This window comes from Miscanthus floridulus, chromosome 7 (assembly GCF_019320115.1).
Source record: "Miscanthus floridulus cultivar M001 chromosome 7, ASM1932011v1, whole genome shotgun sequence".
Lineage (NCBI taxonomy): Eukaryota > Viridiplantae > Streptophyta > Magnoliopsida > Poales > Poaceae > Miscanthus > Miscanthus floridulus.
The window spans coordinates 129,000,628-129,072,716 of record NC_089586.1 but is presented as its reverse complement, the minus strand read 5'-3'; the positions used below and the strand labels follow the sequence as shown (position 1 = coordinate 129,072,716).

At 47.0% G+C, this 72,089-nt stretch overlaps 3 protein-coding genes, 1 long non-coding RNA gene and 1 pseudogene across 5 annotated transcripts; 3 read left to right on the top strand and 2 right to left on the bottom strand.

Moving 5' to 3' along the window:
- Positions 1-18,261: 18,261 nt before the first annotated feature.
- On the bottom strand, positions 18,262-20,896 carry LOC136464759 (uncharacterized). Its single transcript, XR_010761268.1, has 3 exons — positions 20,511-20,896; positions 19,684-19,744; positions 18,262-19,539 (listed from the first exon to the last, which is right to left on the bottom strand). It is a non-coding gene; the product is annotated as an uncharacterized lncRNA (long non-coding RNA).
- A 3,887-nt stretch (positions 20,897-24,783) lies between these two features.
- LOC136466268 (uncharacterized) lies at positions 24,784-25,444 on the top strand (annotated as a pseudogene).
- A 1,729-nt stretch (positions 25,445-27,173) lies between these two features.
- LOC136466267 (uncharacterized) lies at positions 27,174-27,869 on the top strand. Its single transcript, XM_066464667.1, has one exon. It carries the CDS (start codon positions 27,174-27,176, stop codon positions 27,867-27,869), a length of 696 nt encoding a protein of 231 aa, XP_066320764.1.
- Positions 27,870-48,373: 20,504 nt separating this feature from the next.
- LOC136467938 (ethylene receptor 3-like) lies at positions 48,374-52,511 on the top strand. 2 transcript variants are annotated; one of them, XM_066466755.1, is made up of 4 exons: positions 48,374-49,191; positions 49,350-49,532; positions 49,631-51,440; positions 51,550-52,511. In XM_066466755.1, exons 3-4 carry the CDS (start codon positions 49,698-49,700, stop codon positions 52,072-52,074), a joined length of 2,268 nt encoding a protein of 755 aa, XP_066322852.1. In that variant the 5' UTR covers positions 48,374-49,191; positions 49,350-49,532; positions 49,631-49,697; the 3' UTR covers positions 52,075-52,511. The 2 variants fall into 2 exon arrangements, with proteins under 2 accessions (XP_066322852.1, XP_066322853.1); XM_066466756.1 differs by having other exon boundaries at positions 49,628-51,440.
- Positions 52,512-61,495: 8,984 nt separating this feature from the next.
- On the bottom strand, positions 61,496-62,107 carry LOC136464758 (transcriptional regulator SUPERMAN-like). Its single transcript, XM_066463709.1, has one exon. It carries the CDS (start codon positions 62,105-62,107, stop codon positions 61,496-61,498), a length of 612 nt encoding a protein of 203 aa, XP_066319806.1.
- Between the last annotated feature and the right edge of the window lie 9,982 nt (positions 62,108-72,089).

Genomic DNA, 72,089 nt, shown 5'->3' with positions numbered 1-72,089 from the left:
ACCTTGTCTCTAGTACCATTGTAAGACTCTATGGAGTACCTCTATAAGGTAGATTCGGGGCAGGCTTTTCTTAGATGGGAAAACAGTTGATGTACCTCGATCTAATTCACCATTCGGTCCATGGACGCCGGTGTCGTGGCAGCTCCGGCGTAGTGGTGGCGACCAGTGGCGATGAGGCGAGGTCTAGTGGCCCGGTGGTGACACTGTAGGGGCGATGCAGAGGTGACGGCGGTGCGGTGGGGCATCCCGTCGTTGGTAGCACTCCTTTGATCGGATTAGGTTTACTGTGGTGGATCACGACGGCTCAGACCAACCTCGTAGTTAGAGCCGTGATCCCCACCTCTCTTTTATATGTGCTGTGCGATAGGGGCCCATCAACCGTATTAGGGTTAGGCGCTCCCGATCAGGGCACAGAGACAAGGGCCCAATAGGCCATTGGGCCTATTGGTGGACATCAACTAACATAGATATCTATGGTATTTGATCGCTGCATCATACATCTCAGTTCATTAATTTATTGTTTGTCTCAAATTTTGAATGCAGCTACATATAAGGAAGCACATATACCAACTTATATTAAGCACAACTGGAGGGACAAGAAGAATCTTAGTTTAATTATGCAACCAGCACACAGCAGCAGGAACATGTGCAAGCATGGTATGGTACAACGCGCAAAATATATAGATAAATTATGTTTCATAACTCCTGTGGATAAAGAGAGTATTCATTTTTTTAATAAAAAAAACACGATCCGTGGGGCAAGGCAGTCTTCAAGCATTGTGTGATAGGAAAGACCTTCTCCCCAACCCCTGCCCCACCTTTACACAGTGGCACCGTAGCCCTTGTGAGAGCGACCAACGACTTAGGTCAGGCCTTAGACCTGTGTTTTGGCATGTGACATTATCAATGCTCTATTCGGAGCAAGGAAATTAACTTCTGCTCTTCTGTCACAAATGTAAGCATTCCTAAGTTTGTGATATGTCAAGCTATTTTAAATTTTGACTAAATTAAGTTATTATGTGCATGCTTGCCTGCTCTTTCTTGGAGATTAAGAGGGTTTTTTTTGTAGGGGGAGGGGGTCACATGATCAATACCACTACTTGAAGGGCGCCTACCATTTATACCACCAAACTAGTCAATGACATGTAGGGTTTGTCCTACATGTCATTAATATAGGCTGATATGATGGTATATAGCTGATAAGTGTACCTCAAATTAATGATGGTCAAGATGAAAACATTACAGAAACAAAAGAAATTAGGAAATAACAAAAAATATTAAAGGCCAACATAGTACGTATAAATTATGTTGTAGCTAATAATTAATTAGCAAATCCATAAGAAGCTAACCAGTTAGAAAGAGACCATGACCAGCATGTGTCCTTTGTTTGGAACTTTGGATTGTGGTCATATGACAACCTTACATATATCATGCAAGTGACAAGCAAACGAAACAACAATATTCGTTGTACGGATAGCATCACTGCAATCAACTTGTCAAGTAGGACGATGACTTCTATCCAGTCCTCATATGTGTTCTATTTTTTCATTAAAAGTTGCATTGTGGCATGATATCATTACTAATTCAAAAAAGGTACATATACTTGGAACAGAAACAACATATATAACACATTGGATTTTATTCTAGTTTTGAGAAACAAACATTCCCCGTCAGATGATTAGACAATTAAAATTTTAAACAACAAATAGTAAAAGGTTCTTGCTGCAGGACAAATCTATTGCTCCCTTCTTCTAAAAAATAACTAAATGCAACACTCCACAAAAGATAGAGGCACACAATTATTCATGTTAAGAACAATAGCGATGTCAACGCACATTTGTTCAATTATTATTGGGCAGGAAAGTTACAAGCGGAACACTTTGTGATTGGCCAAAGAATAGCAACAAGAATTGAAGGCAAAGGGCAAACTGTTTTTGTTTAGTTGTGATGTCGGAGTTTTGAGAAAAAGACATGCACCCTAGCAGCCTTCCGCACACATCTCGACACAAAAAAAAACCCTAATCAATCTGGCCCAATCCTTATTACCATCCACAACAAAGCTAAGGCCACCCAACCTTATCACTTTCTAATTCAGGACCAACATCACACCAGCAATTTTAAAGGATGGTGGATCGGAACGGCAGGACATCATATCGAAAATGTTTCAGTGCAAGTGCTTCTGCTCATAGCTAGATGAAAAGGGTCGTGTGGGTATAATGGCCATTTCAAATAAGAATGACGCTGCATATCGACACACTAGATTCTTTCCTGTTGTCCATTTAAACAATGCCCAGATACCAATTCTCACCCATGACCGTAGAGATAGAACTTTTATAGGTTATTTTTTACATAACAGTCCTTAACACACCTAACAGCGCACCACCGGCTCGACTGGGTCCAGCCTAAAATATGCACGGCCTCAAAGAAAAAGAAATTTCTGTGAAGTAAACATCTAGCCTGTAACTTGCATATAATATACAGTCTCTTTTGAATTCACATGGCATATTGGGGACCAGTAGGCAGTCAAAATAAAAAATAAAACCAAATAACCCGGTGGAGGAACATGCAGGGGAAATGGGGGTGAGAAGAGGGGAGTGCTCCTTGCAGAAAGGCCAAGTAGATTACATATTATATGTGGCACCAAAGTCTCTCTCTCTCTCTCTCTCCCCCATCCATCTATCAAGTCCTCCTGCTTACATGCCCACCTTTCTTATACCCACTTGTCCCTTCCTGCCCTCCTCAAAGTTCAGACCAAGCTGTGCTCTTCTCCTCCTCCTTGATCTCTCCAAGCTCTCTCCCTCTCTCAACACATACCAAACTTCCACTTCACACCAGACCTAGCTACTAGACAGAGGGAGAGAAACCCATGTAAAGAGAGAAAGAGACTTGTATGTTGTGAGCTATAGCATATGATGCTTCTCTAGCTCCACACAAATAATTACTCGACAGCAAGTGAAAAAAGTTCTCTCGTCAAAGGTAATTATCTCTGCATCTAGATCTGCTCAGATATGCACATACATACATCAAATCTTTTTCTTTTGCTTGGTAGTAGTTTAATTCCTGCTGTATTTCTTGTCTTGTCGATCGATCGTGCTACAGATAAGCTGATTGACCTCTGTGTTTTGCTTGTTGGTTCAGGCGTCAAGCTGGCGAACCGGTGGTGGAGCGTGCCCGGTCACTTGGGCCTGCCGGAGCAGCCGTCCGGCTCGTCGGGCCCCAAGGCGGAGCCCCCGGCCGTCAAAGACCCGGAGCCCAGCCCGGCAGGGGGCGCGCCGGGGGACCACGCCGATGAGACCAACGAGTCCGGCGGCGGGGAGCCACGCGAGGGCTGCCGTGGTGGCAGGCGCCCAACCGGCGGCCCCGCGGGCGCCCGCCGGGCTCCAAGAACAAGCCGAAGCCGCCCATCTTCGTGACGCGCGACAGCCCCAACGCGCTGCGCAGCCACGTGATGGAGGTGGCGGGCGGCGCCGACGTGGCGGACGCCATCGCGCAGTTCTCGCGCCGCCGCCAGCGCGGCGTCTGCGTGCTCAGCGGCGCCGGGACCGTCGCCAACGTGGCGCTGCGCCAGCCGTCCGCGCCCACGGCCGTGGTCGCGCTCCACGGCCGCTTCGAGATCCTCTCGCTCACCGGCACCTTCCTGCCGGGACCCGCGCCGCCGGGGTCCACGGGGCTCACCGTGTACCTGGCCGGCTGGCCAGGGGCAGGTGGTTGGCGGCAGCGTCGTCGGCACCCTCATCGCCGCCGGGCCGGTCATGGTGATCGCGTCCACGTTCGCCAACGCCACCTACGAGCGCCTTCCGCTCGAAGAGGAGGATGAAGGTCCAGCTCCACCGATGGCTCCCGGCGGCGCCGACCCGCTCATGGGCGGCGGCCACGGCATCGCCGACCCGTCAGCGCTGCCGATGTTCAACTTGCCACCGAGCAACGGGCAGCTTGGAGGGGGCGACGGCTTCCCAACATGGGCGCACCCGCGGCCACCGTACTGATCTCCATCGATGCCAAGGTCGAGAAGTTGCTAGAGTAATGGCGAATGGTACGTGGCACCGGCGGCGTGCGTGCATGGTCGTTACTGTTCCATTGGAGACGAAGACGACGGAGTGGCGCCATTAGGTTAGTACATATGATGAAGTGGCCATTAGACTACTGTGGTTCCTAGTACTACTTTGTCGTCGTCGTGAAATAATCAAATATTGGAGTGTTTATTTGTACTTAATTCAGCTATATTTCTCATCAGCTTGGATGTGCTGTTGTAGCATCATGCAATGTTTGGCTTTCAGATAAGTTTAGAGTGTCTCTCTGCAACTTGTGTGTTCTTAAATCTCTCCTGTTTAATCACTTTGAATTCGATCATTTGTGTTTTGCAACTTGTTGTATGCGTGCATGTGTTCCTAGATCTTAGCGCAGCGGGTCTTTGCATTTCGTTCTCTTTTAAGTTCTTTAGTAACATATATAAAGTGTCAGGGGTCCCAAATCAGGTATCATCTCTAGCAAATGCTCTTCTTGGTTGTCCCTCACCTCCTCCCTCTAACATAATTGTCTCTTTGGAGTTTGGATAGGAATATTAGGATCACCAGGATTTAGTTCAAAATCCTACAAGTTGTATACTTTCTTCTTTTGAAACAAGTTGTATAACCCCTATGTTCCAAATTATAAGTTGTTTTGGTTTTTCTATGTCTCTAGACATAGTGTACATCTATGCACTATAGCAAAAACTACATATCTAAAAAAAAATCAAAACGACTTACACTGTGGAACATAAAGAATACATACTTATTGTAGAGAAATCCAGTCCTCCCTATCGAAGAAGGCTATAACTGAATCTGGTAGGGGGAAAAAAAGCACAGTGTAATGTCAAGCTTGTTTGAATATAGCAGCAGAACTCGGCAGATGAGATCGAGAGCTGATGCAGTTAGCTAGGGCGGCCTGATCTACTGCTAATAATTAATGTTAATTACATTGCACTCGTCTTGGTCACAATGTTTCGATATATTGCATCGCAACAACTTTCACACAACTGCACTCTGCATTAGAGTGTTACGTAAACAGTGAGCCATTTTCTTAACCCTGCTTAGATATAAAAAACTGAAAATAAAATATGCATGATTAGTATATACATACTAGGTTAGGATCGGAGACACACACATGCATGCATGCATGTGCATCAGTATAGATATTTCATGTTCTGTCGTTGATGCCTGCTCATCTCTGAAGAAAATGTTCTTGTGCATGATATATGCGCTAGCTATATATTTGCATGCGATATGCATGCTCAGATGCATGTATGTTGTTGAGGCATGAAGTTCAGATTTAAAACTGGATTTGTGTGAGCAACTGAACTACTGTTGCATTTCCTATTGCTAGTAGATCTAGCGTGCATAGTTACTAATGTGCAGTGGAATTGTAGTAATAATTGTATTGTAGAACTAAACTTGTGTGTGCAATCTCAAAAGGCAACAAGGCATATATATAGGTACTATGTGCGCCTTTCACTTTTAATTTGACAATAACTATATTTGGTGTGTGTGTGTGTGTGTGTGTGTGTGTGTGTGTGTGTGTGTGTGTGTGTGTGTATGGCTCTGTAGTGTACTGTTTGTCGATCAAAAGCTGTGTATAGGGTGCAGTGTGCAACATTATTAGCATGTATTGATATTTATCATCGTTTCAGACTCCCCCATCTGGCATTTTTTTCCCAACAATGAAAACGATTTTTAGGTCTTTGTTGGCTGCAAACTTGGATACAATAAATCTTATAGTCTCTAGAAGACTAAAACTATGGTTTTATCAAAATTGTAGTCTTTTTGGAGTTTTAGAAACTCCACTGGTGACATCTTTTTTCCTAAACCAAAATTTTGTATCTCTTTGATTTATAAAACCACAGTTTTGTGATACTATATATAGTTTTCGAAAACCAGGTCATCCAAACAGACCATTACTCCATTAGCATGTGCTGTTTTCATGGACACATAATTACTAGTTATATTGTAGTGTTTCCACAAATGAAAATATATATGATTATATTTGTTATACAACCCAGCCTAATATACTCTCTTCATTCCAAATTATAATACATTTTAGATTTTATACACACATAGTTTTTTTATATATCTAGACATAGCATATATTTAGGTGCATAGCAAATGCTATGTACTTATAAAAACCAAAATGACATAATAATAATTTGGAATGGAGGGAGAGTATGTTTGGTTAACTTGTTGGCCATTGAAGTTTTGAGTTTCCCCTCCCATATCATCCTAATTTAATTTGGAATTTGCTTAGTTGAGGAATGAATACATGTTATTGCCATCTGTTTTTCCAGTAACAACTAGCACAAAACTAATTATGTAAACATGCATGTAACTCTTTCCCTATAAGAACTGGCCCTCTCTGAACTTTTGTTCAAGCTAGGCTGCAAGCTCCGGCTCTGTTTTCCTCTCTCACTGCTGATCAGCGCTGGGATTACATCCTACTACTACAGCCTCATAGTCATAGCTTCTTTTTCACGAAGATTAATTCATACTACTATACATACAGAGCACATCTATACGTGAGTCCAGACTATTAATAAATAATAATATAATGTAATTAGCATGCGCGTGCAGTTTGCCATGTTTTTTTTTATATAACAGAAGCTTTTCTATATTTTTCTCAAGTGCAATACATAGAGTTTTGATACAAAGTCTCGAAAAAAACTACTACTTCTGGTTTCTACTAGACATGAAGCAGTGCAAAAAAACAGCCACCGTTAATTACCACTCTGCATTAGAGCGTTACGTAAACAGTGAGCCATTTTCTTAACCCTGCTTGCATTGGATATAAAAAACTGAAAATAAAATATGCATGATTAGTATATACTAGCTAGGTAATTAGGATCGGAGACACATGCATGTGCATCAGTATAGATATTTCATGTTCTGTCGTTGATGCCTGCTCATCTCTGAAGAAAATGTTCTTGTGCATGACGATATATATATGCGCTAGCTATATATTTGCATGCTCAGATGTATGTTGTTGAGGCATGAAGTTCAGGTTTAAAATTTGATTTGTGTGAGCAACTGAACTATATATACTGTTGCATTTCCTATTGCTGCATGCGCGTGCATAGTTACTACTGTGCAGTGGAATAATTGTACGTAGTAATTATTGTATTGTAAAACTAAACTTGTGTGTGTTATTTCTCAAAAGGCAACGAGCTGGCATATATATATATATATATATATATATATATATATATATATATATATATATATATATATATATATATAGAGAGAGAGAGAGAGAGAGAGAGAGAGAGAGAGAGAGAGACATATATAGACACACACACACACACATATATATATATATATATATATATATATATATATATATATATATATATATATATATATATATATATATATATATATATATATATATATATATAGCTCTGTAGTGTACTGTTTGTCGACCAAAAGCTGTGTATAGGGTGCAGTGTGCAACATTCGCATGTCTTGATATTTATCATCGTTTCACACTCCCCCATCTGGCGTTTTTTCCCAACAACGAAAACGATTTTTAGGCCTTTTTTGGCTGCAAAGTATATGTTTGAAGTTTTAGAGAAATATATATATGGTTTCCAAAAGCTACTGGGTGTTTGATACAATAAATCTTATAGACTCTAGAAGACTAAAACTATGGTTTTATCAAAATCGTAGTCTTTTGGAGTTTTAGAAACTCCACTGGTGACCTCTTTTTTTCCTAAACCAAAATTTGTATCTCTTTGATTTATAAAACCACAGTTTTGTGATACTATAGTTTTCGAAAACCACGTCATCCAAATAGGCCATTACTCCGTTAGCATGTGCTATTTTCATGGATACATAATTACTAGTTATATATATAGTAGTGTTTCAGTATATTAGGCCGGGTTGTATTACAAATGTAATCATATATATATATATATATATATATATATATATATGATTACATTTGTAATACAACCCGGCCTAATATACTCTCTTCATTCCAAATTATAATACATTTTATATTTTATACACACATAGTTTTTGATATATCTAGACATAGCGTATATTTAAGTGCATAGCAAAAGCTATATACTTATAAAAACCAAAACGACTTATAATAATTTAGAATGGAGGGAGAGTATGTTTGTTTAATTTGTCGGCCTTGAAGTTTTGAGTTTCCCCTCCCATCATCCTAATTTAATTTGGAATTTGCTTAGTTGAGGAAAAAATACATGTTATTGCCATCTGTTTTTCAGTAACAACTAGCACAAAACTAATTATGTAAACATGCATAAAACTCCTTTTCTATAAGAACTGGCCCTCTCTGAACTTTTGTTCAAGCTAGGCTGCAAGCTCCGGCACTGTTTTCCTCTCTCACTGCTGATCAGCGCTGGGATTACATCCTACTACTACAGCCTCATAGTCATAGCTTCTTTTTCAGGGAGATTAATTCATACTACTATACATACAGAGCACATCTATACGTGCGTCCAGACTATTAATAAATAATAATATAGTGTAATTAGCATGCGCATGCAGTTTGCCATGTTTTTTTTATATAACAGAAGCTTTTCTATATTTTTCTCAAGTGCAATACATAGAGTTTTGATACAAAGTCTCGAAAAAAACTACTACTTCTGGTTTCTACTTGACATGAAGCAGTGCAAAAAAACAGCCACCGAAAGTGAGAAGAACCATGTGCCTAGAGCTGATATATAGTACTATAAAACAGCCAGTCGTGAGGGATGCTTCAACTGCTGCGTAAAGACTTGCGGTGGTGGGACCCCTGGATGACGGGGCTCCACGAAATCGCAGAAAAATAGGTCAGTGGAGGTCTGCTATTTAGGTATAGGAGATAGGAGATTTATGTCAGTAGCATGTGATTACGTGTGTGTGTATAGTGGAATTTGAATTAATTTGACAAGTAGTTGAAGTTGCTCCATACATATGTGTGCGTAAAAGTAACATAATAAAGATCGCAAGCAAGTAAGCTTCGTCATTTAGTTTTAGCTAGCTAGTGTCTATCAATCGATATTAGTCTTTGACCTTGCACATACGACGGGATTGGACGTCTAGTTGTACTTGCCTTATCTTATTGTTAACCTAAATTTCTAAAAGCTAAACTCGATGGGGAAATGTGTGTGCACTGTGCAAACGTAAGCGATTGATATGTACTAGCAATAAGAAAGGTAAGTGAATAAGATTAGGCCGGCAAGCAGAGCTTATCATCAGTGCATGCACACACATCAAACATATAGGAGCACGAGCATATATATATGGATAGATAAGGGGACAAACAGTCAAGTAAACTGAATTGAAATGAAGTAGCCGCTAGTTCTGAGTTCAATGAAGAAGTAAACTTTGCACTCGCTATTTTTATTGCCCATATAGTACTATATGCATGCATAAACTGAAGTTCTCTCAATCTCATTGCTCCTGATGGATGTGTTTAAGATCTCGAAGATTCAAGTGGCCTTCGATCTGTTGCATTAGTTAACCTAATTGTCTTTAATATAGATCGAGCTAACTTGATGAAGACACGTATATAGCATAGTGGTGTCAGCTAAATTAAGCTAATGGAGATCGAGGCCCTAGCTTAATTAGTTGGCTGAGACTGGAAGAGTGAAGCCACGATGCTGCTGCTGCTGAGAGACCGCATGCGCAGGGGGACCATACATGCATTATTAGTTTGTTGTTACTGTATAGAATTGTTGCACCCTGTTTACACCAAAATTTGGAAGAAGAGTTACAGGGACTCGAAAGCTCCCAAGATCATATCATCAAGGAATCAATTGTGTGCAGATCAGAACCAGCTAATTCGAATGCAAAACTGGAATCGGCTTTCTTCAGATAGCGCTAGCAGATAACGACGAAGGGTATGATCGGCGCCAGGACGAGACATGTTGGACCCTACAAAAAGAAAAAGATTAGAGTCCAAGTTATCTTAAATTAGGAATATTTTTTCTAGGGTCAAAAATTGTGATGAGTCGTGTTTAGACAGGAGTCATGAGCAGGTCCCAGGTATAAATATCAAAGCCCGGCTATTGTAAAAGACACACAATCAATCAAATATCAGTTATTTACCTTTTTTGGCTCCGACCATCCCTTAGGAGTAAGAATAGAGTAGATCTCGGTGAGTTCTTCAACAAGTACGGCTGTATCGATCCGGTCGACCTCCACTGCTTGTTTGTAAGTACCATCATGGCTTATACCTCTGTTCGTACGGCTACATCGATCCGGTCGACCTCCACTGCGACTCTGGTATGAGTTAGTTATCAACTCTTGTCTAGTTCAAGTATGGCTGCATCAATCCGATCGACCTTCACTGCTCGAACTAGATTAAGATCAAGTTATCGGCTCTATCTAAGGGTGGCGCTCCTTTGGATAGATTTATTAAGTTACTGATATTGCTTATTGCTTCCATTATTTATTTAATTACAGCAATATCACTTCGCCCGATTGGGATTGGTCTAGATCGGCCTTATATCTTTTTTAACCCATCGTTTGTTAATCTAAACTGATCTAATCTGTATCTTAAACGATGAGTTATGTTTTATCGGTTGTTTTATATCAATCTTGATTGTGCATAGCATGCGGTTAAGGCGTGTCTGATTTTGAGTAGATCTATTGGCCAGCGAAAACCGTTTCATGGCCTGTGTGATTCTGCCTCATACCCCACTATTAGGACCGTGGAGCGGAGATCATTATTTGGTAGATCTGTTCCTAAGAGGGCATAACCTTAACTGTGCGCTATGCCTAAATCGGCTGTTTTAGCCGATATCGAGCGCTTTCACGAACAGTTCGCATCACAAGATCATTGAAGTAGCGATAGGTTGAAAGATATATTAGCCCCATGATCTTATTATTGTATTATGGCCTACATGATTCTGCCTCATGCCTCACTGATATTAGTAATAAGTTAGGTCATCGCGTCTATTGTTGTTTCTATGGCCTGCATGATTCTGCCTCATACCCCACTGGTCACAGTGATAGATGAGATCTAATATGTTTATTAGATTTATTTCTATTAAATGGTTGAATGATGATGAACTGTTTCTTTTATAAAAAGGGGTTCGGTTACTTGCAGTCACTGGCTTAGCATGAACTAATTACTGTTGATATCCTTTTACCAACGACTAATATTTGTCTAAACAATGATATTCATCCAGAATGATAACCGATTCTTCTTACACAACCCCATGAGCTTTAATCGATTTATTCTTATGAATATGCCAGAATCAACTATTTAGTCGATCTCCTTTCATATCGGCTCTCAGAGCAGCACGTTCGGGACTGTCTGGCAACACCGGCATATTTTGCCCTTAATTACTGATAAACTTTCTCTCGTTGTTAATTGCAGGGTCAAATTGACCGGCACATCTCGGGAGGAGTGCGCAGGATCGACCATCCCTATGCTGAAGCTAGGCGGATCCTCAGCTCCATCGAGCGGACCCTTCTGGCTTGCTCGTGTGTCCCCAACTCGGGATGAAATTCCTTGTCGACCGATGACAAGACAATTGGATCGGCCTTGATGCAAGAATTTGAAGAAAAAGAGAGAGTTGTTTTCTATCTGAGTAGAAGACTACTGGATCCAGAGACAAGATATTCTCCCATCGAGAAGTTATGCTTGTGCTTATATTTCTTCTACACAAAGTTGCGACACTACTTATTATCGGCCGAGTGTACAGTTGTTTCCAAGGCCGATGTGGTTAAGCACATATTATCAATGCCAATACTGAACGGAAGAGTAGGAAAGTGGATTCTTGCATTATCAGAATTTGACTTGAAGTATGAATCGACTAAAGCAGTCAAGGGACAAATAATGACCAATTTTGTCACCCAGCATTATAAGCCAAGCATTAGTTATGTAGAGCCGATGCCTTGGACGTTATTCTTTGATGGATCATCATGCAAGCAAGGTGGTGGCATTGGTATTGTAATTATTTCACCTCGGGGGACAAGTTTTGAGTTTGCTCTTCCAACTGAACCAATGATTACTAACAATCAAGCGAAGTATGAAGCTGTTCTTAAGGGACTTCAACTTCTTCATAAAGTAAAGGCTGAAGCAATTGAAATATTTAGAGATTTATAGTTAATTATTAATCAGTTGATCGGCCTATATAAGTGCAAAGAAGAGACTTTGAAAGGATACTATGATAAGTGCCAAAAGTTGCTCAAGGAGTTTCTTCATATCTCTTTCCAACATATTCTGAGAGCACAAAACCAAGAGGCTAATCGCCTAGCTCAAAGTGCATCAGGATATCGAGTGTTTTAAGAAGTCTTGAGTAGTGAAGCCTCAAGTGATGATTAGAGAGTCAAAATAGCCGATTACCTTAGAGATCCGTCTCAGAAAGTTACCAGAAAGCTAAGGTATAAATCGGCTAAGTATGTTTTGTTAGATGATCAATTATATTATAAAACAGTCGATGGGGTGTTGCACAAATGTTTAAACCAAGAAGAAGCTAAGGTGTTGATGGGTGAGGTGCATGAAGGGATATGTGGAGCTCATCAATCGGCTTATAAGATGAAGTGGATTATTCGCAGAATTGGATATTTCTGGCCAACGATATTAGAAGATTGTTTTGAATATTACAAGGGGTGTCAGGACTGTCAATGTTTTGGTAATATCCAGAGATTGCCTGTGTCAGCCATGAATCCAATAATTAAGCTATGGCCGTTTTGAGGTTAGGAAATTGATTTAATTGGCTAGATTTTTCCGCCTTCAAGCAAAGGACATAAGTTCATATTGGTAGCAACAGATTATTTCACTAAATGAGTTGAGGCAATTCCTTTGAAGACGGTAACCTCAAAGAACATTATTGATTTTGTCAGGGAGCACATTGTGTATTGTTTTGGGATTTCTCAAACTATAACTACCGATCAAGGGACAATATTCATATCAGAAGAGTTCGGGGATTTTGCTGCCAGTATGGGAATCAAGCTACTAAATTCCTCTCCTTACTATGCTCAGGCTAATGGCCAGGCAGAGGCGTCCAACCAGATTATGATTAGGCTGATCAAGAAAAAGATCGAGGAACAGCTAAGGAAGTGGCATTCAACGTTAAATGGGGCACTGTGGGCATATAGGATGGTCTGTCATGGATCAATTAAAATGTCGCCTTATGAACTTGTGTATGGCCATAATGCAGTTCTTCCTTGGGAAGTTTGGACTGGATCGAGACGTGTTACACTGCAGAATTATTTATCAGCCGAAGTCTACAAGAATCTTATGATAGACAATTTGGAGGTCTTGAGTTGCCTTCGGCTGCGTGCTCTTGAAAATATCAAAGCCAACAAACTAAGGGTTGCAAAATATTACAATAAAAAGGTCAATATTAATCAATTCTCTGAAGGAGACTTGGTCTGGAAAGTGAAATTGCTGATCGGGTCAAAGGACAGTAAATTCGGCAAATGGTCACATAACTGGGAAGGACCTTATCGGATCAAACGTTGTGCGTCTAGTAATGCTTATATTTTGGAAACAGTAAGAGGAGAGGAAGAGTTTGGTCGAGCAATCAATGGAAAATATCTAAAGAAATATTACCGTAGTGTTTGGATTAATACTTAATAACCAGCTTGTTCGATCGTCAGCTCTGATAGCCGATATCAGAAAGGTATCACCTCTAGTGCAAAAATAAGCCCGTAGTGGTAAAAGTCGGTACGATATGTATCGCCTATAGAAGCAAAGCAAACACGGATGAAGTGATGTGTATGAAGTACGAAACAAAGGAAAATCACTCAAGACAAAGAAATTGTTTGCTAAATATCACCTATTACAAGCTACTGGCCGGAAAACACTTTGCTTACTATATCATCGGCCAGGGTGTTGAAGGCTATAAAGTTGGCGGCGCTAGAAAAATCCTCAACCAAACGCTCATGCTCCCTAAGGTGCGTCGCGTCTGGAAAACCATGGGGAAAAAGACAAAGATTGTGGTCAGAACAGGCTTGTGCAGCAGCCAATGCCATGGCAGCACCATGATGAACACCATGAAGAGTGACCTCCCTGACATGGCTCGGGATATCATGCAAGTGAACCACCAGAACGGCGCCCCTGGCATTGACAAATCCCACTGCGTGATCCACGGCTAATCGAAGGCTTTCCAACTGAGCAGTTAGATCTAAAAAGATTTAAGGAAAGAATGATCAGAAATGTTGAAAGCAAAATTAAGAAGAAGACAGAAAATTGTGGTAGGTGTCTCACCCACGATTTTGGCTTCAGCTCTGGCCAACCTCTCCCCACTGGGCTGGCCTCAAGAGATGATCGGCCTTGAATCATGGCCAAAGTTGATTTTGCGAGGGAGAGGTAGCTGGCCAGGTTCTGATCAGTCTAATTGATGGAGGCAAGCAGATCGTCATTGCTGATCTGCCTCCTTGGGTAGTGGGGGAGCTGGCGATGAATTGGTGCTAAAGGTGATCCCAAAGACTGAACAGAGTCAGCCCTCTGCTCTGGAATGATGGGAGCAGCCTGAGTTGCACCCTCTTGGCGATGAAGGCGCTGGCGCGATGATGCAGATCCATTGAGGGCCTCCTGGCAGACCTCTTGCTGTTCTCCATGATCTCGAACCTATGGAAAAAGCAGGAACTGTACTAAGGATGTAGAAGGTTTGAGACGAAGCCGGTTGTTGTTTGATCCACGGCCATGGCCCGTATATATAGCCCAGGAAGGCGAGAAGATACATTTCGCCGGGGGTGTGAAATTGGAATCAGAAATAGAAGCGGATCGGCACCCTAAGAATTTAGGGGATGGATAACAAAGAGATAACAGACTCAAACTTATTGCTTCTCCAAATTACAAAATATCATGGGACGGATACGAAGGATTTACATTGACCAGAGATCAACTTATCAAGGCTTCTTTGGATTGAAGAGAGTTCGGGTCCCCACAAGGCTGAAGGTTATCATGAACTGAATCAACATCAATCCATTGATAAAATTGTGCCAAAGAAGAGGAAAGGTCGCTCACCTAACATATGCTCAGTCAATTTCTCAGTAAATTGAGGAACTATGGGAAAAAGCCTGTGGCTTTTCCGGTGGGCATTTGGAGGAGCAAACAAGGGGAAGGTGTTCATATATTTTAGCCCTCGCAAACACTAGAACATCTTTGCGTGCATGGAAAGAAGACTCAGGTGATATCACAAGAATTCTTCTAACCACAATAGCTGGTCTTCTTGCTCAATGAGGCGCTAGAATGAGCGACACAATCACCCTATACAAAGAATTCTTCTAACCGCTCAAGATCTTCATAGCAAAAGGACAGACCATGGAGGGTCCAGCGGAGTCGGGAGCACTCGAGGAAGAAGATAGAAGAGAAACATGGCTAAATTGTTGAGTTGCTCTCGCCAGGGTCAGATAGACATTTTATAGCTAGCCTGGAAGGATGAATCCAAGTGCCTATGAAGCAATGATGCTCTCGTAAAAGTTTTGAAGCATAGGCTCATGAGCTGACATAGACGGCGACAAACAGTGGACCCCGGATCAAGATTCTTTACCCGTGACTATGGATCTATTGGGAGCACAGACGTGATAATTTTGGAATAAAATTACTTTTATCCTAAAATTGGATGGCATGTGTTTACACCAAAATTTGAAAGAAGAGTCACAGGGACTCGAAAGCTCCCAAGATCATGTCATCAAGGAATCAATTGCGTGTAGATCGGAACCTGCTGATTCGAATGCAAAACTAGAATCGGCTTTCTTCAGATAGCGCCAGTAGATAACGATGAAGGGTATGATCAACGCCAGGACAAGACATGTCGGACTCTACAAAAAGGGAAAGATTTGAGTCCAAGTTATCTTAAATTATGAATGTTTTTTCTAGGGTCAAAAAATTGTGATGAGTCGTGTTTAGACAGGAGTCATGAGTAGGTCCCAGGTATAAATATCAAAGCCCGGCTATTGTAAAAGACACACAATCAATCAAATACCAGTTATTTACCTTTTTCGGCTCCAGCCACCCCTTAGGAGTAGGAGTAGAGTAGATCTCAGTGAGTTCTTCAGCAAGTACGGCTACATCAATCCGGTCGACCTCCACTGATTGTTTGTAAGTACCGTCATGGTTTATATCTCTGTTCGTATGGCTGCATCGATCCGGTCGACCTCCACTGCGGCTCTGGTATGAGTTAGTTGTTGACTCTTGTCTAGTTCAAGTATGGCTGCATCGATCCAGTCGACCTCCACTGCTCAAACTAGATTAAGGTCAAGTTATCGGCTCTATCTAAGGGTGGTGCTCTTTCAGATAGATTCATTAAGTTGCCGATATTGTTTATTGCTTTCATTATTTATTTAATTACAATAATATCACTTCGCCAGATTGGGATTGATCTAGATCGGCCTTATATCGTTTTTAACCCATCGTTTGTTAATCTAAACTGATGTAATCTGTATCTTAAACGATAAGTTATGTTTTATCGGCTGTTTTATATCAATATTGATCGTGCATAGCGTACGGTTAAGGCGTGTCTGATTTTGAGTAGATCTATTGGCCAGTGAAAATTGTTTCATGGTCCATTATCACGGCCTGTGTGATTCTGCCTCACACCCCACTGTTAGCACCGTGGAGTGAAGATCGTTATTTGGTAGATCTGTTCCTAAGAGGGCATGATCTTAACTGTGCGCTATGCCTGAATCGACTGTTTTAGCCAATATCGACCGCTTTCACGAACAGTTCGTATCACGAGATTATTGAGGTAGCGATAGGTTGAAAGATTTTGAGCCCCATGATCTTATTATTGTATTACGGCTTATATGATTCTGCCTCATGCCCCACTGATATTAGTAATAAGTTAGGGTCGTCGAGTCTATTGTTGTTTCTACGGCCTGTATGATTCTGCCTCATGCCCCACTGGTCACAGCGATAGATGAGATCTAATATGTTCATTAGATTTATTTCTATTAAATGGTTGAATGATGATGAACTGTTTCTTTCATAAAAAGAGGTTCGGTTACTTGCAGTCACTGGCTTAGCATGAACTAATTACTGTTGATATCCTTTTGCCAGCGACTAATATTTGTCTAAACAATGATATTCATCCAGAATGATAACCGATTCTTCTTACACAACCCCATGAGCTTTAATCGATTTATTCTTATGAATATGCCGGAATCGACTATTTAGTCGATCTCCTTTCATATCGGCTCTCAGAGCAGTACATTCGGGACTGTCTGGCAACACCGGCATGTTTCGCCCTTAATTACTGATAAACTTTATCTCCTTGTCAATTGCAGGATCAAATTGACTGGCACGTCTCGGCAGGAGTGCGCAGGACCGACCATCCCTATGCTAAAGCTAGACGGATCCTCAACTTCATCGAGCGGACCTTTCTGGCGTGCTCGTGTGTCCCTGGCACGGGATGAAATTCCGTGTCGACACACCCCCACTATAGCTCGTTGCATGCATGTGTGTGCCAATGTGGCAAATTGAAGTGTGTACTGTAAGCGCTTGTGTTTATATGTATGTATGATGATGCATGTATTCTAATCATCCTTTATTTTGTGCAAAAAGTTGCTACATAATATGATAATATACTACCTCTGGTCCCAGTCCTGAAATATAATAGGATTTTAAGGTGTCAAGTCAAACCATCTTTTAAAAAAAATGATATTTATCATCGATATGCTACAGAGTAAATATTTATTTATTTTTATCTTTCTAATAGTGTCGTAAATGTTAATATTTTTCTTTATAATCTTGATTAAAATAAGAGTAGTTTGATTTAGGACAAATTCAAATCTACCGTATTTTTTATTTGAAGACATCACTGGAGGGAAGAGACACCCACCTGAATGGATTCCATTGATTCTAGCAAGCCGGTAGATGGAAGGTGCCGTGACACCTACCATATTATATCTTTGTTTTTTTTTCTACTACTAGATAGCGTGTCTGTGCGTTGCTACAGGACAACTAAATATTTGTACTAAAAACACATAGATCACACGATAAGATAACAATACTGTGAAATTAAACACCGACGTTAAAGTGACATTTAATCCAAAAAGCAAAGTTCGTTAAATTAACATAACTTTTGTACTAAAAACACACGGATCGTACGATAAGATAACAATATTGTGAGATTAAATACCGATGTTAAAGTAATATTTAATCCAAAAAGCAAAGTTCGTAAAATTAACACTCTCACGGAGAGCGTGGCGTCGTAGGCTCACCAACTCTACTATATAGTCCTTTCCATGCGATGCAACAGGATAAATAATGTCCTAATAATTTGAGCATGAACATGTTGTATTGTTAAAAAACGATAATGCGAGCATGATGTTCAATATTACAAATTGAATCTTGTGCATGGCTAAAACTCTCATCAATGGTTTACAATCATCAAGGTATGCATTTATAGTATTATACATTTGTGCATACGCACATAAAAGTTCAGATCACTATAACAAGATTAATTGATTCATCAACCTTTTACAACTAACCATCTCCATGAATTATCAGTTTGCTTCATACAGGACTGGTATACCAAGGTCACCCTTCATATTTTAGATAATAACATAACATGCCTTCAACCATATGCCCCTAGTATTGAATTATGATCCAGTTTAGTATGCCTTTACTGCTTTGAAACATTGTTCTATTAGTAACTTAATGAGACGTAGGCAATTATTTAATTTAATATAAAAGACTTGTAACGAACAGACTATAATTCTAGCATACTATAATGGGATTATCATACTTAAGAAGTCACAGATCATGAAATTGCAACAAAGCTACTCACCCTTTCTAGAACACAAGTAGTTACAGGAGGCAAGCAAAATTTCAATGCAATTCAGATTTCAGAACTCGATGTTATATATAGAAGGGATAGACAGTGTAGTCAATCAAGAAGCATCTCTTTCTAATTTTTTGTAACTTGAACATTTTTCAGTGACTCTGGAATAGGTGATGATCCCTGCAGACGGCTTCCTAAGCTGCCATGGCCCCTGTTCACAGTCAAGTTTTATATAGTATTATGCAAAAGGAAAACTTAAAATATGGAGGTATTCCTGTGTCCTTTGTTATTTTCCCACTACCTAGGTAGATTAAAATATATCTGGCAAGAAGGTATTAACTACTCAAAATCACCACTTGCTATGAAGTTGATCAAAGTACAGCTCATTTTGCATGGATAGCCTTGACTGGACATCGACGAGGCGCGGAGGCCTCCACTCTCCTCTAGGCTCCAGATTTGGCGTTCGACGACGGCAAGAACCACGGCCTAGCGACCCACTTCTGGCCCCGCAACATTAAGTCAGTAACCGGCCCAGAAACCGCCCCAGATAAGAGATCACAAGCTACCCATGACCACACAAAACCACAGATCAGAGCAAAGGCAATACCTTTGGGGGACCAAGGGTGCGAGAGGAGCCGAATTCGGTGTTAAGATCGCACCTTTGCGTGTCCCAGCGGTTGCGGCAGTGGAGGGAGGGAGACGATGCCAGAGAGGAGGATGCGCGAGTGCTGCGTTACCGGGCGGACGTGAGTGTCACGAAGTTTGCACCCGCCGGCCTGACGCGGTCATTCGGGGCTGGATCGCCGCTGCTCGATCTAAATACCAAAATGATGCATATATTTCCCCAAAAGAAAATAAAATGATGATATACCCTCTCTTAAGCATGTTCATTAATTTATTGGTAGGAAGTGCATATAAACTAAATATATACTACTAATAACACTAAAACAGTTACACACCGTGGGAACCGCCATAACAATACCAGCTATTGCGGTATTCTTGCTCCCAGTAGTACAGCCTCTGCAACACGAAAACTATATATGGATCAGAACGAAAATTCTAGGAAGCTCCAAAAACACAGAATTTGAATCATGAATAAATTGCACTGTGCTTCTGTTCGCAAGATGACTCAACTACTGAACTAAAACAGAACTGCTATGCTCTCCTGCTCTTATGCCTTATGATCAAGCAAATAATATTGCAAAGAATAATTAAATAGAGCATATTAATTCATATAGCTACTGCCCTGCCATCTGCTGGCCAAAGCTCTAGCATGCACAGGGTCGACATAAGCATGATGCATGAACAATTAAAATGTAATTTAAGAGATGTTCAGAACGTTTGTTTTTTGTAAATTCGTCTTCATGATGCGTGAACAATTAAAATATAATTTAAGTTTTAGCATAAAATCGAAACAATCTTATTTTTTGAAGAAATCAAAACAATCTTATTGCAAACTGCCAGGACAAAACTCGATCTTAATATGTCACCTGCAGCTGTCCTGTTTATGAAAGTATGGCTCTGCATATAGACAATTATTGTTTAAAGCTAAAGTAACATTAATTATCATAAACAAGAATATAAATTTGTATCACCGTACTTGCTCCTAACTGGCTTGTTTAGTTGGATGACATAGAACCTAAATGGAGGTCTAAAGAAATGAAAGCGGGAGAAGCAACCTGAATATTATAGGGAACGTCCAAACAGGAATTGCACTTGAAAGCTGGAGAAGAACCTGAATACTAACCATGATGATTGGCCACGAAAGTTTTGGAGACATATATACCTGGGTGATGATGCGGTAGGCGGGGTTATGCGTGGTTACGCCTAGTACTGCCGAGATCGATGGGTGCGGCGGCCAAACTATCAAACTGACGAGGACAGTGGACTTTGCCCTACCAAGAGGGCAACAACGATGGAAGACGTTGGTGGAGGCGTACTGATCCTTTGACGACGGCAAGCCGGTGGGGAGGGCCTGGCGGAGACGCACGCTAGCTGTCCGGTTGGCCGTTGGACGCTATTCCTTTCCTTTCTTCCACGGGCAGGACGAGCTGAATGGCGGCTTGCGCGATGATCGATCCACTACGGTGATCGATGATAGCCAGAGCGACGATGGTTCGTGGTGGGGTGGGGAAGCAGGATATGGCGTCTGATCTTGTCTGCCTCTCTTTTGTGCGGTTGTCGCTACAAGGAAAGAGAGAAGGAGGAGAGAATATGAAAACCCGGGCTTGCATGTAATGTGATTTTAGGAAAGAGAAGTGACGTATTTTTTTGCAAGCCTTAATTATGCCTGATGGACGTCCATTTCTTCCCTTCCTATTTGGCCGACCGTAGACATGAGATTTTTTTTCACGAGCGTTAATTACGCCCAGATGGACATCTGTTTCCCCTCCTTTCTATTCGGCCAGGCAATTTGTGATTTTTTTCACAAGCGCTTACGATGGGTGGACGCCGTTTGGCCGTAGGTTTCCGTCTATTAGTGGCATATGATGAGACAAGATCACGTGATTCTCGCGTGGAGTGGCATTTTTAGGGAAGAAGCGCCGTGTGGGCCATTGTGGGGGCAACGACGTCGGGTGGGATAACGAGCATGGGATCACACGTAGGTAGACCGACGAACCGACGTTGGATTGTCGCACCAAAATGATGTCCACTTTTTAATCTTTTTAGGCGTGATGAGAGAAGAGATTGATGAGCCATGCTAATGTGCCGCTTGTGGTTGGTGTGGTCTTTGATGATGGCAGTTTCCTTCTTGATTGGTTGCATGGCTTCCTTCTTGATTGCACATGCACGATTCCTATTTGCATGCACCATTGTGGCGCCGTGCATGGAAGGTGATATGGTTGCTCGGTTTTACGTAATCCTTGATATTCTTTCTTCCTTCCAAAAGAAAAGAATAGAGATTGATCTATAATCAATCATTCATATATATAGTCCTCATTTAGCAAATTGTATTGCTATAATCGTGCATGACTAATTTGGAAGGAAGAATTTTGTTGCTAGGGATGGGTGTAGGAGCGAGGGCTGCGGGAACGCAGCAGGCAGGAGTATGGGCCCACGTTGGAATGTCGCACAAAAAAATGTACATGCTTTGTTCTTTTTAGTTATAGAAGATAAATTATAGCTGGTATACTCTCGTCCAATAGGAAATATATATATGGCCCATAGGAAATACCAGGAGCGCTACATGTATGAGGAAGAGTTCGTCGATTTCCCTTCTGCTGCGGCCACTCTCTTTCTTAACTTCATCGTGCGCCTTAGCGTCCGGCATCGACGTCGTTGTGGCGCCATGCATGGAAGGTGATCTGATTGCTCGGTTTCACGTAATCCTTGATATTCTTTCTTCCTTCTAAAAGAAAAGAATGGAGATTAATCTATAATCAACCATTCGTATATATAGTCCTCATTTAGCAAATTGTATTGCTATAATTGTGCATGACTAATTTGGAAGGAAGAATTTTGTTGCAAGGGATGGGTGTAGGAGCTAGGGCTGCGGGAACGCAGCAGGCAAGACTATGGGCCCACGTTGGAATGTCGCACAAAAAGTGTCAACGCTTTATTACTTTTAGTTGTAGGAGATTAGCAAATTGTATTGCTATAATTGTGCATGACTAATTTGGAAGGAAGAATTTTGTTGCAAGGGTTGGGTGTAGGAGCGAGGGCTACGGGAACGCAACAGATATGACTATGGCCCACATTGGAATATCGTACCAAAAAATATCCATGTTTTATTTTTTTTAGTTGTAGAAGATACCAAATTTGGCAGTCGCATGGTTCCTCATCTGCCTGCTACTACACCGTCTGATCTGCAGCGTAGAGGCCATCCAGTGTTCTGGCCGTGGCCTGATCAGATAGCAATCCTCTGTTAATTCAGACGTCATCTCCATTGTTTTTATAAGTTTTTTTTAGTAGATCAAGTCATTAGAGTTAGGGTCTCTCCGTGCTAAATTTATTGGTATTGAGGATTTATCTCCTCCTCCTCCTCTCCGTCGACGGTGAAGGGGAAGGGTGGAATTGTTTTCTCCATGGCGGCTCTGCTGGAGATGAGGATGACAACTACGGCGTCAGCAATTTCACCGGCTTGACGACACGGAGACATTTCTTTCCGGACGGCGACATCAAGGTAGAGTTGATGTCACCGTTATGGAATAATTTTCTCCGGTCTCTTCTCCGTTTTGACGTGGTTAGATCTGGCCACGATGAAGGACTATAAGACACCAGAAAGAAGAAGAAGGAAGACACCAGAAAGAAGAAATTTCTCAACTCTGTCTACATAAATGTTGGCCGTCGTTCGTTAGGCATCTGTTCTCAAGCCTTCTGCCGAGTGTTTGCCTATGCGGTCATCCATATTGCAAAGTGTCGTACATGTTTGGTTTTGAGATCGGGAGCTATTCACAGTGTGGATATAATTTAGATGAAAATCAATTTCTAGATATTTGTGTAATCCAGAGTTCTTATAACGTGTTGATATACCCGGCTATTATCTAATGTAATCGTTCTTTCGTCGCAAAAAAAAATCAGCTAGCAATCTATCACAGTGAAGCCTGACTCTCTTCCTCCCGTTAATCACCAGGCTTTTCCCACTCCTCAGATGCTGTCATGCGAAGACCTCTCCGCAAAGCGCATGCCCCTACCACTTCCTGCACTATTTGTTCAGTCCATCGATCTATCTCCGGTTCCTCCGAATTTGTTGAACTGGCACAGCAAGCATGCATGAGCTGTGAAACGAATTGGAGGAGAACGAGCTCCGGCTCTCTGCAGATCCCCACCCAATCTTCATCTGCAGCTTTCCATATAACCCCAGCCCTCTCATACATGATACATGGCATGGCTCCCCACAAAGTTAAAGAAGAGGTACTTCATCTGTTTTACTGTCAAAACCATTTCTATATCGATCAATTAGTAGGATGTTTAATGAGAATCTATCTTAGATCCCGTTTGGATTGACTAAAATAAATTAGTCAGCATGTTCGCTTGTTGGTTTTAACCGGGGCTTATCAGCCAGCCAACAGTGTTTTTCTCTCACAACAAACCAGCACCAGCCGGACTTATCAGCCCAGAAACCAACCAGCAAACAGACCGACTAGCTGCAACACAATAAAAAAAAAACTCTAGCTGATACCTCTATACGACTTAGCTTATCGTTTATTTTTGAACTATTCAACCATCCAACTTAATTATAAAAAACTATCAACTTATAAAAACATTAGCTGGTCCTAGTGGGCCATTAATGACTCCTTTTCATGTGCCTACTAGCGGGCTGGGCCAAATACCTTGCCATGTTGTGCAGGAAATTGAGAACATTTGTTACAGGTAACCATACAAGAGTTTCTAAAAAAAAAGGGTAACCATACAAGAATATATCGGTGTTTTGCACACTTTGATCTACCCCTTTTTACTCCACATACAGGCCTTGATGCTGAGCTTCAAAAAAAAAAAGGCCTTGATGCTGTGACCACACCTTTGACAATTTTTTATTGGCTTCTGTGTCCATTCGGTTCATCAAAGCGACTACTTCATGCACCTTGAATGCTTCACTTTCGATTGCTAAATCTACCTTGTTAGCATCCAAGCCAAAGGATTGGCTAACCAATGAGCTGACAATTTATTCTGTTGTGTTTTCCTTCCTAATATGCTATTTCAACAACAAACCACTTGATGAAACAACCAGCAGTAAGGTGCCAGCCTGAAATCATCTCCACAAGATAACATTTCAAAACTAATATTGCTTCCCTGATATTTCTGTGCATTCGCCAAACTTTGGGTTTTATCTGAAATTGTTCAATTTCCAACCTTTCTTCTCCATATACCTATACGCGGAACAGACATGTACCTTGAAGGCCTTATCATGGGGTACCAGCTAGTTTCACAAAATTTTGAGCACACACGTATTGGCATGTGTACGTTGCTAGTTAGGAGAATAATGCATTCTTTTGGCCGGCGTGTTCTTGATGAGTATTTAATTTAATTTTTACTTGAATGTCATAAATACTTCACCGTGCTGCTACGTAGCTTCACACCAACACCACGAGACTTGTTCTGCTCTGCCTGATAATGATATGTCTCTCTCGGGCTCGGCAGCTTCCATCCTCCTCCATGCCTTCGTCCTCACGACCCTTCTCCTCGCCGCCGCCACGGTCTCCACCACGGCATTTGTCCCGGTGGTCGACCACCGGGACGACGTGAACACGACGATGTTTACCAACGGCTCGGTGACGTCGTCTCCCAGTGCCGAAAACTGGGAGATGTACTACTGCTTCCTCTGCACGGGGCGCCACCCGCTGCTCATTCACTACTGGCTACTGCCCCATCTACTGGGACGAGTGCCACCTCAACTGTTGGGATGCCATTCCCGACGCATCAGCACCCCCCGCGCCAGTGCCGCCGTCGTCGTCGGTGGGGTCGTCGGCGGCCCACCCCACGGCCACGGTGCAGGGCAAGGAGTGCTACGTCATGAAGCTGTACATGTCCGGCCGCTACGTCATTGTCGAACGCCTGAGCTGCGATGGCATCGCCGCGTGCTTCCTCACCTGCGGCGGCGGGGAGCTAGACGATCAGAAGGTCGCCATGGGCACCGCCGCCGCCACGGTGCCGGCGACGATGACGGCCGCAATGCAGCAGGGGAGCTTTGTGCCTTTCGAGCTGTGCAACACGCAGGTCAATGCTCTGCGGGCTCCACCATCAGCAGGCGTCGTCGTCCCGGCTGGTGGTGCACATTGACGGTCCTAGCTGCTGTCTAGCTCCGGTCTCATGGATGGATGTGTGTGTGCGCGCGATGTCTGCATGCGCGAGTGTCGAACTAGTCGCGTACTCGCGTGCTGTAATCTGTGTGGATTCATTTGGTTTTTCATTCGTGAATGTGATGTGTTCCTTCGGTTCATTAAAGTGATTGCTACGTACTTGAATGCTTCACATCTGATTGCAAATCTTGACATCCAAACCAAAGAATTGGCGGCTAACCAGTTCAAGGAGATGACAATTTATTTAGTTGTATTTTCCTTCCTAATATGCTACTTCAAATGCTCCTTGAAGAAACGATAGCTAAGTGCGTGCCGGCCAATCATCTATACAAGATAACATTTCAAGACTAATATTGCTTCGCTGATATTTATGTGCTGTAACGAAACTTTGGGTTTTATTAGGAGTTGTTCAATTTCCGACGTTTCTTCTCTAAATGCTCAGAACAAACATGTACCGTGAAGGTTTTATCATCCTTTTATATCTTAATCGACAATTGGACTCATGCAAGGAATGATATACTATTAATGCAAATTCCTATTCTTGCTTGCGCCCGCGGCAGTGCGCGGGTACAGGCTAGTTTCACAAAATTTGAACACAAGTGCTTTTTTTTAAAACGTGCTTGGCACGTATTTCATTAAGGAGAAGATAAAGTTTACAAAACGGCTAGCTGAACGTCAAGCGGCAACTTGCCGTTGACGAACCACAGCCCACGACAACACAACAAAATAGAAAGAAAGGCGGTAGGGAGAGACCCTCCAACACAGACCTAACCAACTGAACCTGCACCGGAAAAAAAAACATCAACACAAGCTTGCCAACCGAGAAGATGAGGCCGTGGTGGCAAAGCATCCACCGAGAAGAGATGAGACGACGGTGGCAAAGCATCCACCAGAGTCAGCATGGCGGTGAAGTATCCGCGAGAGGGTATGCCATCACGCACTCAACGGCAACCGGATGAGGGGGAGCCCGAAGCGACATCGGCGGCAAAGTATCCACCCAAGCAGCGATGACAGCAGAGCATCCGTCAAAGTAGAGCGACAGCGGCAAAGTATCCACTACGGAGAAACAAACGACAACGACAACACCAAGGAGGTTAGACAGACCAACGCGAAGAGAAGTTTGAAGCACACACAGGCACACCCGGAAGGAACGACTCCGGCTAGAGTGGCAGGAGGAGGGCTGCATAAGTGCTCCAAAAATGGCTTCAAGAAGGATATTGACATCCGCAGACGCTAACAACACTGGAACAAAGCACTCGGACATGACTTTCGACCCCAGCTAATTAGGCGAATCATGCATTGTTTACATGTTCTTTAATTAGATGAACGTGTGTTTTTATGAGTATTTAATATTTCCACTGTCACAAAATTTAAACACACAAGTACTGGCATGCCTATGTTGCCAGTTAGGAGAATCATGTATCGTGTACATGTTATTTAGGTCGGCGTGTTCTTGATGAGTATTATTTAAATTTTACAGAATTTCACTAAATTTTGAACACACACAAGTATTGGCATGTGTACGTTGCTAGTTAGGAGAATCATATATTGTTTGCTTGCATGTCCTTGATGACGACCCAGAGGTAGCTAAGGTAAATTTGTAAAACAATGTTTGCCAAAATGCCCATTTTTTGGAAACATAAATACTTCACCATGCATGTAGCTTCACACCACCAACACCAAGCTAGCCATCTTCTGCTCTGCCTGGCATGTCTCTTCCGACAGCTTCCACACTCCTACTCCATGCCTTCCTCCTCACCCTTCTCCTCGCCGTCACGGTCTCCGCCGCAACATCCATATCCATCCCGGTGGAACATGGCGACGTGAACACGACGACGTTTACCAACAGCTCGGCGACGACGTCCCCTGATGACAAGGAGAACTTCGAGATGTACTTCTGCTTCCTCTGCTCGGGGCGCGACCCGCTGCTGATTCACCACTGCCCCATCTACTGGGACGAGTGCCACCTCATCTGCGACGATGACATGTCCACCTCCACCACCGTCGATGCCGCCATTCCCATGGCAACTGCGCCCCCCGCACCACCAGTGTCGTCGTCGTCGTCGTCGCCGCTAGGGTCGTCGGTCCACCCCATGATGCAGGGCGATGACTGCTACGTCATGAAGCTCTACATGTCCGGCCGCTACGTCATCGTCGAACACCGGCCATGCAAGTACATCGCCTGGTGCTCCCTCACCTGCGGCGGCGGGGAACTGGCCAACCGCCGGAAAGTCATCATGGGCGGCACTACGACCACAGTGTCGGCGACGATCCAGGGGAGCTTTCTGCCTGCTGTCGAGCTATGCGGCACGCAGGTCAATGCTCCGTGGGCTCCACCATCAGCAGGCGTCGTCGTCCCAGTTGGTGGAGCACACCGACGGCGCGCGCTAGCTGCAGCAGCTTAGCTCCGCGTGCGGTGCCTGCGTGCGCGAGTGTGGTTCAGGTCACGTACTCGAGTGCGATCGATAATCTGTGTGGATTCAGTTTTTGTTTTTATGGCTGTTATTATGCGCCTTCGATTCATCAAAACTTGAGTGTTTCACTTCTGGTTGCTAAATTTTGGCATCCAAGCCAAAGAATTTTGGCATCCAAGCCGTTCGTCCGTTCGTCTCCGCGGCTTCTGGCCGCAATCCGTGTCACTGTTTGCGAAACTTCTTCTGCATATGTGTGTGCTGAAAATTGTTCTTGTACTGAAACTCCATGTTTGTGCTGAAAAATGGACCTACCGGCCGCTATGACTGAAACAATATGTGAGATTCATATCTTGCCAAATAGTATCAAACAGGGTAGCACCCGGAGGTCTGGCCCTAGGCCCGCGTCCGGGCACTTCTCCCGGCGCGCCTGCTCCGTGCCGCTCACTCGGGTTGCGTGTCACTCGAATGACTCGCACCCCACCCACGCCGTTCGTTGCTCTCCGCGCCTACTTCGTGTCGCACGCCCGCCCGCTCGGGTTCCGTGCCACTCGAACGAGTCGCGCCCCACCCACGCCGCCCGAACTCCACTAGCATAGAGAAGAGGAGACACCGAGGAGAGGCAACAGAAGGCGAGAAGAGCGATGCAATATCCGATATACTTTTGAAATATCCAGATACAACACTTGCAACATACGTATAAAGGCGGATGAAACGTTTGAAACATGCATCTGAAACACTTGAAAAAAAAACACATGAAACACTTGAAAACCATTGCAACATATACGCAATCCAGATAAAATATTTGCAACATATGTGTGAAACAAATGCAACATCCAGATAAACACACTTGTAAACATACGTCTGAAAAATAGATGAAACATTGAAAACAAACGTTTGCAACATAAGTGTACAACCATTGCAACATATGTAACACCCCCGATCTACTTTTGCAACATACATACGAAGTCCTTGCAACATACCTCTGAAAAAACTGAAACACTCGAAACATACGCTTGGAACATACGCTTTCAGCACAATGTCACCTCGCTACATGGACAAATGGAGCTCGTCGTTGTGGAGCTTGATGCCACAGAGTCAAAGGAGGTCGTCGGTGCCCGTGATGGACCACCAGCGGAAGAAGGCGCTGGCGCGGATGTCGTCGAGGCCTGAGATGCGGCGGTCGTTGAGGCAGCCCGTGAGGCAGTCGTTGATGGCGGCGAGGTAGCTCCCCACGGGCAGCACGATGCGGCAACTGGAGCAGAGGTCGACGACGAAGTCCCCGGAGCCGGCGTCGAGCATGTAGGCACGTGCGTTGGCTGGGAACAGGCCACGCGGAAAGCCCTGGAGGCGGAGCTCGTCGTACTCGGTGGTGGCGGGCGGTGACGAGGTGGAGTCCGGGCAGGCGAGCCGGAGCAGGAGTAACACCGCGAGGAGGGAGGCGCCATCGTAGGTTCATTGCGCGGGTCAGAGACCGGGGGGGGCGGAGTCTTGGAGGCCTGGAGGGCAGAGGGGAACATGAGAGATGTGTGGGGGCGGCGGAACAATCCACGATGGGAGAGTAAGGCCGGTTGAAATATCCGGACGGGTGTCATGAGACAGACCGTTGCGGTTGCCTGGGCCGCCTGTCCGCAGGCCTAGCAAGGAGGCGTCCGGACGGACGGGATTGATGGACGTCCTGACCCCGCGTTATCAAAATAGTATTGCTGTGATGAAAACTATGCCACTCATTCATATCTATATTTTGTTTGCGTTTGGGATTTGAATTTAAATTTAAAATATGTTGTAAGTTTAGGTTTTTTATGGCCTTGAAATAAAGTTATTATACCGTAGGATATATATGTAAAATGGGAGCAGATATATGAAATAAAGGTAATGTAGGGGACATAATTTAAGCTATGCCCTATATGTAAGGTGATATTTATTGATATATTATCTCTCCTATTAAGAGAGAGACGGAGAGGAGCTATGTCTCATACATTTGGACACGCAAGAAGCGCTCTTCTCCCTCACTAGTTCAGAGGTTTTTGTCCTCTTTCTCCTTACTTGATACGATACTGCTCCCTCATTTCCAAATTATAAGTCACTTTAACTTTTTTGGTTCATCCATTTTATCATGTATCTAGACATATTATTATATCTAGATACATAGTAAAATGGATATATCAAAAAAAAAGTTAAAACGACTTATAATTTAAAACAGAGTGGGTAACTTAGAATCATTAGAGGTGTCCTAATATACAATGGATCTATGATCAGAAATCGTCACATGCCAAGGAGGTCCCAACATATATATGTAATTAGGGATGAAAATGGACGAAAAAAAATCTTGTGTCGTCCCTACCCATTTTCAACTTTTGTTCCACTCGTTTCTGTATATGCGAGATCAGGTTCGTTTTTACTGAAACGGAAGAGGGTTTTCCTGCCCGTTTTTGCAGGATCCCATTTTCAACCGGGATGACCTGGATTTATCCCATTTTCAATCAATTCCATATGACTAACAATTATATGTCCTTATGTCATGTTAGTACACCTACTAATCATCGATTATGCATGTTAACATATTAACACACATGCCATGCAATTATATGTGCACCCTTGTTGTGTGCCTTTACACATAACACTTGCATAATCCTAATTTAATTTTCCAGCTTTCAGTCTATATTTGTCCGTTTTGATATGTCCGCATATCCCGATTCTATTTCCAATCCTAGCAATTTTAACCTAATCCCGTTTCTACAAAAATATATATATAGAAACAGAAGAGAGATTTCCGAAAAAAAATCCTCCCCTCTCAACCAACTATTAAAGTGATATGAATTATCCAATCGAATTAGAAAACCAGATGTTTTTACTCATGTACTAAAATTGGTTTTTGCTCCTTGGGTGGTTACAAGGTTATGTAGTCTGACGTAGAGCCTCGTCGAACGTTCTAAGTGTAAGTGTGTTGGGTTCATAAACCCGGGGTCCCTCACGGACCAGCTTCCCAGCAAAGGCTCGGCTCAACAGATGACGTTGCGAACGACGCACAATTCCTGGGCCGGCCCAAATACCTAAACGATATGCCAGAAGGGAGATCCAATCTCCAACCGAAAGACCTCGCTAAGGAGGAACAACGCTCGCTTCCGACTCCGGCCCGCCTTTTTAACCGGAAGGCCTAGCCAAGGAGGAACAACGCTCGCTTCTGACTCTGGCCCGCCTCTCTGACCGGAAGACCTGGCCAAACACCGCTTCCGACTCCGACCTGCGTCTCCAACCGGGGATGCACCGAACCCCTGCTTATAGCTCTTCTCCGACTAGCACAGTCGGAGCCGACTGGGACCAACCGACCGGGGATGCCCGCTCGGTAAGGACCAGGAAACGGACGGAGCAAGTAAGGCAGGGCACTCAAGTCAACCACAATATCGAGGACTGTACCCTGCACACCTGTAGGACAGTACCAATAGGACATGCCAGAAGGGCACCCTGCAACCTTTCAGGTATGTCAGAACCCCAAAAGTATTGAGGACGCCAATATTTACCCTACAGTGGTGCGGGCGCCATCAATTCCCATACCAGACAAATACGGTAAGGCCTCCCACATGCATCTGGGCATCCATAGTGTTGTGAACGTCGATATTTACCGTACCTGATGGCCACGGTGAAAACCTACCACATGCGTCTGACATCAACAGTATTGTGGGCGTCTACATTCATCTTGTACCCGATGGCTTGGGCAACAAGACTTAGTAGCATACGTACTCTCTCTCTCGCTTGTAAGGCTGTCCCCTTTATCTATAAAAGGGGATGCGCTCTCTTCCAACAAGGAAGACACTAGATACCGATCAGTTCACTCACACACAACAACAGAACCACTAGGTTCAAACCTTGAGCACACGCTCAAACACTTAGCATATAGCAGAGCTCCCGTCACTCTCGACCCTTCAGACCAGAGTGTGACCGGACCTCTTGTACCCCCCATCTTTTCCCTTTCGTTTGTAACCCCACAGCAAACTTTGAGAACCTAGGCTCAGGAATAAAGTCACCGACCGACTCAAACAGGACGTAGGGCACGTTGTCTAAACCAGTATAAACCCTGTGTCATTGGGTGCTAGGCCACATCCGATCACAGCGTATGACAAAACTATAAATATTTATGTGTTGGTCACTTTCTGCACCAAAAGTTGGCGCCGTCCATGGGGAAGACGCCGTACGTTCACACTTTTGGTCATCGGATGGTCCATCTTTCCGCCATCTCCACCATGGCGGGCTCAAGCGATACAACTCGCTTTGGCTCACTAGAGTTCCCCACACTCCCACTTGTTGGGATGTGGGGACCTCCCATCTTTGAGCCGTCCCAGGCCTTCCTCTTTGGAAGCCTGGACTTCGTCGCCGACCGGCTCGGCATGCTGCACCTCTACGAGGAGGCACTTGTTCCGGCGCTCGTCGGAGGAGATGCATCCTCCATCGGCTCTGGGACACCCGACGACTTCAACGACAAGGCGCCTACGCTTCATTCCAAGCAAATGCTCTGCTCAAACCCCACTGTGAGTAATGTACATGCTATTATTTACTCGCTATTTGCTATCTTCCGCCGATTATCCAGAGGGACCGCATTGTCCGCACTGCAAACACCATATGACCAGTTCCCCTACGGCCTCGCGTCCCCTGCAGATGTGTACGCTCAAGGGCTCCGAAGGACGCTGGCGCCGCCCCCTCTCACATCCAAATTCATGGGAATGGCGAGCTATGCTCCCACCACTTTTCATCAGCTCCTGGATGACGAGGTTGAGAGTGATGGCTCCAGCACCGACGATGTGGCACCTAGCCACCGTCCATCCTAGGAGTGCGCTATGGTAGATGCTCCAGGACAGCCGTCGGTGGTAGCAAAGTCCTTGCAGATTCACACCCCTTTGGACCCTCGTGCGGGGGCCCTCGTGCTTGTAGAAAAGCATTGTGAGGAGCTATGACAACGGTGGTAGAACCAACCACCACCTGCGTCAACGCGCTTGGCACATCACACTATGCCCCATGCACGTAACCTGGCGAGCGACGCCCGGGGTCACGCTTGCCAGGTCCAGCGCAACATCATGGATGGGGGAACAATCCCCCATAGTTCGCTCAGGCTGGACAGAACATCATCGCCGCGGCAATGCTTCTGTGTGGCCTTCCTGAACCGAACGACCCCCAAGAACAGGCGATCCATCGAAACCTCTAAGCATTGGTGGAAATCGCCGCCGTTCAACAGGTGGAGAGCTCTACATTGCGACATCGACTCACGACCTCTCTCCTAACTAGGGGAGTGGGGACGCACCAGATGAATCACTCCATCCACTCATCGCTACGGCGGTCGGACTATCATGGGGAGCGATGAAATGCACCCCAGGCGTGGTCACCGGCCGGACAATCGGAGTCCTAGCCCAAATGGCCTAGGACCACGGGCCTTTAGCCATCACATCTAGAGAGCGTCGTTCCCACAGCGCTTTCGATTGCCGACCAACATCACCAAGTACACCGAAGAGACAAACCCTGGTATATGGCTCAAAGATTTTTGGCTCACCTGCTAAGCTGGAGGAGTGGATGATGACCATTTCATTGTTTAGTACCTCCCCATCGACGTAGGGGAACATGTTCAAGCGTGGCTCGAATTCGTCCCACATGACAGCATCCGCAACTAGGCAGACCTCAAGAGGGTCTTTGTTAGAAACTTCCAGGGGACGTATGTTCACCCTAGGAACTCCTGGGACCTCAAGAGCTGCCAGCAGGAGCCCAATGAGTCCCTATGGAATTACATCTATAGGTTTTCGAAGCGGTGCAACTCCCTTCCTGATGTCATCGACACCGATGTTATTAGCGCATTCCTCTCTGGGACAACCTATGAGTCCTTGATCCACAAGCTTGGTTGCCTGAAGCCCCGTACCACCCATGACTTGCTCGACATCACCATGAACCACATCTCCAGTGAGGAGGCGGTCGGAGCGGTCTTCAACAGAGGCCAGGACAAAGGCAAGGCTAAGTGCAAGGATCAGAATGAGGGCCCCTCCATGCAGAGGGGCAAAAAGAACAAGAAGGATTAATGCTAACCGACCAACCCTGCGTTGGTTGCTGCGGCTGATCACATGGGCAAGCAACCCTAGTAGGGCCTGCCTGACCACTTCGATGAGCTCATGGAGAGCCCATGCACCAACCACGCCTACCTCATCAAACACCTCTATAAGGACTGTGAGCTCCTCAAGCGTTTTCTACGACAGCCAGGTGCGCCAAAGGAAGGAAATGGCAAGGAAGCAGCAGCCAAGAAAGGGGGTGTGGCAAACAAGGATCTAGACGACTGAAGGTCCCTATACGGTGACCAAGGAGATCTGACCAGGCGCCTACCGACTGAAGGACAACAAGAGCGATGTTCTCACCAACACTTGGAATATTGAATAGTTACGTCGTTTCTTCCCTTAAAAAATCCGGTCTTACTGTCTTTTCACTTAACGTTTGCTCCTACAAAGCACCCTGGCCCGAACACTTTTAGCCTGGGTTGCTCGGGGGCTCCACGAGGGTGTGATGCCACATCTCTTTTTACTATCATATGATAAATACATTTTTTCCCAAACAAAAGGGTAGTCCATTCCTTTAATTATCTTACGTAACTTTGCTTTAAATATTTTGACCAATCGCACCTCGTCTCTACCTATGGTTACGAGTAGCTGAGCCTCGTGGGCCACGCTCAGGCTCTTAAGGTTGTAGCCTACGGGACGAATGGGTAGGTACAAAAAAGAAAGAATAAAAAATAGAGGTATGCTAAGGTAAAAATAAGAAACGGACAGGACAAGCTTCTCCAAACGAAGTGATTCCATCACAAGAACAAAATTGATTCTATTCTTTAATACACAAAACATTTACCCAAGGGGCTCCCCCATGACATTATCTTTTACATTTGCTAAGGATTTCTACTTTGAAAAACTTCTACTACGGCTTCCCGGCGGCATCGACGACCAGCTCGACCGGTGAGGGTAGGGGCTGCTCATCCTCTGGCTAGGCAACGTTCGGCTCAGTTGGAGGTGGGGCGACATGCACTTGTGACCCAAGCTCCACTCCATCCACAGGCTAGGCAACATCCTCCTGGCGTGCTCCTTTGGCCACGTTCGCACGACAGGCATCCATCACCCACTACATAGAGACTTGCTCGGCCACCAACTGTGCGTGTGACAGCAAGCTCTCCCCAAGCAAGTGGATGTCCTCTGTGCTCTAGCCATCGACGTACCCACTGTAGATGGTGACAAAGTCCAAGTCTAGATGGTGCGTCACCATCGAGGTCAGCACCCCCGACGTCTCGTAGAACATCCCATCGGTGATAAGGGCCTGAACCTCGTTCAAAACCTCCGCTAGCTGGATGGTGGGCACACTAGTACTTGGCGCTGACCCAAAGACCTCCAAGACAATAAGTTAGGCAACATTGCATATCTGGTCAAGTTCCCTCTTGAGAGCACATCACTCTTCAAGGGACTTGGCCTCCGTATTCTAGCCAATCGTTGCCTTAGCCATCTCTAGGTCCTGCTCCAACGACTCCACCTTTTCGCCCAGCTCTAGAAGAAGGACGACAAGCTCAGAAGGAGGCTAAAGAAAAAAACCAAGACACCAAAAGTAGAAAAGGGTACATATCGAGGCAGGTGTTCTCGAGGATGGAGAGTCCCTCCTCCTACCGAGTCACCTACTCATGCAACCGGGAGTTCAACTCCTCAATCCGAAGCACCTAGCCCCGGAGCATGAGCACTTCCTGGTTGGCCTCTGATCGGGCCTTCTGCTCTGACTCCAGGGCCTTTTGCTCTGTCTCTAGGCTCTCTAGGGTACTTTGGAGCACCATCTCGGTGTCCGCTAGAGACTTCTACAGCGCCGCCTCAGTCTCTGCCTAGAGACCTTCACCGCCTCAAGCCCTCGCTCAGCGGCGGTCGCCTGCTCTGCCACAAGCAGCTTCATTGTCCATGCCTCGGTCGCCTCTGCCGCCCGATCTTGGAACTCAAGGCAGGCAAACTCTAGCTTGTGCTTGAGCTCGGCGACCCAAGCATGCTCCATCTAGAGGAAACAAGACTTATGGCTCAACATCTCCTCCAGACCTAGCAAAATAAGAAGCAAGCGTGCTGAGGCAACCAATGAAAGACCAGGTGTCAAGGACAAAAGCAAAAAACTCACCTCTATGACATGGGACAGGTCAACCGTGACCGCCTACTAGATGGACTTGACCCGCTCTAGGGCCTCTTCTAGCTTCACCTTGGTTTGGGCGAGATCGGACTCCATCGTAAGTCCTCTCCCCCAAAGTACATCCTAGAGCTGACACTCCTGCTCATCCCAAAGGATGAACCAAACCTTCCTCGGGTCCATGAGGCAAGGCCACACCAGGTCGGTGGCTCCTAGCCTATTGGAAGGCCTAGCTGATGACCAAACCACCACCAGCTCCTGCGACGGCGCTAGTGGCTCCACCTCATCACCTGCTTTGCCGTCGAAGGGGATCTCCACCACCTTGGTTTCATGGGCCACCGATAGATGTTCTGGCTCCAGCTCGGCCACATCTCCCCCCAACACCTCCATCTCTGACCAAGAGGGTGAGCTGTGTGGCCCTCCACCCAGCAAGGTAGGGAGCCTGGTCTCCCTCCCCTCTTCCACCATAGCCAGTGGTGGAGGGGCCGCAAGGGTCACCTCCAACGTAGCCACCGCCACCACCAGGATCACCACCATCACCTCTGCCACTGCCGCCATACTAGCGACTAGCTAGCAAGGCATCGCCCCCAGAGGGGAAGGATGCGCTGCCACCACCCTGCTCTCCCCACCACTCATCATGGCACGCTGCAAGGTGGGCCTCCACTCCTCCTATATGGAAGTTGGGGCGACGCTCTGTCCCATCAGCATTTGGCTGCTGTCAAAAAGAACAAGTCAGTCACACTCTAAAAACTCAACTATGAGATCAGAAAGGGACAAAGAATACATACCGAGACGCAAATGACAGGGCTCTGAAGCCTTGACCCACCAGCAGCGGGCCCACCAAACAGGGACCTCCTATAGGATGCGACACATACCCCCTCACTTCGACTAGGGGGAGTCAATCTAGCCGGCTCCCGATTGGCCTACAAATCACCGCCACCTCTAGCTCGGGGTGCGTCGACTAGAGCAGCTAGCGGGGCATCCTCCCATTGTGGGTTGCATGCTGGTGTCGGCCCCGATGATGCGTGGGTGCAAGCCTACTCCTCCGACCGCCTAGCCTGCCTCACCGCACTCGTAGCAGGCGGGGACAAGGCCGGTGATGCCTCCAAAGAGAGCGGCAACCACGTCCGCTTTGCCTCCCGCTCTCCGACGGCCTCTAAGCTCGCAGCGTGCTTCCTTGGCAGGAGAACATCACCACACCTCTCCACCTCATGCCCACCGCTGGCACACGTGGCTATAAGCTCGCGATGCACCATCGAAGTCAAGACCTCCCAGGCCCTCTCATTCTCAGAAGAGCTCGCATCGTCGCCCACCTCTGTGGGGTCCTCCGACTTGAGCTCTAACTCGATGTCACTCCTATTTTCCCTGGTCCGCACACATTGGGTGATCTCCATCTTCTTCTCATGCTTCCATCGAGCCTCCTCAGCTCTCTTCTTCTTCTTGGCATCCGCTGCCTCCTTTCAGGGCGGCTTGTCGAGCCACGCCCTCCGGCCCCTTCAGAAGGTGCAGCCAGGACTTGTAAATTCCAAGCCCCTACAAAACAGACAACACAAAGTCAAGAATATAGGGGAACAAGATTGAAAGGGACATGAGATAAGGAAAGGAGAACATACCAGTTTGGATAGCTTTGAAATGTTGAGAGCTCTGGGCTTTCCATCGAGGGTCTCTTTGGCCTTCAGTCATAGCACCCGGTCAAGACGGCCCCAAACTTCGTCGCTCTCCAACTCCTCTAGCGATGCGCGGTCAAGGTCTGTCGGGCCATCATACATCCACATTGGCCGCGTCCTCTCCGCCAGCGTAGCAACCCACCAGCGGAAGAAGGTGTGAAACACCCGCACCCCGTTGAGGCCTTGCTTCACCAGCTTCTCGAGCTCCTCCTCGATGATTTCCACCTTCTTCTTCTCTCGGCTAGAGGGACCCCATGACCAACTATCCTGCCTCTCCGGCCTTTTGCCGGTGAACAACAGGAATGGTGCCTCCACCGGGTTCCTGATGTAGAACCACTCCCCATGCCACCCCCAGTTGGAGTCATAGGGGGTGTACGCAGGGTAGGCGCCCGACGCGCTCGGTTTCTTCTATAGAGCGAAGCCTCCCACCGATGTGGTCCTAAGTGGCTTCCCCTCTGACAAAGCTCGCCCAGAGAACATCCACTAGAAGAAGTCCATGTGCGGCTCCATCCTGAGGAAGGCCTCGCACACGGTGATGAATCTAGCGATATGCAACACCCTAATCGGATTGAGGTGCTACAGCTCCAGGCCCTACTCATTAAGGAGCCCACGTAGGAACCAGTGCGCGGGGTATCCCAACCCGTGCTCATGGAAGGCGAGGAAGGAGACAACCTCACCGGCCCAAGGATGTGGGAAATCCTCCCCCATAGGAGCCCTCCAGTGCGCCACCTCCTTCGGCGGTAGCACCCCCTTCTCAGCGAAGGTGGCCAACACCGACCCTGTCATGACGGACAACCTCCAGCTCAACATGGCGCTCCCAATTTCCTCCTCTCCCTCGCTCTCCCTTTTTTTCCTAGGAACCACCATGGCACGAACACTCTTGGCAAAAAGGAAGGAGGAGAAGTGGTAGATGGGGAATAGGTGAAGGAATGGATGAAAGCCCTCTCCCTTCCCCTATTTAAGAAAAGGCACAATGTTTGGGGAAAGGCAAAACAACGAGGGCAAAAAACCCTCTCCCTTCCTCCATTCAATGTGGATGGGATATGATGGGATGTGCCCTGACCGATGGGACGCACCCTGCCCGACGGAACAACACCGGGTTAGACAAGACGTGGCCTGGTCATGGCCCATCACTACCGCACACCAGGCATGGGAAACCAAGCACAACTACACACAGGCGGCTCTCCGCCTTCCTAGGCAAGACCTCAAAGGGCCCAACAACAGGATCTCCGCTAAGGAGAAACCAATGGGCCTCCTGAATTGATCAGACGACTCAGGCAAATGCCGAGAGACAGGTAAGGAGCAGAGGGATGCCCCATGTGGGCCATGCTGACTCTGTCATGAATGATGAGCATGGATCCCGATCAGACATATCCGATTGGAGCTCCTCAATCCCCATCACTCGAGTCATCAAAGTAACTTACCAACCTCCACTATTTCTTTATATGATCATTCATTCATCAGCTCTCATTCATACATTCATACACGTATTCACATTCATTCATACAAATCATTCATTCATCCCATATATCCGAAGCATTGCATATGCAGTTAAATGCATCACAACGCTCTGTGTTGCATCATGAAGCGGCAGTTGCCTTATTCAAACATGAGCAATGACCGACCGGGGATCGAAGACCGGCCCCACAAAGGGCTCGAGGCCGCCTCGGGTCAAACAAAGCTAGGGGAGAAAACACAGATGAGCCCTGAGCGACCCTTGCCTAGTCTGCTCTGAAGCAGATAGGGTCATCTCAACCTTCTTGTTTGCTCCTAACCTCGAGCCAAGCCCACAGAATCTCCATCAAGGGGAGGCCAGCGGGCCACCTAGGTTGGTCTCCGGAACAAACCAGGCATCTACCTGGTTGTGGGTTAATGAGCAGTGGAATGCCATATGAGGGCTATGCCAACCCTGTCACAAACGACGGACCTAGATTTCACTCGAACATGCCCGTTAACGAGCTCACCGAGCACGTCACTCGAGACATCGAGGCAAGCAACGTTAGCTTAGCCCCTCCGATTGTGAGAAACCACGGATGGGGTAACACACGAATCTCAACCTGACCCCTACCAAGCCTAATGGGGCTCAGGGGCTCAAGACGCCCAATGCCTCGGCTGCGCCTAGGTCCGTGACTCCAACTCGCCCGATCCCACAACACACCTAGCGCCTAGATCCGTGACTCTGACTCGCCCGATCTCTTGTTGCGCTCGATGCCTGGATCCATGACTCTGACTCACCCAATCCTCGGCTACGCTCGACGCTAGGATCCATAAGTCTATCTCGCCCGATCCCCTAAAAACTGCCTCGACTGCGCTCGACGCTAGGATCCGTGACTCCATCTCGCTTGATCCCTAAACTATCTCGATTGCACCCGACGCCAGGATCCACGACTCCATCTTGCCCAATCTCTAAACTGCCTCGGCTACACCTGACACCAGGATCCATGATTCTATCTCGCTCGATCTCTAAACTGCCTCGGCTACGCCCAACGCCAGGATCCATGACTCCATCTCGCATGATCCCACACGCCCACTGACAAAATGCCCTAGGAGATTCTGCCCGAATCACCCGAGGGCTTGGGGGCTACACCTGTGGGTGCGCTTGTGCGCACCCGCCATCAAAGACAAAAATCCCACAAACGATTCTACCCAAATTGCCCGGGGGCTCAGGGGCCCCTGTCGGGTTCATAAACCCAGGGTCTCTCATGGACCGACTTCCTAGCAAAGGCTCGGCCCAGCCCAAATACCTAAATGATAGGCTAGAAGGGCGATCCAATCTCTGACCGTAAGGCCTTGCTAAGGAGGAACAATGCTCGCTTCCGACTCTGGCCCACCTTTCTGACCGGAAGGCCTGGCCAAGGAGGAACAATGCTCGCTTTCGACTTTGGCCCGCCTCTCTGACCATAAGACCTGGCCAAACACCGCATCCGACTCTGACCCATGCCTCCGACTGAGGATGCACCTAACCCCTGCTTACAACTCTTCTCCGACTAGCACAGTCGGAGCCGACTGGGACCAATCGACTAGGGACGCCCGCTCGGTAAGGACTAGGAAATAGAAGGAGCAAGTAGGACAGGGCACTCAAGTCAACCACAATACCGAGGACTATACCCTATATATCTACAGGACAGTACCAACAGGGCATGCCAGAAGGGCACCCTGCAACCTTCTAGGCATGTCAGAACCCCAATAGTATTGAGGACGCCGATATTTACCCTACAGTGTTACGGGCGCCATCAATTCCCATACCAGACAAATGTGGTGAGGCCTCCCACATGCATCTGGGCATCCACAGTGTTGTGGGTGCCGACATTTACCGTACCTGATGACCACGGTGAAAACCTCCCATATGCGTCTGGCATCAACAATATTGTGAGCGCCCACATTCATCTTGTACCCGACGGCTTGGGCAACAAGACTTAGTAGCATACGTACTCTTTCTCTCTCGCTTGTAAGGTCATCCCCTTCATCTATAAAAGGGGATGCGCTCTCTCCCAACAAGGAGGACACTAGAGACCGATTAGTTCGCTCACACACAACAACAGAACCACTAGGTTTAAACCTCGAGCACACGCTCAAACACTTAGCACATAGCGGAGCTCCTGTCACTCTCGGCCCTTCGGACTAGAGTGCGGCCGGACCTCTTGTACCCCCTATCTTTCTCCCTTCTGTTTGTAACCCCACAACAAACTTCGAGCACCTAGACTCAGGAATAAAGTCACTGACCGACTCAAACTGGATGTAGGGCACGTTGCCTGAACCAGTATAAACCCTATGTCATTGAGTGCTAAGCCACATCCGATCACAACATATGGCAAAACTATAAATATTTACGTGTTGGTCACTTTCTATGTCGACAAAGTGGCACCACATCATCTACCAGCGAGTATCTATATCTATATCTATATATCTTATATTTTTAAACCCCACTAGCAATTTATCCACATCAGAATCCACTAACACATCCAACTAACACATATCATTATGTCTTCATTCAAGCTATTCATATTAGTAAACCACATCATTTACTAACATATATAGTTAGTTGTCCACACAAGATGCTAAAAACCATCCATTAACCTATAGTATTATGATATTTATTTATTCATATTAGTAAATATAAAAAATATAATTTCATTTGCTATTTCCACGGCAGCACGCGGGGTGTTCGTCTAGTTATATTGATAGTGGAGTATTATATTGTTAGTTTAGTGTGTGTGGGGATGGTGGGGGTCAAATGGGCTTTACTAGAAATTATGAAAATAAATTTTCAAAAAAATATCCTATTACTTTTAAAAAAGTTATGGGATTAAAAATCACAAAATCCGATTGAATCTTAAAAAAAATTGTGTTAGTTGAGTTTCATATATTCTTTTTATAAAACCATGCTCTATATTATGGTGGCTGGCTTGGAATTATTTGAAACTTATATGGATTTCTTTTGGGTGTTTATTTTCTAGTAGATGCTCTCGCTATCTGTTTTAGTTAGTATATGTGACAACCAAGCCACGTAGAAATTCAAGTTACTTCAATAACAACACATGTGACATGTAATCACCTCATAGTTGATCTTGGTAAATATAAACACATGTTTCACTTGTACACACATGCTCGATCACATACGTACACTAATCTATTAATGCAAGCACCACACATCTCTATGAGCATGGATTTTGAGATTGATAAAGTCACCACATACATCTCAATATTGGTGGGCACATCGTGTACAATTAAAACAATAGCATCATATATGATATATCATACAATAAATCCGGAAAAATACGAGTACATGTCTTGAGTCTAGGACTTAAACCGAGTGGGTTCAACCACAAGAAACCAAACTTGTTCGTAACATTTTGTATACTTATTTCCACATCATTCTCATGTGTTAAATTTGTGCTAACAATCCAATTCCCACCAAACGGAATTCATTTATGTCTGTAAACAAGAAACATAAAACATTATGTGCAGCAAACAACGTTTCTTTGCGATGTCCTTTGTATCTAGCTGGTAGGTCCCATATGAGTCATCATCAATTAGGCATCTAGATTGTTTCTTTCATGCCCAAAATAGAAAAGTTTGCCACCATATCCATCTTCTGGTGCTTCTGTGTTCATACTAAACAGGATCAAGTACGAGCTGGTTACATGATACTTATAGCTGAAGTCACTTCAACTTCGACGTAGTCTAAGTCATCAATTTAAACTAATTATATAAAAATAACAAGTATGTCTACTAGCAAATAAACACTAAAAGAAACTATATGAGATTTAAATAATTCCAAACTAGACACAGTAATGTACTCAATCATGATTTTAGAAACATATCTAAAACCTATGGAGCTCAAACAAAAATTCTAAGATTAAATTATATTTTTGGTATTTTTGGATCCTTAATTTTTCAAAACAAGCATTTGAATTTTTTAAAAACTTATTTCCATTTTTGAAAAAGTCTATTTGAACTTTATAAAAGATTAACATAGTACAGTTGCCTCCATCGTGGCTGACATGGCAACATGTCATACTAAGTCACCTTGTGAACAACACAGGGGGCTAAAAAGATACGTTTTTCCTGTTTGATGGAGTAATCGGACCACAAGTCCACAACCATAGTCCATAGATGCTTTTTGTCTTTTTGGTGACGGTGACTGGTGAGAGCCTAAGAGGCGGAAAAGAAGGTGTTTGGTTGTTCTCCTAAAATTTAGTCGTCTCATCGGATGTTTAGACATATGCATGGAAATATAGACTAATTACGAAACTAATTGCATAGTTTGCGACTAATTTACGAGATGAATCTTTTAAGCCTAATTAGTCCATGATTTGACAATGATTTGCTACAGTAAACATGTGCTGATGATGGATTAAGTAGGCTTAAAAAATTCGTCTCGTGGAGTGCTGATGGATTATGTAATTTATTTTTTTATTAGTATCTAAACACTCCATGCAATATCCTCCCGACACACCTCCTAAATTTTAGTAACTGGATCCAAACACCCCCTAAGTAGGACATGGGCCTGTTCAGCTAGAATGTACAGTATTTTTCTTTTACAATAAAACAGCTTCAGTCGGTTTATCAGTTGGCTTTAATACCAGCTAAACAGGCCCCTCAGTCTATCAAGTTTTCTTCGTTGGGCCTATCCTATCGACATACACACAGCCAGCCCACTGGGCCTGTGCGATGTCTCATATACAAATGCTGCTCAGTGCTTGTGTATTGGGAGAGGAATGTCAACGGCAGAAAGCGACAAGGTGCCGCCGACACACGAAGCAAGCTGAGAGAAACCGCACGGAGCAGATCCTGAACTCTCTTCGGACTTAGGAAGGGCGTCGGACCGGATGGTCATGACCGAGTGCATGCCAGTCAATTTGATCCTGCAATTGACAAGGAAAGAAAATGATTAGTAATTTAAGGTGGAACATGCCGGTGTTTGTTTAGACAGTTCCAAATATACGGCCAAATGACCAGCACGATAAAGCTATCAACTACAAAGTCGATATCCAGTATGTTCATGATGTAATGTAAACAAAACGAGCATACCAGCATTTATTATTTACTCAGTTACATAGATCTAACTTAGCCGATGATCATGAAAACATGTGGAAGATGTAAGGGTAGATATGTAAGCATACATGTGAGAGACATACTAACTTTTACCCAAGACAAAAACAAGTAAAAGCATATAAAATAGTCAGTACATCCTCAATAAAGCAGGCTATCGGCTAAAACAGTCGATTCCAGTGATCGGGTCGCACGGCATACGATCACTCATCCGTTGGATACAAAAAATCTACAAACAACCAGACTCAATTGATTGTACCGCCAACAGGTCGAGTCGTCTGATGCAACATTGACAATAGGACTCTAGATAAGAGACCAGCGGTCGATAGACCTACTTGTATTGCAAAGGAATTGTGAAAGCATGTTATGCGCGTGGAGGCTCAAGCCATCGACTAAATAGCCGATAGAGACATAGCAGGTGGCTGACGCCATGCTCTTCTTAATATATAGATCTATTAATCGACAGTGTCCAATCCGACACACTATCAATAGATCGAGTCGACTAATGCAACATTGATAGCGGAATCATACCGGATATTGACAATCAATGAATCTATCTCTTAATCAAACGTGACTTCAAACACCCGCCATGTACAATTAGGATTGAGATAGATTAGTCATAAAAACATAATCTAATGTTAAGAATTGAATTCAACTATGATAGTAATTAGCATATGATAGATCAAAATAATAAGACCAATAAATCTCAGTCTAGATCGAACAATTGGTGATAATATATTAAACAATAAACTATTCAACACTATCGATAACTTTGATTAAACCAACGTTTACAAGAGATCAGTCGTCTGTTGTAGCCTTGTAAAAGTTAATACAAATCGATAACTAATGTATACCGCAATTTGTGAGAGAACAGTCGTCTGTTGCAGCCTTACAAATAACAATATAGATAGATAACTAACTTATACCGCGACTCGCAAGAGATCAGTCGTTTGTTGCAGCCTTGCAAGTAACAATATAAGTCATGACAGATACTCACAAACAAGCCGGAGATCAGGTCATCCGATGCAGCCCTGCTTGTCCAAAGAACTCGTCGAAATCTACTCTACTCCTACTCCTAAGGAGTGGCCTGAGCCGAAAAGTAAAGGTACTTGATTTGGTTGATCGATGAGAGATGTCTATTACAATAGCCGGGGTTTAATATTTATACCCAAGGCTAAACTATGAGTCCTGATCTAGCAAGACCGATTACAAGAAAAGAAAATGAAAACATCATAATTTAAGATAACTTGGACCTTTATCCTCAGAGCTTCTCTTCGAGGTGACGAGATCATAACCTTCAGCCGATTCTCACCCTGTTCGTTTGGACTTATTTGGCTTATAAGTCATGGCCGAAAGTACTGTTGGCTGGTTTAGTGTAAGAGAAAAATACTAGTCGTTGGCTGATAAGCCATGACTTATAAGCCAAATACGACCAAGTGAGCAGGCTTTCTGACGAACCAAATTCTGGTGTCAACAAGGAGAAATGTATATTGTGTATTGGGAGAAGAGAAATATATATTAGAAAGTAAAAATTACAGTTATTTAAGATAAAATTTGAATGTATAAGATCAAATATTTTGGGAAGGAGAAAGTATACTACTTAAGATCATCTTCAAGAGTTCTCAATAATTTTTTTTCCAAAACCAAAGAATTTTTCAACTCGTTAAAAATTATTGGGAGAAATAAATAAGACCATCCCAACAGTTCTCAATAATACACTCCTAAAATATAAAAGACAATTTTATATCAGGATTCACTACTTAAAGTTTCTCTACATTTTTGTTTGGCTGCAATTATGCAATTCCAAGCAAGAAACGAAACGGTTCCAAGCGGCCAAACGCACCCTGAGGCCCTATTTGGATTCCGTAGTCCAAAGTTTAGCCATTAAACTTTAGACCACTTTAACTCTTAGACTCCTAAGGCATCAAATAGGAGGTCTAAAGTGATGTCTCGAGTTTAGACCGTTTCACAAACTTTTGTTCTCAACTTTGTCAGGCCAAAATTTAGATCTAAGAATCCAAACAAGCCTGAATATACACGGTTGCAATTATTGTTGTGATTCACTCTAACAAAATTTATTAGCCTCTTACATTTAGCTTGCCAAATTCATAGTAAATTTTTTACCCGAAAATGACCTGCCTAATCTTTGGCATTAAAAAAAGATTACTCTTAAAAAACCCAATGAGGTTAAGCCTGGGCGTTCGGGTTACCTGATTTTTTCGGGTCGGGTAATTCGGGTAATTTAAAATTCGAGTAATGAAAATTGCTACCCGATATTATCCCCGAAAAAACACTACCCGCAAATTCGGGTACCCGATAATTCGGGTTCGGGTTCGGGTATTACCCGATATACCCAAATTTACAGAAAACAACCAACTACACTAAATTTCAGTAGCGATCTATACATAATTTCAGCAGCAATTTGTATAGAATTTTCATAGCAATTTGTAGAGAATAATATATTACAGTCACTCATTCAAATAGAGAGAATTATATTCTAATAAAGTGATAAGTTAAATGGTTCAGCTAACAACACATGATAAATACAAAGACAAAAACAAATCTTTGGGTAGTTCGGGTAGTTTGGGTACCGGGGGATATTACCCGAATTACCCAAACTAATTTCGGGTAATCAAAATCGCTATCCGAATTTGGGATCGGGTACCTCGGGTTCGGGTAATTCGGGTCCAGGTTCGGGTAATTCGGGTACGGGTAATGGGTATCGGGTATTTTGCCCACGCTTAAATGAGGTCCCAAGAAATTGCTTCCTGTGGCCTTTGGATCCAACGGCTACGACAACGATATTGAACAATAAGAAATACTAGTATGTTTGATGTCCATGTACTAATTTTAGCTGCTGGAGTAACTGTTTGTACTAATTTTCGACGTGTTCGGCTGATGCCCTGCACAGTAAAATTTCGAATGGTTTCGGACGATTCAATAGTGTTATGTGAGATAGAATAAGCTGAAACAAGCCAGCAATAGTGTACTAATTTTAGCTGCTGGAGTAACTGTTAATGCGAGTGGATTGAACAAACCTGGAGAAGAAGAAAAAAAGAGTGACAACTAGAAGCTTTATACGGTATTGTGTACATACAGCTCCGACACATGTAAGTACGTAGAAGTACATACGCTTACTACCTTGCCCTTGGTCGCAGAAGATCCCAGCAGGCGGAAGCAGAACCCCAACAAACACAAAGCAGCAGCAGTAGAGAGAGAGAGAGAGCAGGATGAGAAAAGGACAGATACGGTGGACTGGACTGGATGCAATGCATGCATCAAGTCCATGTCCAGGTTCTCCTCCCCCAGCCTCACAGCCTCATCACACTCACACCTGCTTCTGCTTTGCTTAGGGGTTTGTTTGGACGGCAAATCGAAGACGGACGGACACGGAGTCGTACACGTACGAGTACCATCGACGCAACGCAACGCAACGCAAAGCAAAGCATCAGAGGAAGTTGATGCCCTGCCTGCTGCTAATTGCAGGTTCAGAGTATGCCATCGCCATTGCCATTTGCAGGGGAGCAAACGGAACCAAGCCCACCCATGTCCATCCATTCCTCTCTTCTCTTGTCAGTGGGCGTGTTTTGTTCACTTTCGAGAGCTGGCCCGACTAAGCCAAACCTAGCTCCAGAATATAATACAAGTTTATTTGTACCAGTGAAAGTCTAGCTTGTCTTGATCATGTTTGGTTCTGTAGCTAGCTTAGATAGGATTATTCTTTTCCTTGTGAAGGTGGGTTTTAGTTAAAATCACCTCTCCCTCGTCCTTGGTTCGGGCCGAGGGTGTAGAGGCATGGATCCAGGGGTGGCAGGCGACGAGGTGGAGGGCGGCTGGCAATGTGGCTGAGGCGATGCAGAGAACAATAGTCTAGGGTCGATATAATTTTTTTTTTAATGTCAGGACGAATATAATTGGATTGCAGGATACAAGTGTTTGGATCTTTTTTTCTTTTTTTCCTTATATTTTTATTTGTCTGAGGAGACCTAAACACGGTTTAGCCGCTACGATTAGTGGTGCGCGTCTGCCGTAAAAACAACAAGAAGATATTTTGGCCGCAGTTCTTCCCCTGCTGTTCCATTCCAACCAAGACCAAGGAGGAGGAGGAAACGCAAAGGAAAGGAAAAAGGGGAAAAGTGGCTAGGGAAAGGGTAGCACAAGCAACAGCAGCCCCTGTGACCAGGTGATCCTCATGTCACCCTCCCCTCACTGACAGCTGGGACGGAGGAGGAGTCTCTCACTCACTCGTCCACCTGCTGCTTTGCTTGGTGGTTGGTGCTTCGTTCTTCCTTCCTCCTGTTCGTGTTCGAGTCCAGCACTCCAGCCGCAGGAACGAGCTGCTGTGACTGTGAGCCGCCTGACCCGACGAGTCCGAGCGACAGCGAGAGACGCACGAGCGATCTGCGTGCGTGCTCCTACCGCCTACAAGCTTCTGGCTTTCTGCCTCCCATCCTCGGCTGCTCCTCCTCTCCTCGTCGTCTTCTTCCTCCTCACCCCGCCCGTTTCCTCTACTCTGCAGCAGACTGCAGTTGCATCCCCTCTGGCCCGTTCTCCAAGTATCTCAAGCATCTCCTCCTCCTCCCTCTTCGTCCTGCTCCATCCATCCCCATCCCCATCCCCAGGTTGGTTGCTGCTCGGTTGGGTCGGTCCACCAATCCATCCATCCGTTTCCACCTGATTGCTCTTGTTGCTCTCCTCCGTCTGCCTCTCCTCGCTAATCAGGCCGCCTGCAGATCTGGGTGCGGCCCTCCCCTGCTCTCCAGCATCACCTGCTCCCGAGCGTCGCAACAACAACCGCCCTTTTTTCTTCTTCTTTGCAATTTGATTCATTGAATTAGTGCTGCTGATACAGAACAACAGCTTTCAGTTGGAAACAATTCGATCCGTTTCTGATTGAAGAGGGGCGCACACAGAGTCCTGAACTTTTCCAGGCAAGTTCGTTCAATCAGGGAGGATTCAAAAATGGTTTCCATCCATCTTTCCAGGGAATGGGAATCCCACACCCACAGCACCCGCCTGGGAGTCCTGAAAAATCTCTCGTCGAAATGGTATCTGATCCTTCTCCTTTCTTTGCTTTGCTCTGCTGCAGGTACATACAGATGGTGCTAGTGCGGGAGAGGTCCCCAAGCCGTGGCCTTTTTCTTCCCCGGCCCGGAGTCTCCGCCATTTCGGACCAGCCAAGGCGGCGCTAAGCTCCTGCTCGCTTTCCTTCCTCTTGGACGCTACCGCAATGCCGCTAGCGTCATTATAAATCGGCAGCGCTAACCACATGGTACGCTCCCCAAATGCTAGACTATGCGAAAGTTGCAATCTTTTTCTCGTTTCTCCTCGCCAACTTGCCAATTTGGTCGTCCTTGTTTGCATCAGCAGCAGCGGCGCAGCTGAACTGGACCCACCGGACAGACGGAGACTCCATTCCTCCTCTTCCCCCATCGCCATGCGGATGCGCTGGCTCCTCCTCTTGGCGCTCGCCGCCGCCGCCCCCGCCGCCGGCGAGATGGGGTACGCGCATTGCGGCTGCGACGGCGGCGGTGGCGGCGCCGGCGCAGGCGGGTTCTGGAGCCTGGACAACATCTTCAAGTGGCAGAAGGTGAGCGACCTGCTCATCGCGGCGGCCTACTTCTCCATCCCGCTCGAGATCCTCTACTTCGTCGCGGGCCTCCGCCACCTGCTCCCGTTCCGGTGGGTGCTGGTCCAGTTCGGCGCCTTCATCGTGCTCTGCGGCCTCACCCACCTGCTGGCGGCCTTCACCTACGAGTCCCACCCGTTCATGGTCGTGCTGCTCCTCACCGCCGCCAAGTTCCTCACGGCGCTCGTCTCCTTCCTCACCGCCATCACGCTGCTCACTCTCATCCCGCAGCTGCTGCGCGTCAAGGTCCGCGAGAGCCTGCTCTGGATCAAGGCCCGCGAGCTCGACCGCGAGGTGGTGCTCATGAAGCGCCAGGAGGAGGCCAGCTGGCACGTCCGCATGCTCACCCAGGAGATCCGCCGCTCGCTCGACCGCCACACCGTGCTCTACACCACGCTCATCGAGCTCTCCAGGGTGCTCGCGCTCAACAATTGCGCCGTCTGGATGCCCTCCGAGGACAAGTCCGGAATGTGCCTCACCCACGAGCTCCGCCGGGGCAGCGACGACGACGGCGAGGCCGTCGTCGCCACGGACGACGCGGACGTCCTCGAGGTCAAGGGCACCGACGGGGTCAAGCTGCTGCCGCCGGACTCGGTCCTTGGGTCCGCAAGCGGCGGCGGCAAGGAGGGGACCGGCACCGTGGCCGCGATTCGGATGCCGATGCTCAAGGTCGCCGATTTCAACGGCGGAACGCCCGAGGTGATCAAGACGAGCTACGCCCTGCTGGTTCTGGTGCCGCCCAGCGACAGGAACTGGGCGCCGCACGAGCTGGAGATCGTTGAGGTGGTCGCCGATCAGGTGGCCGTCGCGCTCTCACACGCCTCGCTGCTGGAGGAGTCGCAGGCTATGCGCGACAGGCTGGCCGAGCAGAACCGCGAGCTGCTGCAGGCGAGACGGGACGCTCTCATGGCGAACGAGGCCAGGGACGCGTTCCAGCGCGTCATGAGCCAGGGAATGCGGAGGCCCATCCACTCCATCCAGGGACTGGTGTCCGTGGTGCAGGAGGGCGTGACGTCTGAGCAGAAGCTCGTTGTCGATACTATGGCGCGGACCGCAACCGTCGTCTCGACGCTCATCAACGATGTAATGGAGATGTCCACTGCCAACCAAGAGCGCTTTCCGCTGGAGACGTGGCCATTCCACCTGCACTCCATGATCAGGGATGCCGCCTGCGTTGCCAGGTGTCTGTGTAACTTCAGGGGGTTTGGCTTCGTGGTGCACGTCGAGAACATGCTGCCGGACCTTGTCATTGGCGACGAGCGGCGGATTTTCCATGTCTTGTTGCACATGGTTGGCAATCTGATTGGTCGGATCGATGCGGGGAACGTCACGTTCCGGGTGCGTGCTGATGATGAGCCGATGGAGGACCAGAGGTGGGATCCATGGAGGCCAAGCTACTCCGGTGGGCACTCATCGGTCAAGTTTGTGATTGGGGTGAAGAGGCAGCAGAATGCTGACTCGTCGGGTTCGCTTGCGCAGTTCTTGCGGAGGCCAAGAACCGAAGGGTTTGATCTCAGGCTCAGCTTCAGCATGTGCAGGAAGCTTGTGCAGGTACTCTGAAACCAGTATGCGTGTCCTTTGCATTTTGTGCAGGCAGGAAGCTTAGAGACATTTGTGTTCAGTCACTAATATTTTGCCTTGTGATGCTCTCTCTCAACAGATGATGCAAGGGAACATCTGGGCAATTCTTGACGGGCAAGGACTCCCAGAGAGCATGACCCTGGTCCTGAGATTCCAGCTTCAACCATCGCTGGCGAGCTCCAGCCTCGGAGGATCATTTGATCTGCAAAACCCATCGCCATCTAACCAAATAGCCGGGCTGAAGGTTCTTCTCATCGACGACGATGAGATCAACCTAGTCGTGGCGCGGAAGCTCCTGGAGAGGCTAGGCTGCACTGTATCCTCGCTCCCCTCAGGCTCAGGGTTCATGAACTCGGTCGGCCCTTCCTCTGCCTCATTCCAGCTCGTCATGGTTAACCTTGACATGTCGACGATTAATCCCCTGGATGCTGCCTCGAGGATCAGGCAGTACAGGAGCTCGCACTGGCCCCTGGTGATGGCCATGACATCGGAGCAGAACGTGTGGGAGAAGTGCGCACAGTCAGGGATCAACGGCGTCCTGAAGAAGCCGCTTGTTCTGCAGGAAGTGAAAGAAGAGCTCACGCGGATTCTTCAGAACACATGATACTTACAACTACTGGCGGGTTCCTTTGCTGCCTGCCAAGAGCTCTGAACTCTGAAGTAGCCAAACATGGCGCCACCATGACTGACAATGAATACGACCCCACTGTCTAGCATTGCAGAAGATTTTTTTTTTACAGGCCATCGGAATGCGATGGCTGTCGAGGGTTTCTGGTGTCTTGCAGCACAATTGCTGGAGGATGGCAAATGGTAGTGAAATGGCAAATGACGATGTGCCATTGTGAGTCTTTCAGATGGGAATTGCGGCGTCCTGAGAATGAAGGAGAGTCTGATACCTTAGAGTCCTTCATAGAAACTTGGGTGGTGGTATGTAATGGCCAGTAGTGGCAATAAGGCTGAAGTTTTGTAAGTTAGCTAACCTGGTTGTAGGATCTAAATGGAGGGAGTTCGACAATTGTATTTACCACTACCTTTTAGGAATGGAAGAATGACCCACTCATTCCCCTTATTGCTGCTGGTAACCTGCTGGCGGTACAAGGGTTTCTATGGAATCGTAGGATATCTAAAACACGGAAATAGAAGAAAAAAACGCAGTATTGGAGTTGTTTGTTAAATGCAATCCTATAGAAATTGGAACTGCAGTCCTACATCATTTGATACAACACAGGAGAAACACATGAATTAGAAGAGAAAAGATAGACAGAGAGAAAAGTTTCTATGTTAAACCTCAGGTCAGATTTCCTCCAAAATTTCTATGAATGAAGCCACTTCGTAAGAATTTTGTGGGATTTAAGTATGGCCAATCCTTCGTTTCAAAGGTCTACATAGGGGGGGAGATCCTTCAACTTTACAACTCTACAGAATTCCTTCGTGAATCCTACGTTTTAGAGAGTGCTTGTATGTGTTGAGACGAACCGCAAACGGTTGGTTCGCTGCACCAGCACGTAGTAGTTTCAGAGATTGTATGCATCGTTGACTTGAGAGAGGTGTAGCATCAGCATGAGATGAGACGCGAGCACTGAGTTGAGAAGTGGGCATGGAATGGATCGAGGTGGTGACGACGACGGATTTGGCCGGTAGGTAAGCACGAGGGCCGCGTTATCCGATCGATGAGATTCATGTAGACCTCGCATCCATCACATGACATGACACTGATGCAAGGAGTATTTTCCTTCCCATAATCCCATTGCTTGAGCTTTCAGGTAGGATTCACATCACATGGAGATTACGATAGGTAGTACAGAGACGGGATGCGTCACCAATAATCCGTTGCCAGCCCAGCCCATAATCCGTTGCCTGAGGCTAGTTGACAAGCTGGTCAGTCCAGATACAATGCACTTGCGCAGTTCGTTGGACTGAATTTGAGTGAAAAAATAAATAAAAATACTATTTCGACTGAATTATTTAAAAAAATATTATTTCAATTAAAAAAAACGAACAAGCTGGATTTTAAGCAAGCGAAGGGGCCGGGCATGCGGGGCCCACCACCCACCTGGAGGAGAAGATCTGTGTTTTTCAAGTGGACAAGACACAAGAGAGAGGTGCGGAAGCATCAGGATCTTGCTTCAGTCTTTTGATTTGACTCCCGCCAGTGCGCTGTTTCTGAATCCCTATGTCTTTTGCTACAGTGTACTCCACTCAAAAGGCACGTTTAGATCAAAAATTTTTGGGTTTTGGTTACTGTATCACTTTCGTTGTTATTTGGTAATTAGTGTTTAATTATGGACTAATTAGGTTCGAAAGTTTCGTCTCGTGATTTCTCGATGAACTGTGTAATTAGTTTTTTTTTTTCATCTACATTTAGTACTCCATGCATATGCCGCAAGATTTGATGTGACGGACACTGCGCAAAAATTTTTGGTTTTTGGGTGAAACTAAACGGGGCCTAAGGCCGCAACAAGGATTTTCCCCCCTGTGAAACTACTCGTTCTAGTCAAATTCTTGTGCAATAAAACTACAGTACAGGCCATACATACAGAAGCTCCAAGTGGGTGCAATAATCCATTTAGTCCACAACGCAGCCTGATCGCTGGGGCTGGCCAGCCCCTCACATGAGTACTGTTTATCTGAACTAGCCAGCAGTACTTCTCTCTCACATAAACGAACCAGCAATGATATGAACCAGCCAACCGAACAGCTGTAGTTAGCTTATTGGCATATAAAAAATCTACAGAAATTTTAGTATGAAAAATCTGAAGCGCAAGCCCCTGGTACCATTGTACTATGTCGCTGAACTGCTGAAGCCGGCTGCAGGATAAATAAATCTATACTACATTGTACTCCTAGGAATATAATGGAATATATGGATCATGATTGAGGCCACAAACAAACAACTTTTTTTCGACCACAAGGAGAAATGCAGTAGGTTCAACAACCTTTTCCAGAGAAGTGGTACATCTTTGAATGTTTGAAACTAACATACTAACTCTGCTATTTTATAAATCCACTTGCTAGCCAGAAAAGGTCCCCAGATCCTCTGAAATCGAACATTTGTCAGCATGTAAGGATATGGTATAAATCTTGGCTGAACTACTGATGAGCTCATGTCATAGTATATATATGTGGATGCCTGTCCCTTCCTGAATTTGAACGGTTTGAGGTGATGTAGAACTTTTTTGTCAGGGGCAATATTTGAGTAGTTGTTTGATCAGTTGGTTAAAGATCGAACATGTCATCAACTCATCATCGGGCCAAAGAAATCTTGGCTGTTGTGACACTATTAATGATCAGAATTGCAATTTCAGATGAATCATCATGATTAACTGGATGCATGGGGGGTGGGGGTGGGGTGGGGGGGGGGGGGGGGGGGGGGGGGTGTATATTGTCTTCATAGCTAAACTATAAGAAATAATACGTATAATATATGAGTCGTGAATAAAATGTTTATAGATGAAGCAGTTCTTCTATATGCTCTGAATCTCTGAACCTTTTTTTTCTACTGATGTCATATGGTTCAGAGTAAGTTCAAATAAATACTCTGAAGTATCCTAGATTAAAAATGTGTGACTCCACGCTGTTAGTAGATTTCATAAACAGTTCCCTCATAATACATGCTTATGAACATTGAGTATTGAAAGCACAAATATATATCGATCCATTGATGAGCCTTTAATTTGCTTTCCCTTTAATTTACATGAAGAAAAAAAACAATGAAAATAGTTGTTTTATTTTTTTTCTTAGGGTGTTTGGGTGTTGATCTAGCCTTTGTATCAATAGTTACTAGAGTGTGCATGGTTTTGTGCTTTATGTCAAGTTCTTTTTTAAACTCTGTATCATCTCAATGTGATGTCTTGAAAAGTTAATAAGAACTGTTAGATAATCTACTGCTACCTTGTGTGAACACAATAAGGGAAGGCCACGCCGAAAAGGCCCCCTGCTGTGATACTGTAGGCACTGCAGCTGCAGGCGCCGCACGGCTCACCTGCAGCACCGTAGGCACATGCAGTGGCCGGCGTAGAGTCAGCCCTGTATGTTATCTAGTTACTGTTACAGCATGTACGATGTACTAGGACTAGATGGATAGAGTTGTATAAATAGACTACCACGGTAACTTAGTAAAGAGAGCTCAGATTTGTCATCTCACAGACAGGGCTTTGGCCAACGCTGGTGTCTTATATTATGTGTGCATGCTCTGTTCTCCCTTCTTTTTCTAGCTCTAGTCATAGTGTGTGTGGGGACGGACAACGCTTGTTCGTAGTCGGTACGGCTAGTGGGTGCTCGGCAACACTAGCGGGTGTTCGACGAGACTGGTGAGTGGTTCACTCACCTGAGCCGGTGATCCTGTGGGCCAACAAGTGGTATTAGAGCCATACAAGCGCCATCGCCAGACTAACCGTTGGCGATGACGGACGGTTCAGAGATGAGCGACAACAGTGGCACTGCTGTGGCTGCCCAACCATGACCGGAGGTCGTTGTTCGCACGGTGCGGGAGGTCAGCGGTACCAGTTGGCCGACGCTGACTCGCACCAACTATGGAGAGTGGTCGGTGACCATGAAGGTCAAGCTCAGAGCCCGACGGCTCTAGAATGCTGTTGACAAGGGCACCGACACTGAAGAAGATGACATGTCAGCGCTGGAGGCTATCCTCACTGCTGTACCGGCGGAGTACAGGGAGCTGTTGGGGATGAAGAGCTCTGCTAAAGAGGTGTGGAAGGCTATTGTGGCGATGCGCGTCGGTTCCGACCACGCAAAGAATACGACGGCCCAGCTTCTGAAGTAGGAGTATACCAACCTCAAGTTCAAGGATGGTGAAACGGTGGAGGACTTCTCCCTTTGTCTGTAGACGCTCATCAGCAAGCTGAAGAGCCACGACATCACCATCGATGAAGCAGAGGCGGTCTCCAAGTACCTCCACTCCGTGCCGGCAAAGTACATCCAGATCGCTCTCTCCATAGAGATGATGTTGGACTTGTCCACCCTCACCATTGAGGATGTGACAGGCCGTCTGCGGATGATGGATGAGCGCCTGGAGCAGGCGACAGCAACGAAGGACAGTGGAAAACTCCTACTGACGGAAGAGGAGTGGGCTGCTCGAAGGAACTCTAAGAAGGCAACCTCCTCTAGTTGAGGTGGCGATGGCAAGCGCCGCAGCAAGGCTTCTTCGGAGAAGAAGCAGGTCGACCCCAACGCCTACCGGCATTGCGGGAAGATGGGCCATTGGGCATGGGAGTGCCCAAACCACAAGTAGGAGAAGAAGGCTGAAGCTCATCTGGCGCAAGCTGATGATGAGGATGAGGCCACTATCCTGATGGCGACGTTCTATGCACTGCACGACGTCAAGGCCGAGGAGAAGGAAGAGGCGACGACAGTGGAAGGACCTAGGAAGGCCATGAAGACCATCAACCTCGACAAACCACGCGCCCAAGTTCACCTCGGGCGTGTGGGCGCCGACCAGGAGCAGCAGCGGTATCTGAACTCCGGTGCCAGCAACCACATGACGGGCTCCAAGGCATCCTTCTCCGAGCTCGATGGCGATGTCACCGGTATGGTGAAGTTTGGTGATGGCTAAAGGGTGGCTATCCAAGGGCGCAACACCATTATCTTCAAATGCTAGAACGGGGAGCACCGCGCGCTAACGGATGTATATTATATCCCGCAGCTGCGTTCCAGCATTGGTCAACTGGATGAGCGTGGTAGCGAGGTACTGATCATGGACGACGTCCTTAGGATTAGGGACCAAGAGCAACAACTTCTTGCCAAGGTGAAGAGGTCCCTGAACCGGTTGTACCTGCTCAACCTGAAGGTAGAGCAGCCGGTGTGCCTAGCAGCAAGGCACTCCGAGGAACCGTGGATGTGGCATACCCGGTTCGGACATCTCAACTTTGACACGCTTGGTCGTCTAGAGAAGATGGTCCGAGGGCTACCCCACATCAAGCACGGAGGTGAGCTATGTGACAGCTGCCTGGCTAGGAAGCAGAGGAGGCTACCTTTCCCAAAGGCGGCCAAGTATCATGCGAAGGAAGCTCTCAAGCTCGTTCACGGTGACTTCTGCGGGCCGATCACACCTGCTACAAACAGTGGTCGGCAGTACTTCCTCCTGCTCGTGGATGACTGCAGTTGCTACATGTGGCTGCAACTCCTGATGAGCAAGGACGAAGCGGCGGCGGCGACCAAGAAGTTCAAGACGCGCACAGAGGCTAAGAGCGGCAAGAAGCTCCGCATGCTGAGGACTGATCGTGGTGGTGAATTCACTTCAGTGGAGTTCGCTACGTACTGCGTGGATCAGGGTGTGGGGCAACACCACACCGCACCGTACTCACCACAACAGAATGACATGGTGGAGAGGCAGAACCAGACGGTGGTCGGCATGGCCCGATCAATGATAAAGGCTAAAGGCATGCCGACAAGGTTCTGGGGGAGGCGATGGCCATGGTGGTGTTCATCCTCAACCGCACTCCGACCAAAGCCCTGACGGGCAAGACACTGTTCAAAGCTTGGTATGGGCGCAAACCGAGCGTGTCCTTCCTCTAGACATTCGGTTGCATCAGCCATGTCAGGAAGATGAAGCCGAACCTCTCTAAGCTAGAGGACAGGAGCACACCTATGGTGTTCCTAAGCTACATGGAGGGTACCAAGGCGTACGGGCTCTACAACCCATGCGGAGACAAGGTGCTTGTCTCACGCGACGTCGTGTTCAACGAGGAGGCGGCTTGGGACAGGAGCAGTCCGAGCATAGGGGAAGCAGGCGGCTTCACCAACACCTTTGTCGTTGAGCACTTGGTCATCCACGATGGTGGAGACGCTGGGAAGAGGTGTCGAGCACTCCGGCGGTGGAGCCAAGCACTCCTAGGGCAGTGCTGAGCACTTCGGGAGGGATGCAGAGCACTTTGGAAGGAGTGTCGAGCACTCCTAGAGGGATGCCGAGCATGCTAGGAGTGGTGCCAGGAGGTTCTGCAGTGGTGGCGATCACTCTAGGATGGGTGCCGAGCACTCCCGTGGCGGAGCCAAGACGTCTTGTAGTGGTGCCGACCACTCCAAGACTGAGGCTGGGCACTCCTACAGTGTGGCCAAACACTGCAGGAGTTATGACAAGCTATCCAGAAGTAGTGTTAATCACTAAACCTAGGGTGCCGAGCACTTCAGGTACTGTACCGAGCACTCCGGCGGAACAGGGAACTCCATCGACGCCGATCGAGTTTGCCTCACCTCCAAGTGACATCACTGAGTTCGTGGATGCCTTCCATGAAGGTGAGGAGGTGCGGTTCCATAGGCTAGATGATATCATCGGCAGCACAGGACCCTTAGGATTGACTGGTCGACTGCTCAATGACACAGAGCTGCTGCTAGTCAGTGCAGAGGAACCACCCATGTTCGCGTTGGCCGAACGGGACAGAAACTGGCAACGAGCGACGCTGAAGGAGATGAAGGCGATCAAGGAAAATGAGACTTAGCAACTCGTCGATCCACCTCTAGGATGCCATTCGATCAGCCTGAAGTGGATGTACAAAGTCAAGCGGGATGAGCTCGGCGCCATTGTCAAGCACAAGGCGCACCTCGTCGCCCGAGGCTTTGTTTAGCGTGAGGACATAGACTTCGAGGAGGTCTTTGTGCCAGTAGCGCGCATAGAGTTGGTCCGTTTGCTACTTGCCTTGGCAGCAGTAAAGGACTTATGCGTCCATCACTTGGACGTTAAATCGGCCTTCCTCAACGGTGAACTGGCAGAAACGGTCTTTGTCAGGCAACCTCCAGGTTTTGCCGTCAAGGGAGAGGAGCACAGGGTGCTCCGACTACGCAAGGCGCTCTACGGGTTGCGACAGGCCCCACGAGCATGGAACGCCAAGCTTGACGCCACGCTGAGCGAGCTTGGGTTTCAGAGGTGCGCAACCGAGCACGTGCTCTACACGTGGCGATGGAGGAAGGAGGAGCTCATCGTCGACGTGTATGTGGATGACTTGATCGTCACCGGCGCGCACACGGAGGACATCAATAGCTTCAAGCGTGAGATGGCAGCTTGTTTTCGAATGAGCGATCTCGATGCACTCTCCTACTATCTCAACATTGAGGTGAGATAGGGGAAGGAGGAACTCATGCTCGGTCAGAGCGTGTATGCCTCCAAGTTGTTGGAAAGGAGAGGCATGACTGAGTGCAAGCTATGCGTGACTCCGATGGAGGAGCAGCTGAAGCTGACGAAGGCTAGCACCACGATGAAGGTGGATGCGACACTCTACCGGAGCATCGTCGGCGGTTTGCGCTACCTAGTCCACACGAGGCCGGACATTGCATTTGCCGTGGGCTACGTTAGTTGCTTCATGGAGGATCCTAGAGAGAATCACTAGGCTGCGGTGAAGCGGCTACTGCGCTACGTCAATGGGACGGTGGATCATAGGATCATCTTCCCAAGGACCGGTAGGAGTAGGCTGTAGCTCACTGTGTTCAGCGATGCAGACATGGCGAGGGATATCGACAGGTGACGGAGCACCTCTAGCGTGCTCGTCTTCCTCGGGTCAGTCCCAATTTCATGGCTGTCACTGAAACAGAAGGTGGTGGCGCTATTTACATGCAAGGCAGAGTACGTAGTGGTGGCCATAGCGGTGTGCCAAGTTGTGTGGTACGCCAGCTGCTGGGCGAGCTGATCGGTGTGGAAGCTCACCCACCATCACTGATGGTGGACAACCAGCCCGCCATCGCCCTCGTGAAGAATCCGGTTCTACACGACCGGAGCAAACACATCGACGTAAAGTTCCACTTCCTCAGAGACTATGTCGATGGAGGGCAGATCGTGATCGCTGGTCGGTAACTCGTGAACGTCCTCACCAAGCCGCTCGGACGTCTTTGACTCACGGAGCTGAAGGAGATGATCGGCATGGAGGGGGTAAAAGGGTTAGCAGTATGATTAGGGAAAGATTGTTAGATAATCTACTACTACCTTGTGTGAACACAGCAAGGGAAGGCGGCATCAAAAAGGCCCCCTGTTGTGATACTTTAGTCGCTGCAGGTGCAGGTATCGCACGGCTCACCTGCAGTACTGTAGGCACATGCAGTGGCCGGCGTAGAGTCATCCCTGTATGTTATCTAGTTACTGTTACAGCATGTGCGCTGTACTAGGACCAGATTGATAGAGTTGTATAAATAGACTACCACGGCAACTCAGTAAAGAGAGCTCAGATTTGCCATCTCACAGACAGGGCTTTGGCCAACGCTGGTGTCTTGTATTGTGTGTGCACGCTCTGTTCTCCATTTTTCTTCTAGCTCCAGCCATAGTGTGTGGGGACGGACAACGCTTGTTCGTGGTCGGCACGGCTAGTGGGTGCTCGGCAACACTAGCGGATGCTCGGCAAGACTGGTGAGTGGTTCACTCACCTAAGCCGGTGATCCTGTGGGCCAACGAGAACTTTCTTTATCGAAAAAAGGTTTCAGAATATAACTAATGCTAATCACATATTGGTAGCTAGCCATTAACATCTCTTTCAAATTTTCTGGAACTTGTGTATTCCCTAATGTATTCCAGTTAGTCATGTAAATAACTAGCAAAAAAATTCAGATATGCAGGTCGATCATTTTTCACTAAAACACAAGAATATCATTTATTTCTGCGGTCATGGAACATGTGAAATAAATCCAAACAAACAACAGCCTGAAGAATTAGGAAAGAGCTTATTAGTTCAGATGCGCCGACTAATCTTCAGTATTGAATTATTGGTACGTATCGTGAATGCATGTATTAGCAAAACTGATAAAAAATTTCCTATGAATCAAATTACTCATTTTAAAGCATGCATTCACAAATCCTGCCAAGAAATCGTCTGTGGTTCTTTCTATAATTAATCCCTTGTTAACTGATCGATCTAAAATCACTCCATTGTTTCGATCTCTTGTACATAATCCGTGCAAAAAAAAAAAGTAATCAACTAAGCACTGATGAGGCAGTTAGCTTGATTAGCGAGAAAGAAATGGCTGTAATATAAGAACCACGCGCATATATATGCATACACTGAAAGCATGGAGCTGAATACTCGATCGTGAGGTCATGATCCTGCACCTCCAAGCCTGAGCTCCAAGTCGAGCTCCTCCCCTCCATCCCCCTCCTCGGCGATGGCGAAGTAGCGATCTTCTCGTACATCTTCGGCGGCCGCGCCGCTGCCACGGCCGGCAGCGCAGCAGTCACCGCGGCCGAACAGAGGCAGCAGCTCGTGCGGCTTCCGTTGGGCGTGCAACGCGGCCACACCGCCGTCCGCCGGCAGAGTCGTAGCCTGTTGGGCGAACGCCAGAACGGGCGTCGTCGACGTCGTCATCGTCGAGCACGGCTGATGGTCGTAGTAGTAGACACTGGCGGCGCTGCTTCCCGCTGCGGCGCCGGCGGACACTGCTGCTGGTCTGCCCCTGTGCCGACGGTGCACGTTCATGTGACCGCCGAGCGCCTGCGCCGTCGGGAACCCCCTCCTGCAGAAGGTGCACTTGTACGGCTGCCTTGTTCCCTCGTCGTCATCGTCGTCGTCGTCGCCGCCGCCGCCTATGGCGCGCTGCTGCTGCTTCGGCAGATCCTTGTCGCCGTCGGCCTCGCAGCTCGGGGACAACGACGATGGCGACGCCCGTGCACCTGCACCCTCGTCGTCCTTCCTCTCTGGCCCCAACTCCATGTGCTTGTGATGATCTATCAGTTGTCAGAGTAGAGTCCGGAGCAAGGTAGGGTTTAGCTACCTAGCTAGGCTTGGCAATAATCTGTGAGGCTGCTACCTCGCTCTGCAGTCGTGGAGACGACGACACCAGCAAGCAGAAGCTAACTTGCTGCTTGGGGCCGGCCGGCCGAGGATCTAGTCTGGTACTCTGGTCATCAGATGCGATGCAAATGGCGCATATGATATGGTCAAACATGACAAAGAAACGCAAGACGGTGAGTATGATAATGGGGAGCTTAGTGTACATTGATGTGTGTGTTACTCTTGTTAATTGCTAATGCATCTTCTCGTCATTCTGCCGGCCTCGGGGGGGGGGGGGGGGGGGGGGGGGGGGGGGGGGGCTTGCAAAGGGAAAAAAATGGACTTGTTTATGCTATAGTGAAATCAAGTTGTTCGGCTTGGCCTGCAGCTGGACTTGCTCTAGCCAGCTCTTTGTAAGCTTGCGCTTGGATTTTATAGCTTGGAGAAAAGTGCTTCGTCTTATGGCTTCACTTGTTGTTTTCTTAAGAACCAATATATATGGAAAAAGTCCATATTACTTCCCTGAGTTTTCCCGAAAGTTCGCTTTTTCTCCCTGAACTCTAAAACCGGGCAGAACACCTCCCCCAACTTTTAAAACCGTTCTTTTTTACCTCCCTGACCATGTTATAAGCAGTTTTGAAGGCGATTTTATTTTTTTTCTTTTTTATTTATTTTGGTTGAATCTTTGAAAAATCATAATAAATCACAGAAAAAATTATAAAATACAAAATCTAATTTTGTTGGAGTCCACATGAGTAGATCTACACAGTGAACATATAATATAGTATGCTTTAGCATAAAGTTTTTGTTGTGGCTTTAGATGTATGATTTTTTGTAATTAATTGAAATAATTCATAGCTGCAGTTTTTATGGTCCAATTCTGATAAAATTTTTATGGTGGACTAATTATTGTATGATTGAACTGTAGTAAAAATTTAATATTTATTGGATCATGTATAACTTAGTTATAGATTTATTTATCATAGTAAATCATAGAAAAATCATAAAACGGAAAATCCAATTTTGTTGGACTCCACATGAATAGATCTACACAGTAAACATATAATATAATATGCTTTAGTACAAAGTTTTTGTTGTGGCTTTAGATCTATGTTTTCTGTAATTAATTGAAATAATTCATAGCTGCAGTTTCTGTAGTCCAATTGTGATGAAATTTTTATGGTGGACTAATTATTGTATGATGGAACTATAGTAAAAATTTCATACTTATTGGATCATGTATATCTTAGCTATAGATTTATTTATATTTTTAAACATAAACCTAAATAAAATCTATAACTAAGTTATATATATGATTCAAGGAGTATGAAATTTTAACTAAAGTTTAAGCATGCAATAATTAGCCCATCATAAAAATTTGACCATAGAACTATAGCTTTGAATTGTTCCATTTAATTATAGAAAACCATAGATCTAAAGTATTGGGTTCATAAACCCGGGGTCCCTCATGGACCTTATTCCCAGCAAAAGCTCGGCCTAGCAGATGACGTTGCGAACGACTCGTAACTCCTGGGCCGGCCTAAAAACCTAATGATAGACTAGAAGGACGATCTTCGACTGGAAGGCCTGGCCAAGAAGAGGACCGACGCTCGCTTCCGACTCTGGCCCGCCTCTCCGACCAGAACGCCTGGCCAAAGAAGAACGACGCTCGCTTCCGACTCCGGCCCGCCTCTCTGACCAGAAGGCCTGGCCAAAGAGGAACGACGCTCGCCTTCGACTCTGGCCCGCCTCTCCGATTGGAAGGCCTGGTCGGCTCACCTTAGACTCCGGCGCTCACTTCCGACTCTGGCCCGCCTCTCCGACCGGAAGGCCAGGCCGAGAAGGAACGACGCTCGCCTAAGACTCCGACTCGCATCTTCGACCGGGGATGCATCGAACCTCTGTTTACAGCTCTTCTCCGACTAGGACCAACCGACCGGGGACGTCCGCTCGGTGAAGGACCCAGAAAATGAGCAGAGCAAGAAAGGCAGGGCGTTCAAGTCAAACGCAATACCAAGGACCGTACCCTATACACCTGCAGCACAGTACCGATAGGGCATCTCAGAAGGGTGCCCTGCCACCTTCCAGGCATGTCGTAGCCCAAGCAGTGTTGTGGGCACCGACATTTGCCCTACAGTGTTGTGGGCGTCCTCAACTCCCATACCAGACAAACATGGTAAAACCCCCACATGCCTCTGGGCATCAACAGTGTTGTGGGTGCCGTCATTTGCCATATATGGTAAATACGGTAAAACCTCCCACATGTGTCTGACATAAACAGTATTATGGGCGCCTACAATCATCATTGTACCCGATGATGTGGGCAACAAGACTTAGTAGCATACGTAAACTCTCCCTCTCTCACTGGTAAGGTCGTCCCCTTCATCTATAAAAGGGGATGCGCTCTCTCCCAATAAAGACGACTCTCGGACGATTCGGACACACAACGATCGATTGACCCTTTGCTAGCTTTAAACACTCTAAAGCTTCACAGAGCATGCTCGGATACTTAGCGCACGTAGGAGCTCCCATCACTCTTGGCTCTTTGGTCTGAAGTTCGACTAGACCTCTTGCACCCCTCATCTTTCTCCCTCTCGTTTGTAACCCCACATCAAACTTCAAGCACCTGGGCTTAGGAATAAAGTCACCGACCGACTCAGACTGGACATAGGGCACGTTGCCTGAACTAGTATAAACCCTGTGTCATTGAGTGTTAGGCCATATCTGATCACAATGTATGGCAAAACTATAAATATTTACGTGTTGATCACTTTTTGCACCAATAGTTGGCGCCGTCCGTGGCGAAGACGACGTACATTCATGCTTTTTGGTCATTGGATGGCCCACCTTTTCGCCACCTTCACCATGGCGGGCTCAAGCGATACGACTTGCTTTGGCTCGCTGGAGTTTCCTGCACTCCCACCTGTTGGGATGTGGGTTCCTCCTGTCTTTGAGCCGTCCTAAGCCTTCCTATTTAGAAGCCTGGACTTCATCGCCGACTGGCTCGGCGTACTACACCTCCGCGAGGAGGCACTCATTTTGGCACCCGTCGAAAGGGCGCCCTCCGTCGGCACTGAGCCACCCGGCGACCTCTACGATGAGGCGCCTGTGCTTCGCTCTGAGCCCACGCTGGGCTCAAACCCCACTGTGAGTAACGTACATACTGATCTTTACTCGCTTTATCATATTTTCCACCGACTCTTTGGAGGGACCCTGTTGTCCCTGCTGTGACTGCCATGCGACCGGTTCCCCTATGGCCTTGTGTCCCCTGTGGACGCGTACGCCCGGGGGCTCCAACGGATGTTGGTGCCCCCCCTCTCACATCCGAATTTATGGGGATGGCGAGCTATGCTCCCACCACTTTTTACAACCTCATGGATGACAATGTTAAGAGCGATGGCTCCAGCATCGGTGATGTTGTGGCACCTAGCCACCCTCTGTCCCAGGACTACACTATGGCGGACGCACCGAGACAGCCGCCGATGGTGGCGGAGTATTTTCAGACCCACACCCCTTCGGACCCTCGCATGGATGCCCTCGCATGTGCCTAGGCGCACGGTGAGGAGCTATGACAAAGGCGGCAGAACCAGCCACCACCTGTGCCGACGCGCTTGACACACCATGATGCGCCCTGCGCGCATAACCCGACGAGCGGCACCTAGGGTTGCGCCCGCCAAGTTCAGCGCAACATCATCTACGGGGGGAACGATCCCCCATAGTTCGCTAGGGCTGGTCAGAACATCGCTGCGGTGGCGATGCTTCTATGCGGCCTTCCTAAGCCTGTCGACCCACAGGAGCAGGTGGTCCACCAGAACCTCCAGGCTCTGGTGGAGACCGCTACCGTTCAATAGGTGGAGAGCTCTGTGTCGCGACACCGACTCACGGCCTCTCTCCCCACTAGGGGGGCAGGGATGCACCAGACACATCGCTCCATCCGCTTGTCGCTACAGCCACCGGGCATGAAATAGGTGGCCACAACTGCACCACAACCTGACTCGGCACCTGCTCCACACCGGCCGCCTATGCGCGAATGCCTTGGGCCAAACCAAGATGCTCGCAGCGTCATAAACAACCAGTGTTAGGCCCGGCATGACGATGATGTCCATCGAGTGACGGTGAGAGCAGGCAGCATGGGCTCTGACCAGACCATCAAGGGGACTGGTGAGATGCACCCTAGGCGTGGTCGCTGACTGGACAAACGGAGTCCTAGCCTAGATGGCCTAGGGCCACGGGCTTTCGGCCGACACATCCAGAGAGTGATGTTCCCGCAGCGCTTTTGATCACCTACCAACATCGCCAAGTATACCGAGGAGACGAACCCCGGTATATGGCTCGAAGACTTCCGGCTCGTCTACCAAGCTAGAGGAGTGGATGATGGCCACTTCATCATTCAGTACCTCCCCATCTATTTGGGGGGAACATATTCGAGCATGGCTCGAATTTCTCCCGCACGACAGCATTCGTGACAAGGCAGACATCAAGAGCATCTTCATTGGGAATTTCCAAGGTATCTATGTCTACCCTAGGAACTTCTGGGATCTCAAGAGCTACCAGCAGGAGCCCAATGAGTCCCTACGAGGCTACATCCGTAGGTTCTCAAAGTGGTGCAACTCCCTTCCTGATGTTGTCGATGCCGATGTCATCAGCGCATTCCTCTCCGAAACATCCTACAAGTCCCTGATCCACAAACTTGGCTATCTAAAGCACTGAACCACCCGTGACCTGCTCAATGTCGCCACGAACCACGCCTACGATGAGGAGGCGATCGGAGTGGTCTTTAACGGAGGTCGGGACAAGGGCAAGACCAAGCGTGAGGATCAAGACGAGAGCCCCTCCATGTAGAGGGGCAAAAAGAACAAGAAGGATCGACACCAACTGGCCAACTCTGTGTTGGTCACCGTGGCCGATCACGTGGGCAAGCAGCCCTAGTAGGGCGAGCCCAGCCACTTCGACAAGCTCATGGATAGTCCATGCACCAACCATGCCTACCCCATCAAGCACCTCTACAAGGACTACAAGCTCCTCAAGCGCTTCCTGCGACAGGCCGGTGGGTCAAAAGAAGGCAAGGGCAAAGAGGTAGCAGCCAAGAAAGAAGGCATGGCAGGCAAGGATGGGGATGGCTTCTCCGACCCCAAGGAATGCATCATGATTTTTGGGGGATCCGATGCCATCTACTCCAAGCACCAGCACAAAGTGCGCTATAGAGAGGCATGCATCACCAAGATGGCCGTCCCCACCTTCCTATGCTGGTCGGAATATCTGATCACTTTTGATCAGAGGGACCATCCATCCCATGTCGCTAGACCGAGGCGCTACCTGCTCGTCGTCGACCCCATCGTCCATAAGAAGTGCCTCATCAAGGTGCTGATGGACAGAGGCAACGGCCTCAACATCCTCTATGTTGACACCCTCGACGCCATGTGCATCCCCTAGTCGGAGCTTCGCTCAATGAGCTCTCCCTTTCATAGTGTGATCCTAGGGACACAGGCGTACCCGCTCGGGCAGATCGACCTGCTCGTCACATGTGGTGACCGAGGCAACTTTCACTCGGAGGTCCTTACCTTTGAGGTGGTGGACTTCTCAGGGTCTTACCATGCCATCTTAGGGTGGCCATGCTACGCCAAGTTCATGGCGGTCCCCAACTACACCTACCTGAAGCTAAAGATGTCGGGACCGAACGACGTCATCACTGTGGGTAGCACCTTCTCGCATGCCTTCATGTGCGACCATGAGCATTTCTAGCTTGCCGCTGCCATCATCAGCTCGTCCAAGCTCCCGTGGCTCGGGGAGTTATCGACACCAGCAGTCCCGTACTGCAACAAGCTAACCTCCTCAACTGCCTTTCGCCCGCTCGAGGAGACCAAAGCAGTGGGAATTGACCCCACCGACCCAACCAAGATGGTGCGGGTCGGGAATCAGCTCCCGGCCAAATAGGAATGCGATCTCGTCGACTTTCTATGCGCCAACCATGACATCTTCACATGGAAACCTTCTAATATGCTAGGCATACCACAGGAGGTTGCCGAGCACACACTACACCTCGTCCTAGGCTCAAAGCCTGTCAAGCAACGCCTGCGCCGCTTCGACGATGAGAGGTGCAGGGCCATAGGCAAAGAAATCGCCAAACTCCTAGCAGCCGAATTCATTAGAGAGGTATACCACTCCGACTAGCTTGCCAATCCTGTTCTTGTTAAAAAGAAGACCGGGAAATGGAGAATATGTGTTGATTATACTGGCCTCAACAAAGCGTGTCCGAAGGACCACTTTTGTTTACCACGCATAGACCAGATAGGTGACTCCACCTCAGGGTGCAAGATACTCTCCTTTCTAGATGTCTACTCAAGCTATCACCAGATTGCGATGAAAGAGTCTGATCAACTCACAACCTCGTTCATCACCCCATATGGTTCGTACTGCTACGTAACTATGCCTTTTGGCCTGAAGAACGATGGCGCCACTTATCAATGGTGCATGTAGCAATGCTTCACCGATCAAATTAACCCGCTCGACCAACCTGATCAATTTGATCGGCTAAAATCAACCATTGCCATCTATGTTGATGACATAGTGATCAAAATGGCTCAAGCTCGTGACCTGATTGCAAACTTGGCCACAACATTCATGAACCTCTAAAGGTTCAACATCAAATTAAATTCTGAAAAATGTGTTTTTGAGGTTTCGAAGGGGAAGCTGCTTGGATACATCATGTTCGAACATGGCATCGAGGCCAACTCCAAAAAAATCATGGCCATCTCCAACATGGGCCCCATACGCAATGTCAAGGGTGTACAAAGGCTCACCGGCTGTTTGGTCACCCTAAGCTGATTCATCTCCTGGCTCAGCGAACGGGGGATGCCTCTCTACAAACTCATCAAAAAGACAGACGCTTTCGTCTAGACCGAGGAAGCGCAATAGGCTTTGGAGAGCCTCAAAGCATCTCTGATGTTGGCCCCAATCCTCATCGCTCCTGAATGGGGAGAACCCCTCCTCCTCTACGTCACGGCAAGCAACCACATCGTAAGCGCTGCCCTAATCATCGAAAAGGAGGAGCCAGGACACCACCTTAAGGTCCAACGACCCATATACTTCATCGAGGGGGTACTCATCGGCCCCAAGGTCTGGTACCCCTAGGTGCAAAAGCTCCTATATGTCATGCTAATGATGACCCGAAAGCTCCTGCATTACTTCACTGACCATGAAGTCATGGTTGTCACTTCATACCCGCTCAGAGACATCATCCGCAACCATGATGCCATGGGGTAGATCTCCAAGTGGGCACTCGAACTCATGGACCATGACATCAGGTATATCCCCCATACCGCTATCAAGTCTTAGGCTCTTGTGAATTTTGTCACCGAATGGACGGAAGTCCAGCTATCGACCCCGAACATCACCCATGAGTACTAGACGACGTACTTCGATGGGTCCGTAATGGTGCCCAGCTCAGGGGCTAGAGTGGTTCTAATCTCCCTAGATGAGAGTAAGCACCGCTACACCATCCACCTCCATTTTTCGGCCTCAAACAACACCACGGAGTATGAGGCCCTCATCAACGGCCTACACATCGCTGTCAAGCTCGGCGCCACGCGACTCTACGTTCACGGCAACTCAGAGCTAGTCGTCGACTAGGTCATGAAAGAATCCTGCTGCAAAGGCCCTCTCATGGCAGCATACTACCAAGAGGTGCACAAGCTTGAGGACAAATTCTAGGAAATCAAATTGCATCATGTCCCCTGAAAGGACAACGATGTCACCGATTTTCTCGTGAAGTTGGCTGCTAGGCGGGCTCCGACTTCGGATGGGGTCTTCATCAACAAACTTCATGAGCCATCCGCTTGTGTCCTGGAAGGTCTGGTCTAGACATGCCCCGATGTTGACCCAGTGCTCAGGGGCTCTGACCCTAGTGCCTCCATGACGATGTCGCCTGCCAATGTCGTTGTGCTGGCACTCGACCAAACCGACTGGCGAGCACCGCTACTCACCTACCTCCTCGAGGAGGTTCTCCTACCCAAAAGGACTAAAGCACGATGGATCACTCGACATGCCAAGACATTCACCGCGATAAAAAATGAACTCTACAAACAGAGTCCATCGGGAGTACTCGTGAAGTATGTCCCTACCGACCAAGGCAAGCAGCTCCTCCTCGAAGTCCATGCCAGAATCTATGAACATCACGCGGCCCTGACATCGCTGGTCAGAAAAGCCATTCGCTAAAGTTTTTACTGGCCCACCGCACTACGAGATGCAGAGGAGGTCGTCCGCAGGTGTAAAGGATGCCAATTCTACGCTCGGCAAACTCATTTGCCGGCACAAGAGCTCTAAACCATCCTCATCACCTAGTCGTTTGTGGTCTAGGGCCTCGATATGGTAGGACCCCTCAAAAAGGGCATGGGCAGCTTCACTCACCTACTCGTAGCGGTTGACAAATTCACCAAGTGGATCGAGGCCAAGCCCATCACCAACATCTGCTCAGAAGAGGTGGCCAAATTCTTCCTCAACATCATCTACCGGTTTAGTGTTCCTAACTATATCATCACTGACCACGAGACTAACTTCACTGGAAAGAAGTTCCTAGACTTCAGTGATGGATACGGCATCAGGATTGACTGGGCCTCGGTCAGACATCCACATACTAACAACCAGGTCGAGCTTCCTAATGGCATGGTCCTCTAAAGACTTAAGCCACGCATCTTCGACCGACTGAACAAGTATGTCGGGCGATGGGTTACAGAGGTCCCCATGATCCTCTAGAGCCTAAGAATGAGCCCAAACTGATCCACAGGGTTCACACCCATCTTCCTAGCTTACGGAGCTGAAGCAGTGCTACCCTCTGACCTCGACCATGGTGCCCCAAGAGTGAAGGCCTTTGACCGCAACCAAGCCACGGAGGCTCAGCAAGATGCAGTCGACCTGCTCAAGGAGGCCCACAAGACAATCATCGTCCGCTCCACTTGGTACCAGTAGACTCTCAGCAGGTACCACGTGAGGAAAATCAGAGGAAGGATCATTGAGGTCGGAGACCTCATACTTCGAAGGACCCAATCGACCAAGGAGAAGCACAAACTCTCTCCGCCTTGGGAAGGACCCTACATGGTGACCGAAGTGATTTGACCAGGCACCTACTGACTAAAGGATGACAACGGTGACATTCTCACTAACACTTGGAACATTGAACTGTCTTCCCTTAAAAAGTTGGTCTTACCGTTCTCTTTCATTCAATGATCGCTCCTACAAAGCACCCCGGCCTGAAACACTTTTGGCCTGGGTCACTCAGGGGCTCCATGAGGGTGCGATACCACCTCTCTGTTTTACTATCTTATAGTAAATACATTTTTTCTGAATGAAAGGGTAGTCCGTTCCTTTAATTACCTTATGTAACTTTGCTTTAAACATTCTGACCGATCGCACCCCACCTCTACCTATGGTTACGAGCAGTTGAGCCTCATGGGCCACGCCTAGGCCCTTAAGGTTGCAACCTATGGGACGAATGGGCAGGTGCAAAAAAGAAAGAATAAAAAACAAAATTATGCTAAGGTAAACATAAGGAACAGATGGGACAAGCTTCCCCGAATGAAGTGATTCTATCACAAAAACAAAATGGATTGTATTCACTAATACACAAAATGTTCACACAGGGGACTCCCACACAAACTTATCCCTGACACAAATTACTTGTTTCTACTTTTACATGCTATTATGGCTGCCCGACGGCATCGGCTGTCGGCGCAACCGGTGAAAGTTGGGGCTGCTCGTCCTTCGGCGGGATGACGTTTGGTTCCGACCCGGTCTTCGCTCCATCCATGGGCTAGATGATGTATTCTGCACACACTCCTTCGGCTATGTTCGCATGGTGGGCATCCATCACCTACTATGCAGAGACTTGCTCGGCCACCAACTGTGCGTGTGGTAGCAAGCTTTCCTC

Bases quoted from the DNA above. Each gene is read 5' to 3' on its own strand.
- LOC136466267 (XM_066464667.1), top strand. From the start codon at position 27,174: ATGTCTCTTCCGACAGCTTCCACACTCCTACTCCATGCCTTCCTCCTC.
- LOC136467938 (XM_066466755.1), top strand. From the start codon at position 49,698: ATGCGGATGCGCTGGCTCCTCCTCTTGGCGCTCGCCGCCGCCGCCCCC. The intron at 51,441-51,549 runs GTACTCTGAAAC...CTCTCTCAACAG, and splicing joins TGTGCAGGAAGCTTGTGCAG to ATGATGCAAGGGAACATCTG.
- LOC136464758 (XM_066463709.1), bottom strand. From the start codon at position 62,107: ATGGAGTTGGGGCCAGAGAGGAAGGACGACGAGGGTGCAGGTGCACGG.